Below are 72,089 nucleotides of genomic sequence, written 5' to 3'. Positions count from 1 at the left end.
ATTATTTGTTGCTGGAAAGAAAAAGTCTTTTTATATAGGAATATGTTAAAGAAAATATAAACAGTTTGAAGGGGCTTCCACTGGTCTAACTGGAAATAATTAGAGCATAAAAACAGTTAACAGACTTTATTCCATGGTGTGTGTGGGGGGGAGGGGGGGTGAGAACCAGAAGCCCCTATGGACTTAAAAAAATGTGAATACAACTGGAAGTGTGATAAGGAATATCCAAGCTCTTTTATTTTTTTTGAGAGGGGTGGGCACAAGTGATCAAGGAGGGAGAGAGAATCCCACGAAGGAGAGAGACAGAGAGAGAGGGAGTGATGGAAAGAGAAAGAGGAGGGACTCAAATTCTGACATGGGACTTAAGCTCAGGAACCATGAGATCGTGACCTGAACCGAAATCAGATGCTTAGCCTATTGAGCCACCCAGGCACCCAGGAATATCCAAGCTCTTAAGACACCTAGCCATAAATTGTTATTTTCATGAGGGTGGGGAAGTGACTTTAAAATGGAGGTGTCTGACACACAACAGCCTAATCTAGTGATCAAAATTAACACCACCAGTAATGAGATACAATGAAAGCAGGTACCAACTGACAGAATAAAAAAAAAAAATAACTTTTATTCCTGCAAAAGATCTAGAATCTAAATCTAATCATAAGGATATATTAAATAAATCCAAACTGAGTGACACTTTAAGGGTAAATGCAAATGAAAAATAAAATGTCTTCATGTTGAAAATAGACTCCCCCATCCCCTTAGAGCATTTACTTTAGAAAACTTGTATTAAGTTTTGTCCCCTCTTTGAGATATATGTAAATCTTTTTAAAAGCTAAATAAGCTCTTTCTAGCTTTAGAGACTCGAACATCTCAAGGACCTGGGAAGTATTTCTTTGAAATGTAATCAAGGAAAAAAAAAAAAACCAAGAGAGCATCCCCATCTCTCAGCTTCTGTGGGAGGATAACAGCTTAACTTTGGTGGGCAGGCATCTCACTCCAAGTTGTAAAACCACCCCTTGTCATAAGGACATAAGAAGCTGATATTTTTTTTTCTTTTAGATAAAGCCAATTAGCAAACACAGATGGTCACCCAACTACCAAGTAAATTTGGGATGAACTATGTGTGAAAAATAGTGCTGTCAAGTCCTCTTGAGGACTAGTTGTTTATCTTGAGAACACAGATGTGATGGGTTGTATCTGCTTAGCTATATAAAATACATATATTTGTCTTCATAATCTCCTAGTGGATTGCCTGGGATGCACCTCACTATCTATATTAATGTGTACTCAATAATACAACTGTTTTCTTTCTTTTACACCTTTGTGGAGAGGTTTTCTGTGTCAAGAGACTGTTTTTAATTGTATTTCCCCAACAAATGTGAAATGAAGAAAGGATAAATGGCAGTTGACCAGCTGAAGGTCTATGGCCAAACCTAGGCAGGTGAAAGAACCTCAGTTCCAGTTTCCCTTATAGCTCTCTACTTTTGGAATAGAAATCAGAAAAAGACATCCTCTTCAAATTCAGTATTTTACTATTGAATAAGCAGAGATAATACGGCCTCTAAAGTTCTGTCAGGATCCCTGTATGATTAGAAAATAAGGTAAACCAGTTATGTTGCCGGCAGGTCTTTCTCTTAATGGGTTAATATTTCTGTCCTATTTGGAATGGGTAAATGAGAATCCAGTCTTGTGATGACCCAGGGATGGTTCTTCTGATGTGGATACATCAACATATTTGCTGAGGTTTTTATACAGGCTCATTCAAACCAGACAAACTACTGGTATTTAGGAGATAGATATCATTCTAAGGGAAAAGTTATAAGCCAAAAAAAAAAAAAAAAAAAAAAAGAATGAAAACCATGGAAAGGGGATTGAGAAAATGAAGGGCACATTCCCTTTCCTAAAACCCTTTTCCACCTTTCTGCCTTGCCTTCTCCCTCTGCTTCCCCTGCAACTGTTTATCCCATCCTGTTTCAGACTATCTGACAGCAAGAGGGAGGCAATGAACTTTTAGATGAGTGGTTTCCTTCATTGAGCAGATTTCTCTGAAAAGGATGAGGCACAGCTTGAGTTAGTGATAATTTCCTGCTCTAAAGACACAGGTTTGTATACCTCCTGGCCTAACTCTGAGTCCACTTACTGTCTCAGTCCAGATTTCACTCCCAAGAGTGAATTGGCCAATAGGGATTGGCCATACTACATAGCTAGGAAAGCAGAAGTGATAAAGAGACCTGATCTGGGAACAATTGAGAACTTGGATAAAAGACTGTGCCCTGGAAAAAGGCAAACAAGGTGTTAAGCTCATGAACGTCAACATGGGAAGGGAAACCAAAGTGCTACATAATTTACAGGTTTCATGTTTTCATGCAAGAAAAGCCAAACAGCCTTCCTATTTGGAACACCAGCATAGTTGAGGCAACTGAGATCCCAGGAAATCACATGCATTTGTCACCAGCTGATTACTCATTTTAAGCTTTCTTTACTTTGTTCCTCCAGAAGTTTGAAGTACTTCATTGTGTTTTTAGTTTGTAGCCCTGAACATGGGGATGTGCACTGGCTACCTTGTAGAATTTTCCAATTGCAGACTTTGTTCCTCTTATCCACCAGGTACATCAGAATCCAGAAGATCACCATAGAAAGGACTACAGTGGCCAAGGAAGTAGCTATCTACTTCCTCTCACTCCCCACATAGACTACTTTGGAAGATCAAAGTGCATTAAAGACCCATCAAAAGAGAACCAAATTTGAGGCCTTTTCAATAATGGTGATCTGGGAGAAGTCACCAACAGGTGAATCCCCTGTTGATTTCCATGAGCATTTTCTTAAGACTTTCTCAAAATTCACTGGCATGGACCCAGAAGTATATCAAAATCACACTCTATTCTTATCAAACTTTTCCTGGGCTCTCTTGTTGATTATCCAAACCCAAGTTAAGGAAAGGGTGATAAAATAGTCTCAAATGATAGGAAGGTCTACTCAGGTTGGGGACAATCTAGAGAAAGATAAGGAAGAAAAAAATTCCAAACTTCTGTGTTAGGTGCTTAGTCAGAACACTTTATTAAAGAGAGTAACACCTGCTTTGGACAACCTGTGAAGAGAACACAAGAAGGAAGAAAACTATGGCATTATTGCAAGAAGCCAGGAGGGATTGTAAAAAGACAGAGGAATGCAAGAATTATAGGAGAAAAAGAATCACAACAGCCCAGAAGGCTAGGTAGGGTATAATGGCTAACTGGGTTAAAAATGGACAAATTTAGGGAATCTCAGAGGTTGGAACTAAGGACATTGGTGCTCCTTATTTTGTGGTTTCCTCTGGAATTTCTCAATTTCCATTTGGTGATAGATCAATACAAATTTACTGTGTTTGGGGTCATCCTTCTACTTCCTTTTCCTCCAGGATCCCAAACGGTCCTCTGACTGAGGGACATACTTTCTTACTTTCTCCTCATTCTTTTGTAAACCCACTGAGGGAAAGACCTGTAGTGCAACTTAAAAGCTACCATATTTGGCACTCCAAAAAAAAAAACTATACATATGTGTGTGTGTGTGTGTGTGTGTAAAAAAAAAAAAAAAAAAAAAAAAAAAAAAAAAAAAAAATATATATATATATATATATATATATATATATATAAATTTGTGGATTGCCTTGGAAAAATGGGGACCTAATTCAGTTAGTATTTGCTTTCTGTAAAAAAAAAAAAAAAAAAAAGTATGGCAGCATGTGCATTTTCATACCATTCTAGAAAAGCACCCCTAACTGAAACAGACTGGTGCATTGCTCTGGGCTCTTGGAAACAATAATATTGGTTTAATATACAAGAAGACATTCTATGTCTTGTATTACACCAGTATCACCATTTTCGCCTGGAATTAAGTCTGTACAAGGAAACAGGTTAACAGCAGCCACCAGAGCTGCAAATTTTGGCGACAGGCTTAAAAATGATTATATTATGTTTGGTATGCCATGCAATGGAACAATTTCTTTTTTAAATAGAGAATTTTTTATTTCAATAGTAACCAAAATATCTAATGGAAAAATATCTGATTCATCAGAGGCCTTAAAACTGCCTGCCCAGATAGGAATATTTTATTGACAGAGCTCCAAAATCCCTCAAAACATGGCAGAACCCAAAATTAGAAGCTCTACTTTTAATACAATGATAGCTCTCAAATTGCAAAAACATGCTTCACAAGAAAATAGACAAATGGATTATAAAATAAGTAATTCCCATGTTCTAATCACATTTCTTTTAGCCTAACAAAAGAATTCCTATACCATAGTCCTTATTTCTTTGGCTAGCATTGTCATCCCATTAACAAAATTATTTAATAAAAGAGGGATTTTAAAGACACTACACCTGCCAAGGAGATAAAATTGTTCAAAACATTAAAAAGATGCGCTATATTTAAGTAGAAATATGTACAGGCCACTCCTGAGGTAAGCACAGGAAATCCTCCTTGGCCAACTTTACCAGGAACCTGGTGGCAGCTGGGGATCATAAAAATAATGCCTGTAAAAGTTAAGTGATTTGGGCTAGTCACTGTGTGTTTCATGCCTGGGTTACCTGAAAACTTTCCTTCAAGAACAATAAAAAAAAAGTTCAGGCAATGGTAATGATATCAAAATCACAATAAATACAATGCCCACTTTGGGGATACCATAGCACACTGACCAGCTCTATCTCTGCTGTTCAGGGAATATGCAAATGTTCATGAATTTCTATAAGCTGTCATATACCCTATAATCTTCAGTCCTCTGGATATGTATAGCAAATTAACCAAACTCTAAAAAAACCTCATTGACTACAATTCAGTAACCTACCAGGATAAAATAGCTTAGAAATTTACCACTAGTTTTGTTTAAAAATTACAATCATCTCTATGAGCAAGTTTTGAATCTTTCTTTGAACTTACATTTGACAAGCCTATGAATTTGGGTCTGAAGCAACATCTTGGGACTAATTTAGCTGAATCCGCTCCTAATAATGGCCAATACTTTAAAAGAGTTTTGGGGCACCTGGGTGGCTCAGTCAGTTAAGCCTCCAAATCCTGGTTTCAGCTCAGGTCATGATCTTGCAGTTGGTGAGTTTGAGCCCCACATCGGGCTCTGCACAGACAGTGCAGAGCCTGCTTGGAATTCTCTCTCTCTCTCCCTCCCTCTCCCCCTCTCTCCCTCCCTCCCTCCCTTTCTGCCCCTCCCCTGATCATGCTCATCCTATCTCTCAAAAATAAATAAATAAACTTAAAAAAAAAAACAACGTTTCTCTCTTCCCTAGAGACCCAAAGACAAAGTCAAAAAGGATCTGGAAAGACCCACTGGAAGAAGTCTTCTACCCCTACTGACCAGGATATTCCGTCTACATAAATGTTCTGCAAGAAAGATGAGTCATCACTACACAGAGAGACCATTCAGGTACTGCTGACAATCCATATGGCTATCAAAGCAACAGACAAACATATAGCTGGATTTGTCCTTCCTGTGGGAAGCCAGCTCCTCAAGGACTGTGCTCCCCATAAAAAGCTTAAAACTTAAGTTTTCTACAATAACTGATGCCAGTGCTGAACTCCACTGAAAGGAGGTATTCTAGGAAACTTGTTACTTCCCTTACAGAAGATCTTGCTGTTGTATTCACAGTAGGGTTATTTCAACTATTTTAATAATCACATTGGTACTAGAATTGTACCCATAAATATTGAAACCATAATATAAACAGATTCTGGACTTAAGTTCAACAATCTGACAATAAAATGGGACCATCATCACTAATAATTTTTTTATATTAACAAAGTCAAACTTTGTATAACTGCAACTGGTATGCCTCCAGGTACTCAAGCCCTAAATTTAACATAAAAGGTTTTTGTTAACTAGTTAGATTAAGAAAACAATATTGATAAGAGAAATATTTAAATAACAGACACAAAAATCTGGCATTTACATATAGATAAATGCACAAGATCAGTCTATTGGCACCCAATTAACTTTGGGATGAACATTTTTAGCATCCCAAAGGAAATCAACACATGAAGATTTAGTTGACTATTAGGATGAACCTAGACCTAAGGAAAAAATAGTATAAAGTCCATGGGGTGGATTTGTCCTCAAGACATTAGATCCATATACACTAAACACTGGAATTTCAATCTGTACCTTTCAAATTGGCACCTCACATTAGGACTTTGAGTCTAGATGATGTCCAAGGGTAGCTTTGCATTTCAGATCTGGGAAAAGTTATTTGTGAAGACAGAACAATTCTTGAAGAGCCTAAATTCCCATACAAATGTGATGATACTTGTGTCATGGACTAAAATTCAGGACAAATTTTTGGGCCTTACAAGAAAAGCTCTGCATTAAAATTTAGATTATCAGACACCAGAGTTAAACTACTTGGATTAAGTAAAACATAAGTAACTAACAATAATGCTTAGTAAATCATTGGAAAATGCAAGCAATAAAGACATCACATCAATTTGTAAAATTAATGAATCACTAGGCAAAGTTTGTGTGCATTGCTAATCAAGAATCTGATTTAACCATTCACAACCAGTATGATGTATTCAAGGTTCATTCCTCCAAGTCAAATAACACTGTCTAAAAATCTAGCAATTCTGTTATTTTGATCATTGTTTTTGCTGTCTATTTTACTTTGGAATTGCAGGATATTTAGAAGGATGCAACTCACCCACAGAAAGATGAAAACAGGAATAAAGTTCATTGGAAGACTGTAGTATTACTATTTTATAATAACAAAAGGGGGATTGTAAGTCTAAGTACAAATCTAAAAGGAAAAAGAAAAGTCCCCATGTTGAAAATAAGATTTCTCTCACCTTCCTTTTCTGAGAGCAATTACTTGAGAAACTTAATTACACATCCTTTCTCTTTCAAAAGTTAAGTCTTTTTAAAAGCTAAATAAGCCTGCTGTCAGCTTCATAGACCCAAGACTATCTTTCTCAAAAACCTCAAAAATCTTTCTCAAAAAATAATTCTTTGGAAGGTAATCAAGAAAGATAAAGGCCTTTCTTCTGGTCACTATGGGAAGGTGGCCTAACTTCTGGGCCAACTTTGTTTCCAATTGCAATACCAATACCGGTCCGCCAAAATGAGAACTCTATCTTCCTTTGGAAAAAATCTATTAACCAACACAGATGGTCATCCCAACTACCAACTGGATTTGGGATGAACTATGTGAGACAAATGGTGCTGTCAAATTATCTTCCTTGAGGACTAGTGATAGTTTATTGAGAACACGTGTACAATAGGTTCTATCTACTATATTATGTCAAAGGGTGAGATTTCTTTATGATTTTGCAATCTTAGTGCATTGCCTGTGATTCTCATAGCATCCTTATTTAATGCATGTTCAATAATAAAACTCAAACCGTTTCTTTCTCTTCTAGATTTATAGAGAAGTTGGCTGGATTGGAAGAAAATTTTATTTTTATTTTTTTAGGTTTTATTTATTTATTTTGACATATAGAGAGAGCATGAGCAGGATAGGGACAGAGAGAGAGTCTCTCCAACAGGCTCTGCACTGTCAGCACAGAGCCCAATACAGGGCTCAAACTCATGAACCATGAGATCATGACCTGAGCCGAAATCAAGAGTCAGATGCTTAACAGACTGAGCCACCCAAGTGTCCCTGAAAGTTTTATTTTTAATTTTATTTCCCCAACATACTCTGCTAAATAGCTGTCCTATAATCCTTGAAAGTGTCAAGGTCAAAGTAAAGGATAAATAAATTATCTAAATCAAAGAAAATGAAAAAGATGACAATTAAATGCAATGTGATATTACAGACTGGATTCTTTTATTTTTTTAGACTGGATTCTTCCAAATGAAAGCAAATACTGGGAATTGTTAAAACTTCAATAGAGCCTAAACATTAAAGTATTGCTATTTTTTTTATTCTGATAGTTATATTGAAAAGAGTGGATGAAATAGTATTTATGGTAAATCATTATTTCAAATGGTTTAAAAAGTTATTTGAACTGAACTTCTCTAAGTCTGAAGTTGTTTCAAAGTTGAGGGGGTAAGGTACAAAGACAGAAAGAGACCCATATACTCAAGATAAAATTTGCTAAAGTCTCTGCTGGTTCGCTTTTTAAGATAAGATACTTTTAAAGTCTCATTCTGTATTATTTTCCCCCTCTAGAGATAACTACTGTATTACGTATCATCCCTACAAGCTTATATAATATATGCTGTTGTTCCGTATTTTAAACTACATAACTGGTAGCATACATGCATATACTTTTGTAACTTGTTTTAGCTAATGTTATTTTGAGATTTATGTACTTCTGTACATCTTCCTAAATTTCATTTTTAACAGTAGGGTTGTATAAGCCCCATTTTATCCGTTTCCCTACTGAGAAACAGGTTGCTTTGATTTTTCCCACTACTATAAACATTGTCACAGCATTATATAAAATTTAAAAATATCTTCTCCTAGGGCGTGGCTTGCATTTTCCTCTTATTAAAACATCTGACATACAGGTTTTAATTTTAATATTGGCACATTTGTCAATCCATTTTTAATGGTTTCTCCTTTTTAAAAACATCTTGTATGCTCATACATTTTTATAGGTACTTCAGAATAAAAAGTGAAACGAATTTTGAGAAAAGCTTATCTTGAAGAATCCAAGTTAACTCACTAAAAGGCTAATGTGTGTGTGTGTGTGTGTGTGTGTGTGTGTGTGTGTGTATACACACACACATATATATGTATATATACATATATATTTTTTTAATCTAGATTGGCAGGCCCAAACTTCTCTATACCAGCACAGCATTAAATATTATACAAAGAGGTTTGAAATTATTCATTTTCTGTGTGCCTGAGAGAACACACTTAAATTAGTCAGAATTACATTATTTGTATTTCAGTTAATTATGTGGGAAAATGTTTGAGAATATTATCTCTATCTACTTCTAAAGATCATCTATTCATTTATCCATGCATTAATCCAAGCATTCATTCATTTATTCAACAAATATTTAATCTGTTAATATTTTAGTGTCACATATCTACAACAGAGTACTAGAGCCAAAAGAAAATCTCTAGCCTCCTATTTTGCATTTTGGAAAGGCAAAATAAGCAATAAACAGATGAATCCATAATTATACAATAGTTGATGATGAAAATGTCATGGAGAATATTAAAGCAAAAGTAGAGCTGAGGAAGTAGCTACTTTCAGATAAGATTTTCTAACAGACCAATAAATAGAGACATGAAGGTAAAGAAAGGCATCATATATTTGAGAAAAGACCGTTCCAGAAGAGGCCAGAGTAAGTACAAAGGCTCTGAATGCAGTATGCATGTGTATGTGCATGTTGGAGAGAGGTTCTTAATAGTTGCAAAGAAGTCAGCAAGGTTGGAGTGCAGTGGACATAAGTTGTCAGAGGAGATGAGATAAAAAGAAGAAGTAATGTGAAGCCAATTCATGGAGGGCAAGGAGGGTTATAATAAGAACTTCGGCTCTTACTCTAAGGGAGTTGGAAAGTTTGAGCAGAGAATTAACGTAAGCAGACTTACACACCGTTGGCTGCTATGTTCAAAATAGATGGAGTGGGAGTGGGCAAAGAATAGCTGAAAGATAAGCCAGGATGCTGTTGCAATAAAAAAGAAGTCTTGCATTGGCATGTTAATAGCAGACATTGTAAGAGACTCTGTTCAAATTCTGCTTTAGATGTTTTGAATATAAAACTGACAGGGTTTAAGAAAAGCAAAATTAAAAATGACATAAAAGTTTTTGGCCCAAGCAAATGGAAAGGTGCAATTTGTTTTATGTGAGTCTGACTTGGTAATCCAGTCTTTTCTGTTAATTTAGATTGGTGTAGTAGTAAGTCTTATCTTTATGTGCACAAATATTAATGACGAAGACACTTTTTAGCAAGTTAAAGTGGGAGATGGAAAAATAAATTGATGCCAGGATGGCTGCCTATTCACACTTGTTATAAAACGGTGAAACTTGAGGTTAATGACAGATAAGTCTTATAAATAGAGGATGAAGGAGAGATTTAGGATCTGGGAGGACTGGCTAAGTATATTAATAGGTCAAAGTCAGGAGAAGAGAGTGAAAACTTCCCCTTCCTATTTCTACTAGTACTAGTAAAAGACAGACCTTAAAAAGATAGTAGCAGGAGAAAAATTGTAGACATTTTTCCTGTTACTTGGAGGCCTTCTTATCCATACTACCTAAAAACCTATTATATTCACTTATAACTATAATTGAGGCTACTGATTACTGAAAGGCTATACAGAGAGCTACTGACCAGATGAACTAACTACCAAGTGCTACAAGTATTCAATAGTTACATGAGGGTAAAGAATTTGGACATTTAAGAATTAATTTCAGCAGAAGCCTGGTAAATCATTATTGAAATGGGTTCTTAATTATTAGGGGCTAAGACATTTATTTTATGTATCACAAAATGTAGTGATTATTTGTGTAGACAACTATTTACCATCTGGCTTTAAATATCTGTGAGCATATACTTCAAGATAGTATAATGGAAAACTTGCTATAGTAGGTAAAGTCATGGCTTTATCAAACCTATCCTGAGAGGGCCAACTGTCCTACCCCTTCCCTACTCACAAACAGAATACTGAATTCTATAGTGAAAATGTAGTTAGAATACAAGTTACTTTAATCTGGCTTTACAAATATTAGCAAGAAATACTAACTATAAGGTCACTGACAAAGAAATGGTAGGTGCCCTGATGGGAGTGGTCCCCAGTGTTGGGATGCCTTAACCAATCTTGGTCTTAAGAAGCCAAGAACATAAGAGTAAGTAACTAATTTTTGTTTAAGTGGCTATTAAAAACAGTCTCAATGTACAGTAATTTATATGAAGGACAAATAAAAATAAGTTCTGAAAATGCCCTAAGATGAACTTGTTTAAATAAAGAGATGCTATGGTGGAAGGAAAAACAGTAAGGTGATGTTAAAAAAATGGAAGTGCCACATGTTGAACTTAGGAGACAAAACAGATGAACATATGGGAGGGGAGAAAAAAAGAGACAGGCAAACAGACCAGAACAGATGCTTAAAGATAGAAAACAAATTGAGGGTTGATGGAGGGAGGAGGGTGGGGGATGGGCTAGATGGGTGATCGGTATTAAGGAGGACACTTGTTATCATAAACACTGGGTGTTGTATGTAAGTGATGAATCACTGAATTATACTTCTGAAACCAATATTGCACTGTCTGTTAACTAGAATTTAAATAAAAATTTGAACAGAAAAAAAATTGGAAGTGTGACTGGAGTGATTTGGTGGTCAAGTAGTTTTTACCAGATTTTATAATTGGTACAGTTATTAGATATTATGTGTAACTAGATCATGTTGCTTTTGTGATTTTCATGTATATATTGAGTTCCTCTTGTTTTAATTGGCTATGATAAATGCAAACCTTCAGAATTTTCCCAGACCACCTTTTATTAAGCATTAAGCAAAACTAAAGTCCAGAAGCTACCAAGAGATATTATACTTATTAAACATTTAGTTGGGGTAGGAATTTTGATTCTCACTAACTTCCTTTTCAGTAGTCTGATATGGTCATGGTATAAAGAAGAATGTTCTTGGACACCAATGGATTTCAACCATTTTTGCCTTGGTTTCCTTTGTTTTCTTACAGTTGAGGACACCAAAGAACTTTTGCTTATGTGGATTTATTGATATATACCTTATTAGAAATTAAAACTGACTAATTAAAGAACACTTAAACTTTTAACTATCCCACTCTGGGGTTAAATATTTTTCAGGAGTGACATGAAGACAGTAAAGTAGGAAACACTGGATCTTCCTTCCCAACACACACATCAATTCACCAACATAACATGGGCAAATCTGTAATGGTGCAGGTAAGTCACTTTTAATTATAGTTAAGTTAAAACAGAAGTACTAGCAACTAAAAATATGTTAAAAGATACACAATACAAATAGATGTAAATTGTGACAATAACAAAGAGTGGAGGGAAGAAGTTCATTCAGTCATATAGAAAAACTCTACATTTTAAGTTATTATCAGTTTAAAATAGGTTTTAAATGTAAGATACTTTAATGTAAGCCTCAAGGTAACCATATAAAAAAAATTTTACAGAAGTTACAGAGAAAGGAATCAAAGTAGATGTATACACACACACACACACACACACACACACACACACACACAGAGCAAGAGAAGATGACCAAAAGAACTATAAGACTTACAACAACAATAACTAAAAAGAATGGGAAGGCTTTGCTATTGCCTTTTTTTTCTATCAATTACTTGAGATTTAAGGGAATTGAATTCCCCAAAGACAGAGCCATTTAGAATTAAAAAAAAAAAAAAAAAAAAAAAAACAAGACCCAACTATACGTGGTTTACAAAAAACTCACTTTAGACTTAAGGGCACATACACACTGAGAGGAATGGAAAAACAATCTATATAAGAGGTAACCAAAAGAGAGGTGTGACTATACTTAAAAGACAACATACACTAAGAAAAATCTGTCACAAGAGACAAATAAGGGCATTATATTATGATAAGGTCTCAATCAGGAAGATATAAGGTTTATAATCATCACAACATATAAATATGTAAAGCAAACACTGACGGAACCAAAGAAGGCAATAGACCACAATATGATAATGGCTGGGAGACTTCCTACCTCACTTTCAATAGACCATTCGGACAGATCAATAAGGACATAGGACTTAACACTACGGACCAAATGGACTTAACAGAATAGAATATTTCACCAAAAGAATACACTTTCTTGTCAAGCAAGTAGATCTTTCTCCAGCACAAATCCTATTAAGTCACAAAACAAGATTTAAATTTGAGAAAATTGAAATCATACCAAGTATCTTTGATGACAATAGAATGAAAATATATATCAATAAAAGAAAACTGGAAGACTCACAAATAAATGGAAATTAAAACACGTTTTTGATCACTGGCTCAAGGAGGAAATCCAATAGGAACTTAAAAAAAAAATCTCCAAATGAAAAAACACAATATACCATAAGTTTGTACCGGTTTTTCATCATCTTATAAGAAGGAATTTCAAAAGGATAAACACCTACATTAAAAAAAGATTGAGCCACCCTACCATGTTCCACCCTCACTTACTTACATTGTCTTATTTAATCCCCCACAATAATATAAAGAAGCTTTTTTCCTTATTCTACACAGGAGATGACTGAAACTCAGACAAATCATTTATTTTGACTCATCAGACAACATTAAATGTCAAGGCCCAAAAATCAAATGATGGTTTATCTAACATTAAAGCCCCAGGATTCTTCAAGGATTGTAAATGGTGGTAATAAAAATAACTTACCTATAAAAAGATCTCAAACAACTTCACACATCACAAACTAGAAAAAGAAACAACTAAACACAAAGTTTGTAGAAGGAAGGAAAGATGAGAGTAGAAATGTAAAAGGAGGGAAATGAAAAGGAGTTATGTTGAAAAGGCATACTGACAACCCTTAGATGAAAGAAAAAAAAACCTCGAAATCAGAAATGAAAGACATTATAGCTTATGCCACAGAAATAAAAATGATCATAAATACCATGAAAAAATTCTATACCAACAAACTGGATAACCTAGATTAATAAATTCCTAGAAACATACAACTTGCAAAGAACAATTATGAAGAAATAAAGTCTAAACTGACCTGTAACTAGTATGGAGACTGAATCAGTTCTCAACACCGCCCCCCTGCCCCCACTCCAAAAAAAGCCCAGAAGCAGATGGTTTCACTAGTGAATTCTACCAAACATATAAATAAAAATTAACCCAAATTCTTAAATTCTTCTGAAAAACTGAAGAAGACAGAACACAGACTAATGGGAACAGAATAGAGCACCTAGAATTAAATCCCATGCCTATATATAGCCAACTGATCTTTGACAAGGGCTCTAAGAATACACAGTAGGGAATAACACTCTTCAGCAAATGGTGTTAGGAAAACTATTTTCACATTCAAAAGAATGAAATCAGACTATTATCTTCTACCATGCACAAAACTCAACTCAAAATTAATTAAAAACTTAAACACAAGATCTGAAACTGTAAAACTCCCAGAAAAACACACATTGGTCATATATTGGAAAATACTACTCAGTTATGCACATTTTCCACATGTTGCCATATTTCCTTATTTAATATCAAACCACATTTAGTTTTAATTTTTTTCATGTTTATTTTTGAGAGAGGCAGAGAAAGATGGAGACACAGAATCTGAAGCAGGCTCCAGGGTCTGAGCTGTCAGCACAGAGCCTGAGATCAGGCTTGAACTCATAAGCCGTGAGATCATGACCTGAACTGAAGTCAGATGCTTAACCTACTGAGCCACCCAGGTGCCCCTCAAACTGCATTTTAATATTACCACTTAATATCTTCAGTACAGATCTTCAGAAAACACCAAATGGAAAACAGTCTTACATGTGTTATAGCCTAGTTGAAAAACAATCAGTGGTACATTACTGGACTTGAGTTAGGACTGTCCTACCAACATGGATTATCATATAATATTCTGATGACTAAGTTACCAATTATCCCTTGGGTGATGCCAGACAGACATCTAACTGGGGATGGGATAGTACAGCAAAGCTTACTAATAAAGAGTAAATAGTAATTTTAAGAATACACGAAGGGGAGAAGTCCACAGTACATATAAGGAAGCTGCTCTACTCCCTATGGGGGCATTTATAGTGTCCTTTTCACATGGACCACTATGTGTTCCAGCCATTAAAATTCTCCCCTAGCTAAGGCAAAGCTGTCACTCTGGTTTGCTGATGTTTGATTCTGGCTATTACAGGTCATTCTCCTTCAGAGGTACACAAAGTTAGGTACACTGTGAGAAGCATTATGGTACTCCCAGATGGAACTATATTTGGCACCACTGGTAGTCTCATGTACCAACAGTAAGTAGACTCATGGACCATTCAATACTTCGAGGTTCATATCCTTTTCCAATATTATGCATTTTTCATATTACATATTGCAAAAAATACTTATTAACTCAAAGAGACACTAGAGGGCGCTATCTTCCAGAAGACAAGCTGCAATTGAAAACCAGACTGGAGAGACAATAAAACTCTAAATGAGGAGGGGAATTTAATAATGCTACTAACAGAGAATCCTATCTACCAGCAACGGTACAAGGAGGTAGCACCCTCACCCAGGAAGGGTTATTGGATATGCACCATTAAAAGGTGTTTGTAGGAAAGCAATGGTAACCTTAAATAATGGCAAAACATTATTGAACAGTAACACTTTTATTATCCTCTAATGAATCTAGTACCATATGCTTATGAAAATGGAGTTATCTTTCCTGTGTTGCAAATGGTCAGTATCAGACAGAAAAAGAAACACGACAATGTCATCCCTATGGGGAGGGGGAGGTAGGATAGATGGGTAGTGTTACATAATGGCACCTGGAAGCCAAAAGTCTCTAAAAGTTATTCTATAATACCTGGAATACGATTATGTCTACAAAGCAGATCAAATTCAGAGTTTATTGAAAACTGGTCTCAAGCCACTACCTCAGTTACTGGGAATGTGGTACATGAGGAAAGAAAGAGTATGATTTTAGCCAAAGTATGTTATAACAAACATTAATCTTTCCACCACAGCTATTTGGTATAACAAAGCATTTACAGGTCTACTGATAGAATTAAAAGAAAACCAGGCTCATATAAATGATTATCTTCAAGAGGAGAAAACTTGGGATTTCGGTTTAAGCCCCAAATTGTTCGAATACGTATGGAAACTGTGCTAAAAAGGAAGTAAATTTGACTTTAGAAAAATGATTGACTTAAATGCCTTCAGCACCATACATAGAGAAGTTCAAATGACTCTGGATCAAGGAGATATTTAGAGTAATTGAGCTGGTAAACATTAAAATACCTATACCTCACTGAACAGTGGTTATGAGTCTGATATTAAGTAGAAAATATAAGTAAATAATAAACTTAATCCTGAGGATATTTTTCACACAAAAGACGACAGGCAAAGAAATAGCCAAAGAATACTGGGTTAAGGAAAGGCAATGGAAAATTACATGAATTTATATTTTCAGTAGTCAATAAAACTTAGTTTTTAAGAACTCCATTCTATTATCAATTTACTTTTTGACAATGAAGAGGTGCCTGTATTTATATAATATATTTTGTACCAAATATCACATTGAACTACTTAAATTTCACGGTATATAATCTTACAAAAACATGCAAAACTGACATATTTAGGTGGCAGATATCTTTAGCTCCTTTTCAAGATTTTTATAACATGAACCTGACTTTAAAAAATACCCCTATTTTTAGTCTACTCATGATGTTTAAAGCACTCAATCTCTTTTATGTTGAACTTGACCATTTCTGATGAAAATATGTCTTGCCAACAAAGCTAGTTGTCTACCAGTGTTAGCCCATCAAAAATAACAAGAGCAAATTTAATTAGAAAGGCAAAATAAGTTAATTAAAATTACAAAGTAAATTTAGCAACGTAGCTCTTCAAATATCTGCTGCATTGGTGATTAAGCAATTATAAGCTAGGAATCTGTTTACAGTAATTTAATGGAATAGCACTCCTTCCAGAACATGAAGGATTTTAATTTTTTAAATGCTGAATGCACATAATGCTCAATGGCAAGTGGATCTGATTTCTTAGGTATTTATATGAAGACAAACTAAAATATTTAAGTTCATTTTACTGAGTATATTTTCCAAATGGAAATTACAGTTTGTTTATTTTAAAACATAAATTAAATACAAATTTCCACAGTCATTAGGAACACTTAATGTGGGCATTTTTTTTCAAAATTTCAAATATGTTCTACTGCAAAAAGGTTTTGTCTATGGTTATTCACTTCCTTAAAAATTACAACACTTTGGGGCCTGGGTGGCTCAGTCAGTTAAGCATCTGACTTTGGCTCAGGTCATGCTCTCACATCTCTGCACTCTCAGCGTGGAGCCGGCTTTGAACCCTCTGTCTCCCTCTTGCTGTCCCTCCCTCCCTCGCCTGCATTCTCTCATTCTCTCATTCTCTCTCTCTCTCTCTCTCTCTCTCTCTCTCTCAAAAATAAACATTTAAAAATGGAAGGGGCATCTGGGTGGCTCAGGCGGTTAAGCATCTGACTTCAGCTCAGGTCATGATCTCACAGCTTGTGTGTTCGAGCCCCACATGGGACTCTGTGCTGGCAGCTTGGAGCCTGGAGCCTGCTTTGGATTCTGTGTCTCCCTCTCTCTGCCCCTCCCCCTCCCTCTCTCTCTCTCTCTCTCTCTCTCTCTCTCTCTCTCTCAAAAAATAATAAATATATAAAATAAAAATAAAAATTAGAACTTCTGAGGGATTACTGTATTGGCTTCAAGTGGAACATACTTAGAACCCATCAATTGTTAATTCTATGGTTTAGGACAAATTACTTGAATTTTCTGAGCATGAATTTGCTCAGTTAAAGTAGGTAAAAAGTCAATTAAGTAGGACATGTATGTTTAATTGTTGTTCTTAAGGATTAGATATAATGAGTATCAAATGCATAAAACATAATAGGAACTCAATCATCTCCTTTTAATTATTTTTAATGTTTATTTATTTTTAGAGAGAGAGCGTGAGCAGGGGAGGGGCAGAGAGAGAGGCAGACACAGAATCCAAAGCAGGTTCCAGGCTCTGAGCTGTCAGCACAGAGCCCGACATGGGGTTCAAACCCAGGAACCAGGAGATCATGACCTGAGCTGAAGTCAGACACTTAACCAACAAGCCACCCAGGTGCCCCAGAACTTAATCATTTCTATCTTTCAGATTTGGTTTAATAGGCTATACAAAATTAAATGAATTTAGATATATGTGATTTTTTAAAACTTAACTAGCTCTCTTTTTATTAGAACCAGAGATTATAGCTGCCCAAATTATAAGTGAGAATAGTATGGTGTTTTAGAAAGAAGTTAAAATGTTAAAAGAACCAAGTAAAGCTCCTATATGGCCAAACTGACAAGCTAACTAACTCCCTTTTATGTATTTTAAAGTAACTTTTTTAATATCTCAGAGATTATGACCAAATTAATGGAAGACATTTGATAAAGTAAAGCAAAATCAAGGTTGGAGATCTTGAACTGAGATGAATAATTAATTGGATATATATTTAGTCCACATAATACGCTGCAAGCCAAACATCTACTTCTTCTTAGGGACAACATTTTGGGGGGATGCAGTAGTTTGTTTCCATTGGATGGTGTGAGTGAGGCCCAAAGGTGAGCTAAATGTCAATTTCTAACCAGAACTGGACAGAATAAACAGATCTTTGTGCCTCAACTAAACATAGTGACTACTGGCTCAAATAAGAAAATTTAAAAAAAATAGTATTCTGAATCTAACAACTTAATACTCTAAATGCTTTATAATAATAATAATAATTAAACGCATCAGATTAAGAATCTGGACAATGACTTGAATGAGAAAACACAATCGAAAAGATGCCAATACTTAGATAATTCACATGGAATTATCTGATAAAATTTAAAGCAATTAAGATATGATAAAGAATCAAAGGGGACTTTTAGAACTAAAGTAAAAATTAAAAAAAAAAAAACTCATTGGATATTTGGAGATGGCTGAGAAGAGAATTAACTCAATTTCAAGACAAATTGACAGATATTACCCAATCTGAACAGAATAGAAAATTGAGTAACAATGAATTCAGTCATCTGTCACAACAAAAATGTAACTTTATGTATTCTAAGAGTCTCAGTAGGGGTGAAGAGTGCAAGAGTTAAAATATACAGATATATATTTGAAGAAATACTGGCTAAAAAGTGTTTTGATATTTCACTGTACTTCAGTCAGATCTCACCACGGAGGTAAAAAAAAATACACAGAAATTTGTATTTTTGAAAATTCCTTTGAGTCTGTAATTACTGAAAAGTTGATGTTTTAAACTCACAATTATAATGCCACAGTACACATGGATAGGCATGTGATTTTCTGAAAGAATGAACTCCCATGTAAATAGCACTACACTTTTGTGTGTATTTAACATTTATAAATTTGTTAAACATGACAAGCAAAAAGGAGAAAATTTTTTAATACTAGGGTTCCCAAGATAATGGCCTATGTTAAAAAATGTCAATAGTAGTTTGTTAAAATGTTTTTGTTGCCTTCCCAGAGAATTAGAAGTGTCCAAACCCCAGTCGAATAAATTTCTTCTAGGAGTTCCTAATAACTTCCACTGGAAATAGCTTTTCCAAAAATAGTTTTGTAAATGCTGCCTTAATAAATGAAAGTTACTTTTAAATGAGTATGAACAGAACTAAATCTAAAATGAAAAAATGGGTGGAGCTTACAAATAGAGAAGCAAAAATAACTAACACTCTTATTGGTGGCTAAAGAATTCTATTAGGATGATTAACTATTTTGAAATATTTTCATACACCAAAATAAATTCTGAAAAAATTAACATTTAAAACATAGTATAACCAAATATTATACTTCATTTGCATGACTTTAATGTTGTTAAGTACAAAACAAAAAGCTATCATAGAAATACAAAACATGATTTTATTTCAATGAGCAATAATTATGTCCCACAAGAAAAAAAATATTTCATTTGGGTGATAATGGAAATACTGAAGGAAGTTAGCTATAACCTAGGAGTGACTGCAAGAGGCAGGATCAGCTCAATCAAAAATGACAGGTGTTTACAAAACACTACCTGGGTGTCTCAACTTCAACATAGAAGAAACCAACCTCATTTGAAAGGTATGGACTTCTAAATGGGGCGCCAGGGTGGCTCAGTCGGTTGAGCGTCTGACTTCGGCTCAGGTCATGATCTCACGGCTCATGAGTTTGAGCCCCATGTCGGGCTCTGTGCTGACAGCTCAGAGCCTGGAGTCTGCTTTGGATTCTGTGTCCCTTTCTCGCTCTGCTGCTCCCTCGCTCATGCTGTGTGAGAGAGTCTCTCTCTCTCTCTCTCTCTCTCTCTCTCTCTCTCAAGAATAAATAAAACAGTAAAAAATATTTAAAAAAAAAAAGAAAGAAAGGTATGGACTTCTAAAAGCAATTAAGGAGTCTAATGTGGTGCCACAAGATTCATCTGGCTTTTTTGCCTTCCTCAAGGAACGTTCAGGTCATCTCTATTGAGACAGTAATCCCATCTCTTTAGATGATGCTTCTTAGTTTGAGATGTTTAGAAATATAATGATGAAAATGTTTGGACTCAAAAATAATGCAGTGATTTAAAGTAAACTTTGCTTATTTCCTGTTCTGTTTTTTCCCATTGTAGATGTTTTGTAATTGATAAAATATTTTTTTTATGAAAAGAGTATATGAAAATGATATTGAAAATAAAAAATGAAGTTCATTCAATTTCATTATTTAAAGTTAGATGGAGACTGAAAACCTTTACTCCTAAATAGAAGTTAAGGTAAGGGGGGGGGGGGGGGAAACTTTACTAATAGTCAAAAAGTCACTATGTATTGAAAATGTGATTTAGGAGGAAAATAAAGATTCTAAATGCATTCACCTAATATTAACTTCTCTATATATAAATACGCAAATATACGGAATTATAGGTAGAGATAGAAGCAGTGTTAAAATAAAAATTAAAAAACAAACAAGTTTATGATAAGATAAACATGATCTGGTGGCTTTAGGGAACACTTCACCCTGTAATGAAAGGTCACTCACTGTGAATGGATGATGGTAATGGCTGCACAATATATATATATATATATATATATAGATAGATAGATAGATAGATAGATCATTGAACTGTATATTTAAAAATGGTTATGTGTGTTTCACAATAAAATTTAAAACAACTGCTGCAAAACAAAAAGATCATTTGTTTCAATATTTGACATTTTTCACAAACAGAAACCCGAGATAATTTTAGCATGTATGAAATATTTGATAAAAATTCCCATGTATCAAGAATTGTAGTCAAGAAAGAGGAAAGAAGGAACAGATAGCAACCCATTGTATGAAGCTAAAATACTCTTATCTCTAAAACCAGACAATAATCATTCAAGGGGTGGGGGTGGGGTGGGGAGGCTGATCTCACATATCAAAGTAGATACAAAATTTCTTAAGATTTAGTAAGGTGAGTCCATCTATACATTTAGTTTCTTTGAAGAATTCATGAATATTAGAAAATCTAAATTTACCACAAAACAGCTTAATGAAAAAAATCTTATGATCTCATTGCAGGAATATTGATTATAAAAATACTTCAGTAACAGAGGAGACTGTACAGTTTACATGGAAAAGTAGGTTGTCAAAAATGTATTTTAAAAAATTATTGTAGATGGGAGACACTGGAAGCATTCCCTTTACAATCAAGATGAAGTACAGAATGTCTACTGCTATCAATTTATGGAGAAACTTGCCAGAGAAATAAAAAACCTCTCTCCTAAAAATGTAACAGAACACTTGTCAATGTAAAGGTAGAAACAAATTTTTCACATGAGTACTTTAAATATAGTATTACCACTAGGAGGTCAAGTGACATAAGTAAAAAATAGAGTAATTTTATCAAGGTTGTTTTGTATGATTAATACTTTATTAACTTGTATACACCTGTGATAGTAATTCAGAAAGTTTAAGATGCGTTAATAGCTAAAATAATGTACGAAAATAAATCTAAGGCAAAATAAATTAATTTTATGTTTAGTTGAAGAATTAAAATCAAGACATATACAGACTCATGGGTAAAACTTGAAGTTAAAATTTTCATATCTCCCCAAAATATTTGAAATATAATTCCAATGTGTGAACGTGTTCATAGATGTGTATCAGTTGACAAGCTAGTCCTAATGTTACTTGTACGTGAATGGACCAGAAATAAGAGCCAAGGCAATTCTGAATTACCCTACCAGAAATGAAGGCTAAAGCCCTAGTGTTTAAAACAGTGAAGAAGTTGGTATAGGCATAAACAGACCAATGAATTAGAATAAGGAGCCAAGAAGATGTTCAGAACATACTTTGAATCTTGAGTTTCTTTTTAGATATTTGGGTAAAAACAAAAATGACACTCTAACAATTAGCTTAATGGTTTACATGGTTTGTCCCATGAAAGAAATCAAATTGGATCCCTTTGTCATACAGTATTTGAGAATTTACTCCAGGATAAGCATGAAGACTTAAAACTTTGGTTAAAAATAAGAAATTTTGGGGGCACCTGGATGGCTCGGTCAGTTAAACATCCAATTCTTGATTTCAGCTCAGTTCATGATCTCATGGTTTGTGGGACTGAGCCCTTCATTGGGCTTTGCACTGACAGGGGGGAGCCTGCTTGGGATTCTCTCTCCCTCTCTCTCTGTCCTTTGCACACACTCTCTCTCTAAAAACAAACATTAAAAAAAAAAAAAAAAAAAAAAAAAAAAAAACCAAGAAATTTTGTTCAAAAGCCATAAGGAATGAAAAGAACAAAAAACCAGCCACAAATTGAAATATATGCATAATATATGTAGATGTATACATGTATATTCATAGCTTACTTTGTTTATTAAGCAAACTAAAAAAAAAAAAAAAAATCAAACCCATAGGGAAAAATTACGAATGAACAATAGATTAGCCATTTGATAGAACAAGCTAAATAGTTAAGCATATGAAAAAATTTTTAAATATATTGATTAGTCAAATGCAAATTGTAGTAGCATTTTACAGCCCCCAGATTGGCATAATTTAAAGGCTAACAATACACCCATACATCACTGGTATGGTGTGTAAATTTGAATAGCTACTTTAGTAAACAGTTTAATATACCCTGTGGCACAACAATTCTACTTTCAGATATATTCTACAGAAACTCCTGAATATGTGCACAAAGAGACATTAAGAATGCTCACAGCAGCATTATTTAAGTTAAAAAAAACCTAGAAACATGTAAAAATCCTTAAAAAAACATTAACACTAGAATTGTCAAAATTATGATGCATCAGATTAGATGAAATAACATAATAAAAAATACTTCTTACAAATCCATTTGGGTAACTCTTACATAGAACATGGGGGATAGGGGGAATTTAGAGTAATATTTATGTAAATGGAAACACAGGATATCAAAAAATGTACAACTAAACAATAGTATATATGTGCAAAAATAAGAAAAATGAATAAAATGTTAATTCAGGAAAATGTTAATTTCTAGGTGGAGAGGGCTAATGAGGATTTCAAATAGAATATTGGTAATGTACTATTCCTTAGTCAGGTGATGGGTAAACAGTGTTGTTTTCTCTCAAACTGTTTATAAATATTTGCATGTGATACTGTATCACTCTACTATTGCTGTCAGAGCAAATTACTACAAACTTAATGGCTTACAGCAAAGCAAATTTATCTTAGAGTTCAGGAGGTCTAAATCCCAAAATCAGTATTACTGGGCTAAAAAAAAAAAAAAAAATCCAGGTGTCAGCAGGGCTGCTTTCCTTTTTAGAAGCTTTAGGGAGAATCCATTTCCTTGACTTTTTCATCTTTAAGTGGCCCATATTCCTTGACTTGTATACTCTTCAACTTCAAAGCCAACATTGGAGTATCTTCTCTGACCTCTACTTCTACCTGTAGGGGCCAAGGACAGGCTGCCCTAAAACGCTGCCCTTTGGCACATTTTTTTTAAATAAGAACTTCAAATAATCCCCCCCGAAAGCAGGAAGCAAATATCTCATATGAAAAATACCCTCCCCTTCTAACTAGTAGAAAGACATCCTTATTCCCAGAGATAAAGACTTTAAAGCTGAGAAAGATGTAGAAACTGTTACTTTTTCTAATCTACTACCTCAGTCTAAATTCTGCTTAGAATTCCCTACTAACTAAGGCTTCCAAACACCTGTTTTCCTTATCCCGTCAATTCCCCCCTGCATTTGTCTTTGTCTGTAACATTTAAAAATTGCTTGCCTTGGTCTTTTCTTTAGGCCTCAATTTCATTATTGGGATCCATGCACATATAATAAAATGTCAAGATTTTCACCTGTTCATCTGGCTCATGTAAATTCAAGTCTTAGTCCAGCAAGAAGACCTTAAAAGGTAAAAGAATCTTTCCTTTCCTATAAATCCTTGCATCTTGTCTCTGCTTCCATCAGCATATTGCTTTCCCTGTGACCCTTCTGACTACCTCTTATAAGAGCCTGTTGTGATTATATTAGACCTTCCAGAATAATCCGCAGGACATTCTTCCACCCACTACCACCCTACCCCACCAAGAACCCTAATAAAATCACCACAAGTTCCCTTTACAATATGAAGTAATGTTAATATGTTCCAGGGGTGAGGATGCAGACATCTTTGACAGGGGATTACTATAGACACATGAGTTAAAACAAATAGTAAACATGGTTTTACAATGTATACTTTAATATATAAAAAATAAAGTATCGTACTTTCTCATATACTAAGAATGAAAGTCTGGAATTGCATATGCTTTCCGGAGTTTGTTTGCAATATACTTTTAACACTAACCATATCCTTTGGTCCAGTAATTCCCCTTCTAAGAAATAGAATATATATTTCAGGAAACTGCAGTGACTTCAAGTAAACTTTGCTTATCTGTTTTTTCCCCATTTTAAATGTGTTGTAATTAATAATTTTTTTTTTTATGAAAAGTATATATGAGGATGGAGCAGCAAGATGAAAGGACAGGAGGGGCAGGAGGTCACGGAAATTCAAACCTTCAGTTTGAACAATGAGGAAAATAGAAAACTAAATTGGAACAAAATATAAAGACAAATGAATCCTATTTCACTTTGGACCCAGAAAGGAAAACTAAAAATCCCCTTTCCTAAGAACACACATCTTAAGCCAACAAAGTGTCAAGGGTAACACTGGGCAGACAATTCAAAAGGCTACACAATTCAAAGATTTGCAGATGTGAAGTTTGAAGATAGCTGTGGGACCTTTTAGGTGGTGGTTGGCCATTCTTTGTAAGGTTTCTGGTTGATGTGTGGGATTGAATACCAACAGTTTAGCTTGAAGATTTTAGTTTATTAAATATAATGGGTTAAGTATTTTGGGTTCTTAACTAACTTGGTTAGAGAGATTTTTCTTAACACTAAAAGATGGATTGTCCTGTAGAAGCACCTTTGCCTCTAAAGAACGAGTTTGACCAAGGTAGAGATATTTAAAAAAATAGATATTTAGGATTAATAGGGTTAAAGAGAAACAATTTTTCAGATTTTGATCAGTTTATTGACAGGTATGGAAAAAAAATTTTTTTGGCTCTAGCAGACTTGAGTTAACCTACAAGGAGCCTGAGCATAACAAAATCCATTGCAGATGGATGAGGAATTCTGTTGATCCATATAAATTACCAACTATTTAAGAAAATGCATTAATTACCCTTACTTCTGCTTTCTTTTACTAAATTTGGTCCTCCTGTGGCATAACGTTTTTAATGTTAGCTAAAAAAAGATTCCAGCTGAAGTGTAATTTTTCAATCATCTCTGGAGTGGTTGAAATACTGAAAACTACTGTTAGTGATAAAACACCCACCTTTGGCCAGCTGCATATTTGCACACTGCCTGGAGGATTAAGAGTTTGAAGCTGAAGAAACAGCTTTTTTAGGTCTGATTGATTGTATCTCAGTCTATTTTAAATGGCAGTTTATACGATTTAAAAGAAAAAATACAGAATGACACACTCAACTCAGGTCATCGCACTGACAGAAAGAAATTTACATCATTTATTTAGGAAACACTAACTACTGACCAGCTAAGTTCATTATATTGCCCCACAGATTTGATATTATCAATACAGACTGAATCAAGCTAACCCAAAACGTTATTTTATCTTAAATGCTTCATGATTCAGTTTACAGAAAATATACACCTTGTTAAGGCAATATCCAGTGAGTGCTACACGCAGACCATTTCAACGGCCACATGTAGTGACGTGCTTATAAGTACATTTATGTATTCGTTCTTCCAGTATTAGAAAGTACAAACATAAATGTTAACTAGACAGTAGCTCTCCATCTTTTACACTTTGCTTCACCCAAATATTCTATCAAATAACCAAATTTCCAAAAATAAATATTTTGAATGATATTTCTTATCAGTCTGTAATATCTAACAGCAGTTTGAGAATCTAACTTCATGCTTTAATAGGCAAAGATCCTTTTTTTGCAAGATGGAAATAATCAGTTGTAAAAATATAATTTATTCTTGATCTTGTTAGCAAAATGTAGCATGCATTTAATCTTTATTTATTTTTGAGAGAGAGAGAGAGAGAGAGAGAGAGAAAGAAATGTGAGTGGGGGAGGGGCAGAGAGAAGACAGATGATCCAACCAGGCTCCACACTCTTGGCACAGAGCGCAACATGGGGCTTGAATTCACAAACTGTGAGATCATGTCATTTGCATTATAGTTATTTCTATAGCTGTTTCCTTAGGATGCTTTCATAAAAACACATAATCCCAAACCACATATATCAACTTAAGTAATTTTAAGGTAAGTGTGTGTGTGTGTGTGTGTGTGTGTGTGTGTGTGTGTTGTGTGCATGTAGCGGGGAGGACTTATATTGGTTTGATACACACAAATCAGTAGGTTGCTTTTAAAGGTGAAATTTTACAGGCGCCTGGATGGCTCAGTTGGTTAAGCATCTGACTTTTGATATCAGCTCGGGTCATGATACCAGTTTGTGAGATCAAGCTCTGTGTCAGGCTCTGTGCTCACAGTGCAGTGTCTGCTTAGGATTCTGTCTCTCCCTCTCTCTCTCTCTCTCTCTCTCTCTCTCTGTCCTTGCCTTACTCTCGCTTTAAAAAAATAAATAAAACTTTTTTAAAAACAGGTGAAATTTTAGAGGCTTCATTACAATAAAAGAAGCAAATACCATTGTAAAGTAGTTATACCCACGAATAAATGAGAACCATGAAATTCATATTAAATATGTCCTAGATTTTATGATGTTTCCATGAGCTGAGTCTTCTATTTCGTAGTGTGCTAGGAAACACTTAAACTGGCATTCTGGCAGTGAGTGTAAGAACAAATCTTGATCCGTACTGTTTTCCAATTTCTATAGTGTAAATACCTCTACTTTGGTCAATTTTAAGCTACCAATCAATTTTAAATGGTCCTAAACAAACTTGAAATTTGAATAATAGGCTCTCCTGAGCCAGTGTGAGGCAACTCCAATACCAACAAAAGACCACAAGTGTCTTTCTACTTACAGATTCCCTTCTCTCCTGGGTCCCACTCCAGGTGGTCTTTAATCCTTTTTATTTCCCTGTCTCCATCTTCATTGGCTCCTTCCCTTCAGTATAAACTCACTAATAGCTACTAAAATCTCTCACTCATTGCTAGTCTTGGCTCATTCCAATTAAAATAGTTCTAATATTGACATTTCCAATATCCATTCTCATACTAATTCCAAAATTCCATGAAAGGTTTGTTGTAATAATGTTATTTACACTGCTTTCAGGACATTAATATGCTATTGTTAAACCTGAAAGTTATTTTTCAGAGTCTATCCTAACTTATTTTATAAGGCTTGTCTGATCCTGATACTAAAACCAAGGGCAATGCACAAAACAAACACTATACAATGGTGATTTGACATCTGAAAAGTCAAAGTAGACCGCAATTCTAACATACTACAGAAGAGCACTTGAGAAAATCCAACATTCACTTATAATAACTCTCAGGAAGTTAGAGGATAATCACCTCAACTTGATCAAGAGAATCTACTAAAAACTCCTAAAACATAGCACTCAATAGTGAAAGATGGAAAGCTTCCCCTCTAAAATTGGAAACAAGGCAAAAATGTGCCCTGATCGCTCTCCTTCCCCACAGCACTGGAAAGTCTAGGTACAACAGGAATACAACAGAGTGCTCAGAAAGAAACTCTTTGCAGGTGTCCATAATTATCAATATAGACCATTCCAAGTAATTGACAAAAACAAAAAACCTCCTAGAATGAATTTAGCAAAGTTGCAAAACAGAATACAAGCACACACACATACACACAACTGCATTTTTATATGCTAACATAAAACAATGAGAAAAACAGAGTCTTTATGTTTGATGTAAATACTGACATACTTACAAGTTGGATTTCTTATTTGCATTTCAAAATAATTTGGTGAGGATGGGATTGGAATATATACAGTTGAACCCCCAGACCCCATGGTCAAAAATGCACATATAATTTGACTTCCCAAAATCTTTACGAATAACCTGTTGACCTGTTGCCTTACTGATAACAGAAACAATTAACATTTTGTATGTGCATTATATAGCATGTTCTTACAATAAAGTTAAAGAAAATATTAAGAAAATCATAAGAGAAAACACATTTACAGTACCATAAAAATTCACACTTATAAGTGGACCCATGCAATTCAAACCCATATTGTTCAAGGGTAAACTGTATAAAGCAAGATTGGTCATGGGTTCATGATAGTTGAAGCTGAAAATTGTTTATAGTTTTTAGTACTAACCTTGTTTGTTCCGTGACTCCCAGAGCATCATTCTCACACAATAGCAGCAGCACAAAGAAACTTATAAGAAGGGCAACACTGGGCCCAACCCACACACTTTGAATCAAGACTGCATGTGAGGCCCATTAGTCTGTGAACTTAACAAGCCCTTCAGGTGATTGTGATCCACGCTAATGTTTCCATTAAAGAGCTGGAATCCGTATAAAGAAACAAATCCTAACAGAGAAAGCACTATGCAAGGTTTACATTTGAAAATCCATCAAAGTAGTCCCCAACTCCAGCAGACTAAAAAAAATATTTGAGAAAATCCAACACCCACTCATGAGAAAAATGTTCAGAAAGTTTAGAAATAGAGAGGAATTATTTCAACTTGATAAAGAACATCTACCCAAAACAAACAAAAAACAGCCCGAAAGCTTACATATCACTTAATGGTGAAAGATGAAGAGCATTCCCAGATTGGAAACAAGGCAAGATGTGTTCTCACCACTCATTGACCACAGCGCTGAAATGCAAGCTACAAGAACAGGCAAAAAAAAAAAAAAAAAAAAGACAGAAGAGGCATACTGAGTGCACAGGAAGATATAAAACTCCTTTTGTGGGTATCGATGATTATCTACACAAAACATCCCAAGTAACTGGCAAAAGAAAAAAAAAAATGCCTCCTAGAATAAGTGAGCTTAGCAAATTGACAGAATACAACATGAACACACACAAAACAATTGCACTTCAACATACTGATATAGAAAAATGAAGAAAATAGGGTCCTTACATTTAGAGATAAATATTGTTATATTTTGAAATAAAGTATGGTTTCTGATATTCCTTTCAAAATCATTTGGTGAGGAGGATGGGAGAGAGACATATAAAGCAACACTGGTAGTGGATTCATAACAGTTGAAGCTGAGAAATGTATATAGTTTTTTATACTAACTTCGCTTGTTCCGTGGCTTTCACAGTGTGGTCCTTGCACCAGCAGCAGCACTCGCAAGGAGAGCAAAAGCTCAGCCTCAACCCATATCCCTTGTCTCAAGACTACACGTGGGCCCATTAGTAAGTGACTCAACAAGCCCTTAAGGCGATTCTGATCCACACTGTTCCCTACCCATTGCAGGTCAACTGCACTCACCTGAAAATTGGTTGTTTGTGTTTGCACACACATTACTTTTGTAAGTATTTTAAATTCAATACAAGACAATGGGGGGAAGTGAAAGAAAATACTAGATGTTTCACTACCAAATTAGAATAAAATGAGAGGACATGTAATCCTATTCTTATACAAACAGTTCTGGAGGTTAGAAGAAGGAGATCTGTTCCCTAACTAGTTTATGAAGACAGAAAACAACCCAGGAATTGAACAAAAAGAAAAAGTATGAGAAAAGGAAATATCAAAGCCAATCTCGTTCGTGAATACAAGATACAATAATTTTAAGCAGGAGTTAAGGAGACAGCCAGCAGTATATACAAAATGACAACAAACATCGTAACTAAATTGCATTTACTCTAGAAGAGCAAAGTTGGTTTAACACTAGCAAAACTAAAGGAGGAGCACAAGGGCAATTTGTGTATCCCTAATGTGTTCTGTGTTTTGCTCCAGATGTTGGCTATAGGAGTTTGCCTGATTTTTAAAAATGTATTAAGATATTTGCTTATGATCATTTTACTTTTCTAATTGTAAAATAAACTTAAAGGCTTTGAAAAAAAACCTTTAACTGCATTTATTCTCAAAAAATACTGTTCATTATCATGATTGATTAAAAAATAGGACGCATAAGAAATTCCATTACTGAAATATAATAACACTTGAGGAAAATATAATAATAAATCTGTAACCTCTCTTCCAGATAACCTTGAGATACTTCCATCTATTGAAAGTTGACTTTAAAAAGAACTTCAATGTTTCTAATACTACAATAAACAAATGTTTAAGAGTCAACATAATGATTAAAATCAATTCAGCATTTTAAATATCATAAAAACTAGAACTTTTTTATTTTCTCAAAATACAAAATATTAACATAAGTGATTTGACTTTTAAATGAAAACGAAATTACAAATATTTGAGAATGAAATCAGTCTGTTTGATGTTATAAAACACCTCGGGTTCACAACCAGGGAAACTAACATATGAAGCTTGTCTGGCTGGAGGCAAGAAGAGTAGATCTCCACATGTGCCTGCCAAAATCTTAAAAGCTTGCATAAAGGTCTTAACTGGTTTTAGTAATGTACACCATCCAGTAGGTCTCAATAGAACCTTACTCTCTTAAGGATTTGCCCTTGGAATGTCTCCAAGTGAGGGAAAGGTGAGTGGAATATAAATTCCAAGGACAGGGATAGGGATGAGGAGCCTCTGATTGCCCAACTCATGGTCAATCTGCCTTCATGTCTCCTCAATGACCTCCTCCAGCAAACATAATAAAATTTCATTCTACTTTTCAATATACCTTTGGTCCTTAAGTCAAGCATGACACAATGTCAATTAAAAATTGGTTTATCTAGACTACTATATGCACACGATATTATATACAAACCTAATGGTAATCACAAATCAAAAACTGGCAAGCAAATAGATATGTTAAAAATAAAGAGAAAAGAATCCATGTATATCACTAAATAAAGCCAGCAAATCATGAGAGAAGATAGCAAGAGAGGAAAGGAACAGACAAGAACTACAAGAACAACCATAAACCAAGTAACAAAATGGCAGTAAGTACATACCTATCAGTACTTACAGTAAAACCTTGGTTTGCAAGCATAATTCATTCCAGAAACATGATTGTAATCCAAAGCACTTGTATATCAAAGTGAATTTCCCCATAAAAAGTAATGGAAACTCAGATGATTCATTCCACGATGCCAAAATATTCATATAAAAATTATTACAATACTGTAATACAATACAATAAAGAAAATACAAAATATAAAGAAAAATAAACAAATTAACCTGCACTTACCTTTGAAAACCTTTGTGGCTGGTATGAGGGAGACAAAAGGGGGGAGGGTTATTTTGTAGGATGAATTTCACTATTACTAACAGAATCACTGCTATCTATTGGCCAATGGAATCTTTTTCTTTTCATGCAACTTTAATAAGGAATCTATCCAATGACCTAGAATGAAGCAAAGCATTCCTAAGCTTACTCTTGTATGGAAAAGCAAAGGACTGTCCATAGGTGTTCTGAAGTGACAAAAAATACACTAGTGCAAGTTTTGGACACGTTCCAATGTTCTGAAAAATCACTGATTTCTTCGTAACACCACAGCCTGAAACTGAGCATCTGAGCATGGGAGATGATCACCCACAATCCCCCAACAAGCAAGAGAGAGACAGAGAGAGAGAGAGAGAGAGAGAGAGAGAGAGAGAGGAAACATTGGCTCAGTTGTGATCATGGGACGTTCAGGGTTACGTACTACTCATAATGCAAGATATCACTCATTTATCAAGTTAAAATTTATTAGAAATGATTGCCTCTCTTACAGAACACTCGCAGAACAAGTCACTTGCAATCCAAGGTTTTAATGTATTTTGAATGTAAATGGACTTAAAGGCTCAATCAAAAGACATAGGGTGAAGGAATGGATGAAAAAGCAAGACCCATCTCTATTGTATCTACAAGAGGTTCATTTCAGACCTAAAGGTGCAGATTGAAAGCCAGGAGATGGAAGAGCATTTATTATGCAAATAGAGTGAAAATAAATACATTTCTTTTCAATACAATTGTATATTCTTGGAGCGTACCCTTTATGACTACATAATGTCCTTCTGTGTCTCTTACAGTTTTTGTTTTAATTTTTTTAAGTTTATTTATTTATTTTTAGAGAGACAGAGAGAGTGTGAGCAGGGGAGGGGTAGAGAAAGAGGGAGAATCTCAAGCAGGCTCCGCGCTGTCAGCGCAGAGCCCATGTGGGGCTCAAACTCAAGAAACTGTGAGATCCTGACCTGAGCCAAAATCAAGACACTTAACCAGCTGAGTCACCAAGGTGCCCATGTTTTAATTTATTTTATCTGATATAAGTATTTCTACCAGGACCAGATGGATCTAACAGATATATTCAGAACATTCCATCCTAAAACAGCAGAATATACATTCTTTTCAAGTGCACACGGATCATTCTTCAGAATAGATCACATATTAGACCATAAAACAAGTCTCAACAAATTCAAAAAGACAGGTCATTCCATGCATCTTTTCCAACTACAACGTTATGAAACTAGAAATTAACCATAAGAAAAAATCTGGAAAGAACACAAATACCTGGAGGTTGAATATCATTCTACTAAACAATGAATGGGTCAATCAAGAAATCAAAGAGGAAATCAAAAAACATATGGAGACAAATGAAAATGAAAACACCATGGTCCAAAATCTTTGGGATACAGCAAAAGCTGTTCTAAGAGGGAAGTTTATAAAAATACAAGCCTACCTCAAGAAGCAAGAAAATGTCAAACAAACAACCTAACCTTACACCTAAAGGAGCTAGAAAGAAACAAACAAAACCCAAAGGCAGTAGAAGGAAGGAAATAGTAAAGATTTCAGCAGAAAGAAATGATTTAGAAACTAAAAAACAAACAAACAAAAATAGAACAGATCAATGAAACCAGGAACTAGTTATGTGAAAAGATAGCAAAATCAATAAACCTTTAGCCAGACTTGTCCAAAAAAATAAAAAGAAAGAAAACTCAAACAGTATCAGAAACGAAAAAGGAGAAATAACAACAGATAACACAGAAATACAAAGGATTACAAGAGAATATTATGAAAAACCATATGCCAACAAATTAGACAACTTAGAAGAAATAGATTCCTGGAAGCATATAAACTACCAAAACTGAATTGGGAAGAAATAAAAAAATTTAACAGACTGATTACCAGCAAAGAAATTGAATCAGTAATCAAAAAACTCCCAACAAACAAAATAGGACCAAAGAGCTTCACAGTGAATTTTACCAAACATTTAAAGGAAGTTAATGCCTTTTCTTCTCAAACTATTCCATAAAGTAGAAAAGGAAGGAAAACTCCAAATTCATTTTATGAAACCAGCATTTCCCTGATACCAAAACTAGATAAAGACACCACAAAAAAAAAAAAAAAAGAGAGAGCTACAGGCCAATATCTCTGATGAACATAGATGCAAAAATTCTCAACAAAATATTAGCAAACTAAATCCAGCAGTGCATTAAAAAAATCATTCACCATGATCAAGTGGGATTTATTCCCGGATGCAAGTGTGGTTCAATATTCACAAATCAATCAACATGATATGTCACATCAACAAGAAAAATGATAAAAACCATATGATCATTTCAATAGGTGCAGCAAAAGCATTTGACAAAGCACATCACTTCAAGATAAAAACCACAACAAAGTAGGTTTGGAGGGAACATACATCAACATAAAAAAGGCCAAATATGAAAAACCCACAGCAAACATCCTACTCAGTGGTGAAACACTGAGAGCTTCTTCCCTAAGATCGGGAAGAAGACAAGGATATCCACTCTTAACCACTTTTACTCAACATAGTATTGGAAGTCATAGCCACAGTAATCAGACAACAAAAATAAATAAAGGGCATTCAAATCAGTAAGAACAAAGTAAAACTCACTATTTGTAGAAGACATAATACTATATATAGAAAACCCTAAAGACTCTACCAAAGAAGTACTAGAACTGATAAATGAATTCAATAAGGTTGCAGGATGCAAAATCAATACACAGAACTCTATTGCATTTCCATACACAAATAATGAAGTAGCAGAAAGAGAAATTAAGAAAACAATCCCATCTACAATTGTACCACAGATAATAAAATATCAAGACATAAACTTAGCGAAAGAGGTGAAAGACCTGTACTCTGAAAACTATAAAACATAGATAAAACAAACTGGAAACTACACAAATGGAAAGATATTCCATGCTCATAGATTGGAAGAAAAAAATTTTTTAAGAACAAACATTGTTAAATATCCGTATTACCCAAAGCAATCTACACATTTAATGCAATCCAAAAGCATTTGCCACAGAACTAGAACAAATAATGTTAAAATTTGTATGGAACCACAAAAGACCCCAATACCCAAAGCAATCTTGAAAAAGAAGAACAAAACTGGAAGTATCACAATCCCATAATCAAGATACTATAAAGTTGTAGTAATCAAAACAGTATTGGAATGGCACAAAAACAGATATGTAGATCAATGAAACAGAGTAGGGAGGCCAGAAATAAACCCAGGATTATATGCTCAATTAAAGCATATTGAGCATATATGCTTGTCTGTAAACAAGGAGGGAAAAATATACTATAGGAAAAAGTCTCTTCAACAAATGGTGTTGGGAAAAGTGGACATCTACATGCCAAAGAATGCAACTGGACCACTTTCTCATACCATACACAAAAATAAATTCAAAATGGATCAAGGACCTAAATGTGAGCCCCAAAACCATAAATATCCTTGAAGAGATCACAGGTAGCAATTTCTTGGACATCAGCTGTACAAATGTTTTTCTCAATATGTCTCCTGAAAACAAAGGCAAAAATAAACTATTGGGACTTCATCAAAATAAAAAGCTTCTGCACAGCAAAAGAAACAACCAACAAAACTAAAAACATAACCTACAGAATGTGAGAAGATATTTGCAAATGACATATCCAAAAAAGAGTTAATATCCAAAATACAGAAAGAACTCATAAAACTTAACATCAAAAACCAAATAACCCATTATTTGGATTATTTTATAATAATATTTTTAAAAATATTTTTAAATATTTAAATAAATATTTAAAAACAAGCAGAAGACATGAACAGTTATTTCTCCAAAGAATTCATACAGATGACCAACAGACACATGAAAAGATTCTCAACATCACTCATCATCAGGGAAATGCAAATCAAAACCACAATGAAATATCAGCTTGCACCTGTCAGAATGACTAAACTCAAAATCACAAAAATCAAGTGTTGGTGAGGATGTGGAGAAAAAGGAATCCTTGTTTACTATTGGTGGAAATGCAAACTAGTGCAGCTGCTCTGGAAAACAGTATGGAGGTTCATCAAAAAATTAAAAATAGAAGTACCATGGCATCCAATAATTCCACTACTGGGTACCCAAATAATAAGAAAACACTAATGAGAAAAGATATATTCACCCATATGTTTATAGCAGCACTATTTATGATAGCCAAATTATGGAAGCAGCCCAAGTGCCCATTGATAGAGCAAACAAAAAGAAGTAGTGGTGTGTGTGTGTGTGTGTGTGTGTGTGTGTGTGTGTGTATGTATATTATATATTATATTATATATATATACACACTTATATATGATAGTCATGTATATATAGTAATATATATATTACTGAATATACTGAATATCATTCAGCCATTAAAAAGAATGAAACCTTGCCATTTACAACAAAATGGATGGAACTAGAGAGTATAATGCTAAGTGAAATAAGTCAGTCAGAGAAAGACAAATACTGTATGGTTTCCCTTATATGTGGAATTTAAGAAACAAAACAAAGAAAGAAAGAGGCAAACCACAGAAGAGACTTTTACTACAGAGAACAGATGGTTAAAAGAGGGGAGGTGGGTGGCAGGATGTGTGAAATAGGTGAAGGGGAAGAAGAGTACATTATCATGATGAGCACTCACTAATGTATAGAATTGTTGATCACTATATTGTATACCCTGAAATTAATATAACACTGTATGTTAACTATATTGGAATTCATATTTTTAAACACTAAAATTAAAAAATTCATTTATCAATTAATTAGGATTTTCTTGTTCAAACATTTAATTATCACATCATTGTTACTAAATGAAAAATTTGAAGTTAATTTTTATATGATTAATTTATATATTTATACAATTGAGTACATATAATTTAATCAAATAGTAACCTAAAATAAAAATATTTTTGTATTCAAAATACTATGTTTATATCTAAGAATAAATTATTTTTAATATCTTTAGAGTATTGGTGGATTACAAATCACTACAGAAGATGTTGAAATGCCAAAAAAAATTGGAAAATCCTGATATGGTCTACAGAAATATCAGCACCTCACAAATAGGAATCTTTGATATTTTTCAGAAAAATAGAATATTTATAATTGCTTCTGTCTTTCATAAGAAGCCTTTTTGTGTGAATATATTACAAACATTTCTTTGCTTACACTAATTAGTTTTTAAAAGAAGAAAATAAATTAATCCCGAAAGATACTCAATGTATATTTGACTTTTAGCATAATTTCATCAGCATACTACCCTTTTGATTCTATTTTGATAAGAAGTTTGTGTGATGAAACAATTTCAAAATTATAATGATAAAAATAACCATAATAGTGACTAGGAATAGTATAACACACCCCTTAGTAAATTGATTCATAATTTTTCCTTAACTATATAAAATACAGCTGTGTGCGTTGTCTTTACAAGGGAAAATAAGTACATCATCCAAAACTCCTTAATTTCAGCCTCTCACTAATTACACATCTGCTGCTTCTGCCCTTACATGTATCATTATCCCAGTTTTCATTAGGTGACCTCTTGACACCAGTGACAATCCCACAAAACATAATGGTGGATGTTTATTAATTGGTCATGTACAAATAATCATTCGCTTAATTATAAAACTCAACGTGTGTATATATGAATATGTGTTCATGTTTCTCCTATTGGATTCTTATTTATATTCTCACAAAAATGCAAAAATGATATGCAGGTGTGTGTTTTTAAAAGGTTTATTGCAATTGTTACGATGAAAATTCCATTTTTTTGTTTGCTTCCTCTTTTCCTTTTCATCTTTGTGTGGGAGAAGTAATCTGTCTGAAAGTTGGGTCACACATACATATTGGTGAATGTGCTTCTCAATATGAAGAAAACTTCCATTTCTATTGTCATGCCAAGAAAAAATACTTCAATTTTTCTTTATGCATATATCGAATAAATGGACTACATGATCATATTTCAGACCCCCCACTTTCTATACTCCTGAAACCTACACCCACTGGTCATTCATGCATCATCAACAAAACAAGCATCCTAGAATATGCTTATATCTCCAAAAGGTGAACACAACTTGGTTGCCTTTGGGAATAGAGGCTGGAAAACTACGGGTTTTCCTTTTTTTTTATCCTTAATACTTTGTGAATGTTTTCAGATATACACATGTGTTTTTTTTCCCCAAAACTTAACATTTGTATTTTCAAATGGAATTTTTTCACACCATTTTAATCAGAAAAACAGTTTAGAGTAAAAGGGATTATTTAGATGATTTTAATAAAAACTTTCTAACTTATGGAAATTTACATGCATTAAAAAATCAAAGTTTTAACTTGATTTAGGGAAATCATAAAAAAATTTATCCCTTGTGTAGGAGAGCACACCATTGCTGTATTCTTTGCACTAGATAAACATACATTTCTAATGTTCCTAATTCAACTATTTATATGGCTACAAACATGCAGAGAAAAATGTTTTTAAAAAGACTATTTTGTTTTTTATTGGTTAAAAAATAGATTTACAGTGGCTTTTAAAAGCTTCTATTATTCCTGTATCATGTTATCCTCTAAAGTTGAGCTATCAGTCCTCATTCTAAATTGTTGGTAACAAAGAAAGACTTTATGCAACTCCCATTTTAAGGCAACACAAATAACTGAATGTACCCACAATGCAACTTCCAGACAGAAAACTTAGAGCCCTTTCTATAGACAAACCACAAGATTCCTGAAGAAAATTTACAGCAATATTTCTTCTACTTTATTTTTCAAGTGAATTTTATTAAATCTTATACTTTCAAGTTAGTAGCCTATTCATTTATATGATTATTTATTCATTTATTAGAAGAATATAAATTGAGTACCAGTGATGTGCCAGAAATACTGCATGGTGCTGCATATGTAGTCAAATGAAGCTGGACGTCTGCCATCATAAAACTTGAAATTGTCACACAAAAATATATTGTATAAATAAACATTATAAAAAGTGAAAAGCTATAGAAGAAGCAAACATGACTGCTAAGATAGAGGTGACAGGAGAGACTTTATTTGAGTGGTCTGGGAAGATGCCATTAAGAAAGTGATATTTATGCTAATTTGATGGATAAGAAACCAGTCCTGAGAAGAGCATGGGGCAAAAGATTACAGGTGGAGGAACAATCACGTGCAGTATGTTAGTGAGTATCTTGGACTATTGTAGAAATGTTAAGAAGCTGATAGTGAGTGAAGGGACACATGGTATAATATTAAATTAAAGAAGTAATCAAGACCTGGCCATGCAGGGCTGAAGTTGTCAGGAATTTGGCATGGATTTAAAGTACGATGAGAAGGTTTACAATGAGTGGTTTTCAGCAGTGGAGAAATATGATCTCTTTGTGTGTGTGTGTGTGTGCGTGTGTGATAGACTTGAAATACAGTTATGAGACAGAATCCATAAAATTCTTAGAATAAAGAAGGAGTTATCAAAGACCACAAATTTTCTACCTTTCTATATGAATTAAAAGAAATCCTTTCGGATTGCACTTATCCTTATTGGTCACCCCTGAACGTTCCATAAAATAATGTTTTATTTTAAGAAATGGTTTTATGTCATGTAATCTTAAATATGTATCATATCAGTGTAAGTCCACTTTTGTTATTATACAGTTTCACTGAAAGTTATGATGTTTAAAAATCTTTATAGAATTAACTTTCAGAATAAATGCCAGTATTACTAAATGTTAAAAATATTCTAATCAGCAGGCTGCCTTCTATTCCATCGTTTTCTATTAGACATCATCTTAAATAGTAATTCTTTTCAGACTCTAGAATTCAAACCATGGATAAAGTTTTAATAGTAATTGAGTCAATGTAGCCATTTTAATTGATTACCATATATTACACATGTATATATAATTAAAATATAATTATATACTAATTCTACATTTATGATTTTCTTTTGTATCAATACAACACAGTAATTATTCACTTATCGATCATTATATATTAATAAATAAAAGGAATGGCTTTAGTCAAGAATTGGTTAGTAATCGATTTTTCATCTGATATCATCTGATATTGATTTAATATATGGTCAAATGCCAGTGATGATTCCAGTTTCTCATGCAGTTATTTTTTTAATGTCTATTTCTTTACTTGGGGTGGGGGGCAGAGAGAGAGGGACAGAGAGAATCCCAAGGAGGCTCCATGCCCAGTGTGGAGCTGAATGCAGGGCTCGATCTCACAACTGTGAGATCATGACCTGAGCAGAAATCAAGAGTCAGACTCTTAACCAACTGAGCCAACCAGGTGCCCCTCATGCTGTTCTGCTTAATGGAAAATACAATTTTGGTATACCATAAAGGACCTATTAATACTTACAAAGTACTATTATCTATAACTATTATAATTATTTAATATTAAAATAAAAACTCATAAAAAATAATTTAACACATCCAAATAAAACTGAGTGCTGTTTTGAGAAACATGAAAAATGCAGTTTTCCTTCTAGTAAAGGCAGCACTACACTCTGGTGTCACCTTTGATGACATTCAAATAGGTCACTGACTTCAAAAATAAGAAGGACATAATTGTGACTTATAGTTTAAGGGTCAGTGATAGAACACTTACCCAAATATTGGATACTAGTTTAAATATAAATGTAGACCTAGTTAGCCTAGGAAAGAAGAAATAAGCATGTTTAGTTCAAGCAAGTAAACTCATCTCAGCCCTGTTTTTCTTGAGGCTTTGATTAATAAATGATATCTTCAAGCATATAACAAAACCTAATGTGAATTTAGTGCAATCATAAATGGCAACAGGAAGGTAAGGAAGAGATTTTGAAAATACTCATCCATCTATCCTGAAACAATTAATCTTCAGAGGAAGTTATTAACATCAATCTCTTTACCCGAATTCACCTGAGAATTAGATGCTAGTAAAACACATTCATTATCTAACATTTGAGTTTTTCATCTCCAGACTAAAAAATAAGCTAACAACACAAAAGCAATTAAAATATAGTTCTTGTTTAACAATTTCCTCTGTTAATTACCTTTACAAAGAATCAGTCTTTCAAACTGACATGCATCGTGTATAAATTAATCTTACAGGAACAGGAAAGTATACAAGCCTAGCAAGAGTTATTTTATTTTATTTTTCTCAAAAAGCACATCAATCATAAATGAGAGCATTAGCCTCAAGACTAACATTTTTCTTGGGTCCTATTTAGAAGCCAGGAGACATGGATTTATTTTGTTTAAATATTAATTTTGTCATATTTTATAGACTTTTAGACAAATCCTCCTTCCAGACATAATTACCTCAATAAAATTAATATTTCAAAAAGCAAATGGGATATAAAATATATTTGAATGTATGTTTACTGTTATTTTTATTTTATCTATTAAAATATATATATCTTAATTGCCATTTGCATATGCATGAATTGATCTAAACACAAGACTCTACAGGGGAGACCTAACATTTTAGTTTTTAAAATTAATCAACTGTTATATTAGGTAAGATACAGTAACAAACAAGCTGCTATAACAGATTCTAATTATAAATCGCCCATGCATAACACAAGTATGTTTTTCCCACTCATAACATGTGCGTTCCTGATAAGTAGCATCACTTCCCCCAACTAGTGTTTCAGGAACCACAACCCCTCATCACTGTCATTCCAGGATGGATTTTTGAGTGCTGAGAAGCTGAACCAGAGTTTGGATTCAGTTATTTGTCTAGTAACAATACAGAAGGGTAAAAAAATGGACAGCACAGAAAGAAATATTAAAAAATACAATGGCTGAGAATTTTCCAAAATGGATGAAAAGCACCAATCTGTTTGGGCAGATGGAAAGGCTGAAATCCAATATGGTGAGACATCTAGAGTCAGGATGACTCTTGAGATTTGTACTGAATGAAGGAAATGATACTGGGCCTTTGTCCTTCAGAACTCATCATTCATTACTTAGTGCGCACCCTTGGGGAAGAGGTATGATCTTGGGTGAGGCATCTTCTTGTAGCCAAAAGCAATACCACAGAGAGATTTAAGCCATCTATAGCCCACCCTGTTGGTAGCTGTAGAAATGAGGGACATGGAATAGTATCCACCATAATTACATGCACTGGAATGTAAATACTCATGGGATATAGGTGGAAGTCCTGAGATAACTGCTCAATAGCTGGAATTCCTTTGCCACACGTTAACTCAGGCTAGTAACTGCTATGCTGCCCAAAGTTCCAACAGGTTTTCAAAAAAAAAAGGAAGAAAAGGGAAGAAAAGAAAAGAAAAGAAAAGAAAAGAAAAAAGAAAAGAAAAGAAAAGACAAGACAAGACAAGACAAGACAAGACAGGGGGAGGGGCACCCTGTGGCTCAGTCCCTTGAGCACCCAATTTCAGTAATGATCTCATGGTTCATGAGTCCAAGCCCCACCTCAGGCTCACTGTTTTCAGCACAAGCCTGCTTGGGATTCTCCCTCTCCCTCTCTCTCTGCCCCTCTCCTGCTTGTGCTCTCAAAAATAAAATAAGCATTAAAAAAAAAAAAACAAAAAACACTTGTTTTAATTTTCAAACATTACTAGCTGGGAACATACAAAAAGTTACTTTTCAGCCTCAGTGTATTGAATTGTAAAACATTAAAATATATGGTTATAACAATGTATGTAAAAAGTTCACTCGTGTCCCTCCTTTTCCACCTTCCCCACTTGAGTGGGCTCGATTCTTGTTGTCCACTGAGCATTTGTTGACCTGACCATTAAAGGACTTACACTGTGAAGATCAGTGCTGTAAGGCCACCAGCAAAACGTGGCATCCATTTTCCAGTTACGGAATGGTGAAGAAAACAAAGAGGAGTCAGTTGAGGGACAGTATGCCTCCCAATCATCTCCCACCGATATTTTATGTATAGAATTGTTGATTTACCTTCCACATCAAAACTAAGGGAACTGTTCCGGCTATCTCTTGCTAGGTCACAAACCATCTCTAACTCTGTAGCTGAAAATAATAATTTTTTGTTTATCATGATTTTATATTTGGCTCCCCTCCCTGCTCCCATTTGTTTTTTTCTGGGCTCAATCACGAGCTGCATTCAGCTAAACGTTCTCCCAGGCTGGAGGTTCCCAGTGGCTTTCATCGCGTGTCTAGCAGAGTAGCTTGATTCTTCCACGTGGCCTCTTCTCCTCCAATAAATAGACTGGCTCAGCTGCCTTACCCAGTGGGCCCAAATCAGAAGCTACAAGATCTCTTGAGACCTAGCCTAGCCCTGCGACTGGATTTGAGCAAGACAAAGCAGCAGAAGTGACAATGTACCGATTAGGGTGCGAGAGCAAGCGCCGCAAAAGGGTGAGAGGTGAAAGCAATTCTGTACGCTGTATTACCTCTTTAGCCATTGTTCTCTTTAAAATCTTTCCACTTACAGGGGTCGCCTGCGTGGCTCGTTGAGCTCCAGCTTTGGTTCAGGTCATACTCTCATGGTTGGTGGGTTGGAGCCCCACATGGGGCTCTATGCTGACAGCCCCTAGCCAGATTCAGATTCTCCGTTTGCCACTCTCTTTGCCTCTCCCCCACTTGCATTTTTTTTCCTCTCTCAAAAATAAACAAACATTAAAATAAATAAATAAATAAATAAATAAATAAATAAATAAATAAGTAAACAAAGAAAATCTTTCCATTTCCAGGGTATGCACTAACTTCAGGAAATTTATTTCCCCTACCGTTTGGAAACCCTTCCTTCCTTCCTCCCTGCCTCCCTTCCTTTCTCCTTGTCTTACACTTAACTGAAACACAGGCTGGAAGGACTAATCACTTCAGCTGGCGGAGCGCAGGTCCCTCCGCAGCGAGTAAACAGGCGGCTGCACTAACCCCGGCAGCCTCCGCGGACTGCGCACCAGCGCAAAGCATTGTGGGAGGGACCGAGTGAGCTGCCCGCTGAGCTCCCGCTCTGCTGCGTGGTCCGGGCACAGAACGCCTTCTACTCCCGTGACTTTAGTACCCTTAGAATGAGTTCGTGGCTTTAGCAAGTCCTGTGTTTCTAGCTCTCTGGAAGGCATATTCCAGGACAGGAAGACAGGTAATTGAGTTTCTCTTCGGAAATGAGGGGCTCCTCTCTGAGCAGGTGCGTTGTTGGGGTCAGGTATGGAATGAATGTGGTGGTCTCAAAAACCGTTCTTTGTTGGTTGCCAGAGTCCCCAGAGTTGCAGTGACATTTGGCGAGCAAGAGCCTGCCCGGGTTAACCAAGCCTGAACGGGAATAACTAGTGAAGATGATTGCGTTTAAATGCTGCCCGCAGACCATCCTTCGAGCCTGGGCTTTAATGAGACCCCAATCTCAAAGGTTGAGGGAAAGGCTGGCAAATGGCAGAAAATCTATTAGTTCTTCCTTAGGAAGCCAGGTGGCTGCAGGTTCGTATGCAGCTGTCATCAGTTTGTCATCCTGCTTCAGACTCCAGGGACACATAGGCAGGAGGTAACTGTACTATATTGATCTCAGAGGACTATGAAACATGGCATTTTGGTGAGCCTTCTCAGACCCCTGCAAGGGATTTGTTAGCTCTAGCATACAGGCCAGCTATCTATCTATCTTCTATTTTAATTTTTTGTATGGCATTAGAAAATGGCAAAAAATACCCTTTTTATTGTTGTTTTTCCACATACTTCCTGTGTGTTGGGTTGGTAAAATAGAGCTTCCAAAATGGCAGCTGTAGAATGGCATGTGGCTCATAGATTTGTTTTATCTGGCTTGCAGAAGATTTAGCATTCCTGCTGGTGGTGATGGGGTGGGAGGTTAGTTCCCAGTTACTAAGGTGGTGATGGGGTGGGAGGTTAGTTCCCAGTTACTAAGTGGGAGATTTCACATAAAAATGATTTTTAACTTTTTCTGAAAAGTCAGTTTCCTTTTGGTGAGTCAGCTACAATGGGCAATGGCTGCCTTTCTTAGATGAAGCATTTGCTCACCAGTTCGTGGATACTTCTCTGCCTCGGATTTTAGGCTGCACTTGAGCTCACCTCTAGAGAGTTCAGGGGAGGAGCAAACAACTGCCAGGCCAGACACATGTGGGTAGCGCTCAGAATGAGCATCTGTATCCGGCAGTAGTCACCCCAATAGTTATGTAGGGTCAGCATTCAGCTTCCCTATTCCTTCACTTGCAACAAAGTCTGCAGGTTAAGAAAGCACAGAACTCTTCCCCAAGAAGATAACAGGGGGCTGCTGTACAAGATCTATTACAGGGGGACACATAGGCCAGTCTCACTGAGGGATCTACTGAGATAGCAGGGGTTGCAAGGAAGACTGAAAAGTGTGGGAGCTGGGGAGGAAGGTGTATCAAGGGCTTCAAACTCAAATGTCTTCTAGGACAGTGAATAAAACTAGACAAATGCATTAATATTTTTCACAGATCTGAGTCCTTAGAACACAGTTTTGTGTGACTAGAACAGTGTACAGGAGTATAGTTTCTAAGCACTATAATAAGGAGAGAAGGAAATGGAGAAAAGTAAATAAAAATCCATACTGTATTTTCTCAGCAATTACTTTCTCTTTTAAAATTGTTCATATTCTGAGATTCTGAACTTTTAAATCTTGGCATTTCCAAAGACTATGAGTTTTGGATCAAAGTGTACCTGGATCTGAATTTCATTACTGCCACTGAGAGTTACAGTTTTGCTATTTAAATTATTTTAGGCTGACTTTTTCTTTCTAGTTATAACATGAGGTATATCAATTGAGCAATAAATGTTAAAAGCCAAGCACTCAATATAGGTAATATATAGTTCCTGTTCTGAAAGGGCCACTCGTGTAGAGTAGGTTAACAGACAAGTCCATAGATAAATATAATATATTTCACTATTATGTGGATAAAAATGTGTACCTAGTACAGTAGGGCCACAAAATAGTAAGCAGTCACTTCCACCTGGGAATACTGATGGATTAAAAAAGCCTTGACAGATGTGGTTCTTGAATTAAATACTGCACTATAGTATATACTCCTCTGGTGGTGGGAAGAGAGAGGCACTGTAGGTTGAAAAAGAACCTAGCAAGCACAGAGATATAAAACATTCTTGCACATTTAGGAGATGCCTGTTGTTTAGCAAAAGTTGAGCTTAGAGTGGACGGGGGTGGGGGGTGGTGGTGTGGAACGTGGGAACAGATTGAAGAGAAGGGTTATATCGTAAAGGATATTTTGAGTGTCATTAAAATGATTCAAATTTATTCTCTAGATTAAGGACATTATTAAAAGTATTTATCAAGGTAGTAAAATGATCAGATTTCAGTTTTTAAAAAATTATTCTGGAGCAATGTGGGGAGTAGATTATAGAAGTGATGGATTAAATGGGAGGCCAGTTATTAGACTAGTCAGGAGAGCATGTGGAAAATGCTTAGAGCTTGAACTGAGACAGTGGTAGGGAAAATTATACCACAGATGAAAAAGCAGTAAAATATCATTAATCATCTAATTGTGGTATCAATTAACAAATAACTTTAATATCCAAATATTAAGTATTTTTTTAATGTTATTCATTTTTGAGAAAGAGAGAGACCGCATGAGCGGGCTAGGGGCAGAGAGAAAGGGAGACTCGATCTGAAGCAGGTTCCAGGCTCTAAGCTGTCAGCACAGAGCCCGATGCAAGGCTTGCACTCACAAGCCATGAGATCATGACCTGAGGCTAAGTCAGATGCTTAACCAACTGAGCCACCCAGGTGCCCCATCCAAATTTAAGTATTAACATATGACATTAAAGCACTGTTCCAAATAAATAGGTCCTCTTAGTGAATTAGTGTTCCTGAAGTATCTAGAGTTTGTTTTATATTTTCCCCTATTCAACAATGAAACATCCAGTATGTTCTCATGAAAAGTGCATTCCAAGACTGGTCTCTAATTCTATACAGTTTTATAAGCTTCATGGAGTAAAGCATCAAATGACAGCAAGAAAAATCACTCTATACAATTCAAAACCTACAGTGATAATTGCTAACAAAAATTCACAGCTTCCTCATCCTTTTGGAGACTTATGTAAAGCCCAGCAGTGTGTATTACCGGTGAATGATAGCACTCCTACTTATTTTTACTGTCTAAATATAAATGAATTATATTATTTGAAAGACCACCATCACATGACTAACTAATGCACATCTTTTCTACTGTCTTTTTGGAAGCTATTTTTCCACAGCAGGGAATGAAAACTTGATCTGGCTAAAGCTCCAGATTATGTCCAAATGACTTGGTAGAGAAGAAAAATTCTTCAGTCTTCTATCTTTCAACAAATTCTGCTCAAGTAAGTACTATATATTTACATGTAATTAGATACACACACACACACACACAATCTGTGAATACTTTAAATATTTTAGTTTACCTAGAAATAAGACACATAAAAAACTGATTCAAAGTTTATATAGCAATTCCAGAAATATAACAAAGAAGTTTCTAAATAAATGTCACAGATTTCATAAACAGAAACATCGTGATGAATTAGAATGATTATGGATACTTTTAAGAGAAGATAACATATAAATTGATCTCTGAAAGCTACAGAGGAATTGATTAGAGAAGAAAAGGGAAAAGGAATTCTCAGCTTCCGCAAAAGTACTTAGCTCTGAGAAGCAGGGCACGTTCTGGAGATAATTAAAAAGCTCATTATGTACATGTTCCTTCACTTATTTACAGTAATATCAAAGCTGAAATAATTCTAATACAGAGTGGTAAAAATAATAAAATATGACATAATTAAGTTCAACAAGAAGAGAACAGATATTGGATGTAACACAGACAGCTAGAAAGTAAGAAAAGAAGTGAAGGTGTCTTGGCTTAAATATAATTACCTTGTTTGGTTCAGTAAGTTTGGTGGTCATCAGACTATATTTTATGTAGGGATTCTTTATAATTTCATAAATCTCTTGTAATGGAAGAACCGAACCAAATTTGACATCTAAATTATGGTATTTCTGTTTATGTAACATGTCTAAAACATTCCAGTATTATGGTTATACTAGTGCCATAAATTATCCTCTGTTCACTAAAAATAATATATGTGTTATTCATCAGCTTGCAGAGCACTTTCAAGGATATTAATTCAAGTGATTCTCACAGTAACCGTCAGAAGCAAGTATGGTTGTATCATTATCATTATCATCATCACCACTATTTTACCGTTGAGTAAATAGCTGCTCAGAAGAGTATAATAAATTTTTCAATTCATAGAGCCAGAAATCCAGCCTAAGTTTTCATATAACAAATTTTTTGTTTTATATAATGTCTCACATCTTGACAATTTACTAAAATTTAATATAAAAACATTGGTGGAATACAAATGAATATACTGGCTATTTGGGGAGTAATTGTTTTTTCCATGTAATCATAATCAAGACTTGTGGGTAGTTGTAGATGGTAGGAAGGGCAGAAATTTATTACACAGAAAACCGAGTCAATGTTAAAAATGAACACATTCAGATTTTCTGAATGCGGTAGACTTTTAAAATTTCTCAGCATTACAGACATATGTATTAATGATTCAGAACCTGAAAACTAGTATTTATTGACCTCTATTTTGTTGTTCACTTTTTATAGTAATCTTATCTTAGTAGTCATCTTATAATTTGCGCTCAATAAGTGGTAACTATGGCATTTTATTTAACTGCATAGCTCCAAGGTTAGCACAGTGATAATCATGTTGCAAGTGTCCAATTTGATTGATAAAACTTACATATTTGATAACATTTCATTTAAAAAATTAAAGATGATGAAATTAAGAGTCAGAAATTTTAGAATATTTCTGCAAGATCTCACAGTCTGGCTTTAAAATAACTGCAGCCTTGGAAGAGACTCAAAGCCAGAGATCACATTTAATTGTGATGCCCAGATTCCTGACCCACAGTAATGGTGAGAAGATAAATGTGTTTTTAGTGACTAAGTTTTGTAGTAGTTTGTTACAAAGCAATATATGACTGATACATTTGATATAATGTAAGATTCAATCAATTTCAAATAATTGAAACCATGAAGAACATGTTCTAAGGTCAAAATGGAAACACAGCAGAAATCAATAACGGAAAGATAGCTAGAAAGATAGGTAAAGTTTGGAAAATAACCAAACACTTCTAAATAATCCTTGGGTAAGAGTAGAAATAGCAATAAAAGTTAGAAACATGTTAAAAACATTAAAGGCTTGCATGGTATCAACACACCAAATTTTAATGCAAAGCTTTCCATATATAAATGACTGAACTGTACTGGTATCTGATAACACTAACACTTTACAATTTTGTGAAAAATCATATTTAAATTATTAGAAGTAGGACCTGGTCCCAGTATTGAAGTAACACTTCAATACACACCCAGCCCAACCTCTTTTTCCCTCTTTGCAAAGCAACGTATTTTTGATACAACCTGCATTTCATTGTTGTTTAGTGAATAATACTTCTATGTTGCCATTTATGACAAGAAAAGAAGGTACATATAACTAATAAGATTGGAAGACAGGTCATAACTAGAGGTACACCAAGATATGAAGACTATTATTAGGATCCTATACAAATACAGCACGGATTAAAAATGTTCCCACAAAGAAAATATCATGCACAAATGGCTTTCAGTCTATGACTACAGAACTTTCACAGAAATGATTGTCTCAATATTGAATAAACTCTTCCAATCAATAGGAAAAATGGAATATTTCCTAACCCATTCTGTGCTTCATTCAAGAGCAAAACTAGTTAAAGACACAATAAGAATCAAAATTAAAGCCATTAAACTTATTAATATAGATACAAACATCTTTTGATAATTTGCAAACTAGTAAACTAAATAATGTACATAGGTGTATTTGTGTATAAGCCAATATTGGGTTTATATATATATTTCCAACATCCTCACTGAGAAATAGTATTTTACATCAAAGTATAAACTGAAAATATGTATTTATAAATATCCACATTTGGCAATGTGCATACTAAACATCTATAGTTAAGTTATATACACATGTGTTTATATTTGGCAAAGTGATTGAAACTATTAGAAAAAAAAAAAAGCACCGAGATTTAAATTGTGCTATAGCATTGATGGTTTAAATAAATTTGAATTTATTGTTTATAAATACATCTGCATGTGCTTAAAAGGAATACATTTTATAATTAAAAGATATATTGAGACTAAAATTTGAAATATAGTGTCAAAATCATAATCTATTAACTAGCTATAAAAAGTAAATATTACTAACAATGGAAACTACCAATGACTTAAGAAATGCAAGATATATTTTGCCTCATCTCTAGACTTTGTCTCATTTTCCATTAAGAACACCTTTTGATAAGAATTATGGAAGCAATTTTTCAATACCAATAAAATGTTGGGGTGCCTGGGTGGCTTGGTCGGTTGGGCATCCGACTTTGGCTCAGGTCATGATCTCACAGTCCGTGAGTTCGAGCCCCACGTCAGGCTCTGTGCTGACAGCTCAGAGCCTGAAGCCTGTTTCAGATTCTGTGTCTCCCTCTCTCTCTGCCCCTCCCCTGTTTATGCTCTGTCTCTCTCTGTCTCAAAAATGAATAAACATTAAAAAAAAATTTAAAAAAATGTAATGTATGAAAACATGTTAAAGTCCTTACATAAAATCTTAATAATTACAACTCCTGAAATAATACCCCTATATTTCCCCCCAGAAAAACCCAAAAACACATTATTATAAGACATCTTCAAATAAGGGAAAAATCATAATTAGTAAATAAATAAAGTTGAAATTTTAATCAATTGAAAAAGTATGTATATGATTATTAATATGCTAAAATTATAGGCAATAGAAGTTCCATGATAGGCACTAGAGGAACAATGCGAATTCAGTGTCTGTTATTAAGCTCTTCATATTTTTGTGGTGGTACCAACAAGAGAAGGCAACACAGCTCCTTCACTGCCACCACCCACCATCTCCCAAAAAGGAAAGGAGGTTTGTTATGGGCTTGGTAAATTTAAGGACTCTAACTGGACCTTATTGTTAAGAGCCTTGGGGTTTTAAAAAACCTATACAAGGCAAAACTCTTTGCTCCTGGCTTCCTTCTGTTGGTTTTCCCTTTGATATGATCTTCTCAGACTCTTTTCCTCCTAATCAGAATCAAAAGATGCAGAGGCCAAGATGTGGGTGAGAATTTAGAGAGAAAACATGAAAAATACTGCTTGATCTATTTTAGTTGTAGGCCTTAAGCTCACTTCTAACCCTGAGCTCAACTGAAAACGGTTCTGGGGTCTATGGAGCCAAAACAGTTACTAGTAATAATACATCCCTTTGTATAGCCTTGGTCTCTGTGCACATATATATCCCTTTAGAGAATGTCCCGGGTCACAGGCAGACAGCCATTTAAGGAGAAGATTCAAATATTTAGGGTCTTAGGTCCCAGAAATATCTCACTCAATCTTTTCAAGTGCTATATAGCAAAAGACAAGTGTGTATAAATACAAAGTGTCTTTGAGGATAAGGTACAATATATTAACAGGAGAGATTATAAAGTTGAAAGAAGCATGAAAGAGTCAATGATCTGTACAATCCATCAGAAGCATTGAGTGTGGTGAAGTGATAGCATATCTAACGAAATTCACCTATTGGTAATCCATTTGTTTCCAAAGCCAAGTGAAATATGACTTCATGGGATAATGCGAGGAAAGAAAAAACAATATGAAAGCAGTAGAATTTGTGTGTGTGTAACTTTATGATACATTGGTATGTGAGTGAGTTTGTCTCTTACTGTATTGTCCACAGTAAGAGCTAATCTACTAATCTACTTGTTTCCAAAACTGTAAATGACTTTATCTCCCATACCTGAACTCCCTGCAGGAGCTATAGGAAGCAGATGTTTGCACTGCCACCCTTCCATTACCTTGAGAGTCTATTCCAACTTGATGTTCATTCCTGACTGTTCAGTACCTCTCCCGCGAAAGTCACCAACCATATTCATATTGCCAAATCTGATAATCGTTTCCATTTTTCTCAGTTGTTCAACAGAATTTGGCACAGTTGCTCACTTCTTAAAAATATATATCCCACTCTCCCTTCTGTTTCTCTGTAGCACATTGGCAGCTCCCTTTGAGAATCTGGTTCTAGATTCACCACTTCTCGGTAAACTCTAAGTTTCAATGTATCCCAGGCTTCTAGGATCTCTTTTTCTTTGTATCTGTAGTCACTTTTTGTTACTTTCACCCTCATCTCAAGGCCTCAGACACCACCTATATGCTGACATTTCCCAAATTAATATTTTCCCCTGACCACTTTCTCATGCTGCAGATTCAGATAGCCAGTTTTGTACTTGATAATGCTCATTGGGTACGTACATCGAATCCTCATATAGCATGTCAAAGCTGATCTCATTTCTATGATATCCCCTCCCAAGAAAAAATACATTATTTATCCAGTGGTCCCCATTTTGATAAATAGTCCCACTATTCATACAGTTAGTCAGACCTAGAACTTTGATTTTTCTTGCCTGTTCTTATTACCCAAAACCTATATATACCTCCGCATAAAAGCTTATTGACTCCAATTTCAAAATGCCTGAAACAATAATTTCATACAAAGCACACTGGTGTTCTCCACTCAAGCCTTTTTCTTCTTGCTCATTGATGACTTCAAAAGCCTCTAGAATGGTTTCCCTGCTTCTGTTCTTCCCATTCTATAAACTTTCTCTACATGTTAGCTACAGAGCTACTAAAAGCTATTGAAAAAATGAATCTAGACATAGAATTTCTTTTACAAAAATTAAATAAAAATGCAGCACTATAATGTAAAATGTAAAACTAATGTAATGTAATGTAAAAAAAAATGTAAAATGAAACACTATAAACCTCTTAGAAGACAACACAGGAGGAAATCTACATGACCTCAGGTTTGGCAATACATTTTTAGTGCCAAAAGTAAAATCCATGAAAGAAAATTTGATAGTTTGACCACATTAAAATTAAAAAGACACTCCTAAGAGATTAAAAGACAAGCCACAGACTAGGAGTCTGGAAGATTTACAAACAACATACCTGATGATTAAAAAAAAAACAAACTTGTATCCAGAATATACAAAGAACTCTTAAAAATCAATAATAAGTAAACAACAGACAAAAAATCTGAACAGATACCTTAACAAAGAAGATACATAGATGGCAAATAAGCATATGACAAAGTGATTACCTGTGTAATCAAGGGATTGAAAATGAAAATAAGATACCACTATACAACTATTAGGCTAAATCCGAAATACCAACAACACTAACTGCTGATAAGGAAATGAAGCAATGGGGATTTTCATTCATCACTGGTGGGAATGCAAAATGGTACAGCCACTTTGAAACACTGACAATTTCTTGCAAAATAACGTAATCCTTATTGTATGATCTACCAATTGCATTCTTTGATATTTACTCAAATGAGTTGAAAACTTATGTCCACGTGAAAATACACACACAGATGTTTATAACATCTTTATTCATAATTTCCAAGTCTTGGAAGCAGCCAGAATGCCATTCAGTAGATGAATGCATAAACTGTATTACATCCTACAATGGAATATTTTTCAGTGATAAAAAGAAATGAGCTATCAAGCAACAGAAACACATGGAGGAACCTTAAATGCATATCACTAAATGAAATCAACCAATCTGAAAAGGCTACATACTTTATAATTCCAACTATACATCATTCTGAAAGAGGCAAATCTGTGGAGACAGTAAAACTATGGTTGCCAGAGATTCAGGGGAGGGATGTGTAAGTAAAACAGGAGATTTTAGGGCAATGAAACTATTCCATGTGATACAATAATGGTGGATACAGTTGCCAAAGCCTATAGAATGTATAACACAAAGAACGAACCCTAATATAAGCACTGGACTTAATGTATCAATATTGACTCATCAATTATAACCAATGTACCACACTAGTTCAAGATATTAATAGAGAAAACTGTGTAAGGATGGAAGGAGGGTGCATATAGGAACTGTATACATTCCACTCTATTTTTATGGAAAGTTCAAATGCTCTGTAAGATAAAAGTTTATTTTTTTAAACGCTGTTGAAATTATATAGTCTAATATATCTAGTATGTTTTCAGATTTAAAATTACTCTTAAAGACTTTAAGACTTAAAGTCTTAATCTCTAAAATAACTCTTGCCAGAATTCAGAAGAGTTTGCACAATCCATCTCCTGGCTGTCTTTCAGATATCATTTTCTATCTCTCTTCTACCCATCCTGGCTTTAATGCACCTTGAGCATTACTGGTCTTTATGCCCTTCCTACGCAAGTCAAGCATGCTTATCTTCAGCGAAGTTGCCTCTGCTACTCTTTACATGGAATCCTATCCTCCCTTTCTGCTTCATGTTTCTTTTTAATACTCCTATGTACAATATTATGTTTCATATTAATTTGTGTATTTATTGCCTATGTGGCAAGGAAGTATGAAAGATTCATGAAAGAAAAGAGTGTTTTGTTCGCTGCTGTATCTCCACTTTGTAGAATACTGCCTGTCATAGAACAGGTGCTCCCTAAATAGTTGTAGAATTAGTGATTGAAGGACTTGCAGGGAACCATTTTTAAATATTTTGAAAACTTCTATAAATACACCAACAGTTAAAAGTACAACAAATCCCCATTTACCCATGACCAGACTTGAAGAATTGTCAACATTTTGAAGAGAGTCATTAAATATGGCACATCTATTATTTTAATGACAGTTCATTTTATCAACTTCTTTTAATGTGAGCAAATGGTCTGTAAAACAGACAAAAAAATTATCATGTGGCAAAAAGGCCCACAATGCATTAATATAACAAATCTATAAACAAAATAACTCATCATTATAAAACACCATATGTGAGTATATTAAAGCATTCTTACATACTCCCATAACAACGATAAAATAGCAGATTAAACACACAGTTGAAAATATTTCTCCTGACTTGCTGCTCTTCATTTTACACATTTATTTATTCTGCTTCCTTCAGGGCAGTACTTTTATCATCATCCTTTTCAATTTCTCATATCTCTATGATGTCCTGTTCAAAGACCTCCTGGAACATGCATCTTTGGGACTATGTCTGCCTAGACTGTTTGACCTTTAGTAGCCAGCTTTTTTAGTTTATCTTATCAGCTACACTTGTGCCTCACTGAAACCCTTATAATTGGTGTAGAGACTATCAATTTCTATACTCACGCCATCTCATGTTTTAAAGAATTCTCTTAGCTTCAGAATATAATGCACTGGAAGAATATGCACAGTGTATTCTCTGTCTACCTGTGTGGTCATGGAAGTGTTTCAAGAATTAATTTACCCACCTAGTGCCTTGTATTTGTGTACAAAAATTATGTTGAAATAATGACCATGTATTTTATTCAGACATCCCTACCTACTTTTTCTGAATGATGTTAGACTCAGAGGCATACCTAATAGTCTTTCACTTCGGTCAACAAATATTTATTGAATTTCTATTTATGCCAGGCATTGTTTTAAGCAACAGGGAGTAGTACACAGGGTAAATGGGGCTCTTGCTTCAAACCATCTTACATTCTAGCAGACTATGACCTAATTTAACCGAAGTTAAGTAATTAGCCTCAACACTCTGTCATGTTATCTAAAACACTGGCCATGTATTTCTTACAGTATTTTGTTTGTCCATTCTAGGTGATAGGAATGGAGTGCAGAGTAAGAGAAACTTATTCTTTCCTCTTCACATGTCAGACTGCTATTACTTACTACAGGCCATAAGGAGCATTGTTAGAAAATCCATACCGACCCATTTTCTTTAAATTTTCTTTTTTTAACGTTTTATTTATTTTTGAGACAGAGAGAGACAGAGCATGAACGGGGGAGGGGCAGAGAGAGAGGGAGACACAGAATCGGAAGCAGGCTCCAGGCTCTGAGCCGTCAGCCCAGAGCCCGACGCGGGGCTCGAACTCACGGACCGCGAGATTGTGACCTGAGCTGAAGTCGGACGCTCAACTGACTGAGCCACCCAGGCGCCCCCCGACCCATTTTCTTTAGTCCAAAACAATAAATTAGACTGGAATTCAGGAACTTAGATTTGAGTTAAACAACTGGGCACCATAGAATTTCTAGCTGTTGCAATAAGGCAAGAACAAGAAACAAAAGGTGTGTAGAGTAGAAAATAAAAAGGATTTTTTTAATTGCATGAAAAGACTATGCTAATAGAGCATCCTAAGGAACCCGTGAAAAATTGCCAGAACTAAAATTTGAATTTAAAGAGATCATAAATTATAATGTATACAAAAAGTAAGCATATTTCTTTATATATGTCATTAAATATTGAAAATTAAAACCTAAAATGCCTACAACATGGAATAATTACAAATAGCTTTAACCAGCTGTAATAAGACTTATAAAAATTAGAAAGTATTGCTAGAAGAAAGAAATTTTAAAGCCCTTATTAAGTGGAGAAATACACCATGTTCATGAACTGGAAAGCTAAATATAGTAAAATCTTGGTTTTATGAGCATAATTCATTCCAGAAACCTGCTTATAATCGAAAGCACTTGTATATCAAAGTGAATTTCCCCATAAGAAATAGTGGAAACTCCTATGATCCACTCCACAATCTAAAAATATTCATATAAAGTGATTACAATGCTATAATTAATACAAAATAATAAAGAAAATACAAAATATTACAAAAAAATAAATTAACCTGCACTTACCTTTGAAAACCTTTATGGCTGATGTGAGAGAGACAAGAGAGAGGATGGTTATTGTGTAGGATGACTTTCATTATCACTGACAGATATTGACTATAGTACAGTATTAATAAACTCTTGTCTTATACTGTATTTAATGTAATTGGCCATAAGCAGCAGAGGAAAGGGTCTATATCTGCAGGCAGCCTGACCTAGAATGAAGCAGAGCATTCCTAAGCCTATTCTTGTATGCAAAAGCAAAGGACTGTCCATAGGTGTTTTGAAGTGACAAAAGATACACCAGTGCCAGTTGTGGGCACCTTCCAACATTGTGAAAAATCACTGATTTCCGCCGAACACTGCAGCCTGAGGTCGAGCATCCGAGCCTGGGAGACAATCACCCACAAGTCCGCAGCAAGAGAGAGAGAAAAACTATTGGCTCAGTTGTGACCATGTGACATTCAGTGTATACTACTCACATTGCAAGACATTGCTTGTTTAACAAGTTAACATTTATTAGAAATGCTTGCTTGTCTTGCGGAACACTCACAGAACAAGTCACTTGCAATCCAAGGTTTTACTGTATTGTTAAGATGTCAAGTTTCCCAAGGCTGACCAATAAATTCAATGCCATGTGAAGCATAATTCCAGGGATTTTTTGAGGGAAGGTATTTGAGAGAAGGACAATCACAATGTGATTTTAAAATGTATATGGAAATACAAAGAACAAAAATAGCCAAAGCAATTCTTAGAAGAAGAACAAGTTTGGAAAACCTTTACCTGCTTTCAACTCATTATAAAAGTACTATATTCAAGACTGTGGTATTGGTGTGAAGACAGACACGTATCTGTGGAACAAAGTAGAGCAACCAAAAGTATGTCCGCTTATGGTCAGCTGTTTTCTGCCAGAAGTGCCAAGGCCGTTCCATGGCTAAAGGATGGTCTTTTATATATTTTAAATGTTGCTAGAACAACTGCATATTCCATATGCAAAAAAATAAACCTCAATCCTCACCTTGACCTATACACAGATATTATCCCAAAATAGATTATAAACCTAAATGTAAAAGCTAAAACTCTTAAAATTTCTAGAACAGTGATTCTTAGCAGGGCCAATTTTGCTTCTCAGTGGATATTTGACAATGTCTAGAGAAAATGCCAACTTAGAATATCTGGGCCAAAGTGTCAATGATACTGAAGCTGAGAAACCCTGTTCTGTAAAGAAAAATAATAGGAGAAAATATTTGTGATCTTAGACATAGGAAATGATTTTTTATAAGACAGAACATGAATCATTACACAAAAAATGATGAATTTGACTTCATCAAAATCAAAATTTTTGGTCCTTTAAAGACACTGTTAAAGAAAATGAAAATACAAGCCAAAGAAGTATCACAGAAACATTCCCTCTAGTATATCTGTCAAAGGACATATGTCTTTGGTATGCAAATAATGTCAAAGACAAATCAATAGACAAAAGATTTGAACAGATATTTCAAAATATAAAATAAGGGGGTGCCCGGGTGGCTCAGTCATTTAAGCATCCAACTCTTGATTTTGGCTCAGGTCATGATCTCACGGTTTGTGAGTTCGAGCCCTGCATTGGGATTTTCTCCCTCTCCCTCCCTTTCTGCCCCTCCCCTTCTCATTGTCTCTTTTTCTCTCTCTCTCAAAAATAAATAAATAAACTTAAAAAAAATAAAATATGGTCAGCAACCATATTAAAATATGGTCAATAGTATTAGCCATTAAAGAAATGTAAATTAAAAACACAATACAATATCATTAAACATCACAATATCAGAAATAAAAAACGACTAACCATATGAACTGTTAGTGAAGATATACAGCAACTAGAGTACTCATATTTTGCTAGTGGGTTGCAAAATATTGCAACCACTTTGTGAAATAGTGTGTTAGTTTCTTATGTAGTTAAACATATTCTTATCATGGGACACCTAGATATTATGTAAGAAAAATGAAAACATATACTCACACAAAGACTATACAAAAATATGCAAAGCAGCTTTATTCAAAGTAACTAAAAACCAGAAACAACCCAACTGTCTATCAACGAGAGAATGGATAAGTAATTCTGGTTTGACTTATACAATGGATACTACCCAGCAATAAAGGAACAAATTACTGATCCATACATTAATGTGGATGAATCTTGAAAACTTTGTGTTAAGTAAATATGCTGATCTCAAAAGAATGCATAGTATATGAATATATCTACATAAAGTTTTAGAAAAAAAAAAACACTCATTTTTAATGAAAGATGGTAGGTCAGAATTGAACTCAGGCTAGGTTTTTAAGGAGGTTTGCTGTGTATAAGAGAGAACTTTTTGGGGTGATAGACATGTGTTCACAGTAGAAACAGGCATCAAAGTTCTCAAAAGTCTTCATGGTTATGTTTTAAATAGGTATTTTATTGTTTCTAAATGATACTTCAGTAAAATTTATTCTAAAATTCCTAAGCACTATAGATCAGTCTTAGTTTATGTTGTTAAACACATGTTAATTTACGTACGTTTATATTTGTGTGTCTGCAGTGGCAATCTCATATATTCTTACAGGTTCAGTTTTCTCCAATATGATTATGACTTCAAAATCTTTACATGAGATGCAATCTCTTTGAACTGTAGTCCCACTATTCTAATTAAACAGTCTAATTAAAAATGTCTTTTTAAAAATCTTTCGTATGATTATGATTTGTACAACATGATTCTTCCCTACCCATAGCTAAGGTGACCTAAATTCTGACAATGAGCCCTCTGTTTAATTGTAGAAACAAGATCGTAGTCTTAGTCTAGCTGATCTAGCTATCATTGTATTTCCTTGTTCCATTTGCTTTATGAAACCTAGTAGGTCATACATATCCCTCTCCCTCTCTTCTTTATTCACATCTCCCCAGTGGCTTCTGTTACTTTTAACCAGTCAATCACTCCAGATAAGGTCCATGGTAATAATCAGACTACTTAAAGAATGATATGCAGCAAAGTTTCAGGGAGGTTGTGTTATGGCTTGTAAGAATGAAAATTGGCACACTCAGAAGGAATGTCATATTTATATATCTAGAATGCTGTTGATGATATGAGGAAATTTTTTCCCCAGCATTAAATTAGTTTTTTGTATGAGAAGATTGCCAAAATTATTTTGCGTAAGGGTATAAGTTAGTATATTTTTAATCAGTATGACATATGCACATTTAATACATTTAACTTTTGGTCTATGCATTTGTCTTTTTTTTTAATTTTTTTTTAACGTTTATTTATTTTTGAGACAGAGAGAGACAGAGCATGAACGGGGGAGGGGAAGAGAGAGAGGGAGACACAGAATCGGAAGCAGGCTCCAGGCTCCGAGCCGTCAGCCTAGAGCCCGATGCGGGGCTTGAACTCACGGGCCACGAGATCGTGACCTGAGCTGAAGTCGGACGCTTAACCGACTGAGCCACCCAGGCGCCCCTGCATTTGTCTCTTTTAATATATTTTTAGGTGAGTTTGTTCTCTTGACTTAGTGCCTTCTGGATAAAATAATAAACCTCTGTGTACTAGTAAGTTTGGGAATCAGATCCTTGATAATGTTCACAGTAAAAATACTTTGTGAGACCTTACCTTAGTTGTTTACTGCCATTCATCTCCAAAAATACTTGTTTTGTTCGAACTTCAGTAGAAAGACCTTGGTAAGGTCCCTGTAGTTTTGTGACAGGTATTTGGAGTATATCGGCCTCTGCTTTTGTTTTCTGTATCATATGCATTAATGTAAAATACATGCATTATAGGAGTAGTTTTAGGATCTGTGGCAGAAATAATTTGAGCTTGATGCAAATTCCCACATCAGGGATACTAGCAAGTGAGAAATATAAAGCATCAGAATAATTTTATAAAATTGTTAATCCTTTAATTTAAATCACACCTTATTCCCAAAATAGATTAAGAGTTTAAAAACACAAAATTATGTGTAGCAAAATAGCATAAATTAGAAGTAGGTGAGAAAGGGGGAAAAAGTATGAATATAAAGCAGAGCCAAATAAAGGACAGATATAAATATGCATATCACAAAGTGTAAACTTGCTATTGGGGGAATCTACAAATTGGACTCTGATTTCCAACTCATCTAAAAAGGAAATCTTCATCAGATGCATGATTCACAGTGGCTTTGTAATAAATAGCAAACTTTGTTTTCAAAGGAAGACAATTATCTCCAAACTCCAAAGCTAGAAAGCATCTTATTAAAAGAACACTTAAACAGAGAACACTGAACTGAGTGTAATGGACAGCATCTTTACAGTAGGCCTCCTAATGCCCATTAGAAGGTTCTTTCCTAAGGTATTCCTCAATGTCTTTACACTGAAGAGCAATGTACTAACAGAAAGCATATACTAGGGGCCTAAGTGGAGTACATATTCCTCAATCCATATTCTATAGAAACTCTGAGAGACAATAACTAAAAAGATATTAGTGTTGACTTTGAAGATGTGCCCCTGATCAGTAAGAACTCAGCATTTATGTACTCTAGATGCTCATGGAAGCTTATGACTCTTGTTTAACTGAGTATTCATGTGGTGTGCACACTGCTTTTTCCTTGGAAATATTGTGGGGCAATGAGCAGCAGGACTTGCTTAAAGTAGGTACTTCAAAACAAAGAATTTAATATTGACTGGTGCCAAGGCTGTGACTTATGAAGACCTAGAAATCACCTAGTTTAGAAAATAACACGGTGTCTCCAATAGAGGTGAAAGAAGAAATAGGGGATGGAATCCTGTGAAGGATCTGACCCTTAGGAAAGCATAAGCCTTCCAACACAAGCCACTTGACTTAGGGACTATGGAGGGTAAACCCTTTCAAACCTAATGTAGAGACCAAACATAATCTTGTAGATTCAGTTTTAAGGAATTGTAGGGGATTACTGATAACAATATGACTGTATAACTTGACTTACCTCATATCATAAATTTGTAATCTTACAAGCACTGAGTCTTATGTATTTATAATTTTATGACTGAGGAGTTCTAAAAGTAATTTTGCTAGGGTGGAATTAAGTATTATTTCTACTTAGAGAAAAAACTTTGGTTATGTCATCATATTCATAAAAACTTGATTGTTAATCTATAAATTTGTTTTACTAGTTTTTTAGATATCATTGGCTGAACGTTGATTTTAATTGAATTCAAAATCTATACATAATTTCCCTAGATAACTCATTTATATCACTCTCTTATTTTTCTATTTTGTTAGTTTTAAAATATAAATTGATACTCTTTTCTAGTAATACATCTAATCATAGCAGCACCAACGAAAGCAACCTATTAAATATCATCAATCCTTATTATTACAAATCATAAATACCACTAGATATATGATACTGCTTCCATAGGAAGCCAATTCTAATATTTTCTCAACTATAAAACTACTTGAGTTTATAAAATTGAATCATATATATCATAATACATAGTATTACATATAGTTATATGTTTATATGTATAGCAGTTCATTTAAAAATCACCTTACCTATAAACAACAATAATATTTGTTTATTTAGGTATTACCTTCCACTCTTAATATTAGTCATTTCACCAAAAAAAAATAGGAGAAAATAAATATTAAATGATAAAGTTTCTAAGAATAAAATATCATTTTTCTAGACTTCAGTGCAAGTAGTAGCTTAGATGTAAATTAAATATATAGACCAAGTGATTTAGTTAAGAGTTGGCTAGATTCTGTGGTTTTAAATTTCTATTCCATTATTTCTCTATTAAATATTCTGTTGGAATTTATTTGTTCATTTGCTCACTGATTCATTCGTTGTCAGCCAATCAGTTGTCTTCTCAAATAACATTTACTGAGGATTTTCTTCCCCCCCTCCCCCACAAACTGTGTTGGGAACTTAACTGATGACCTGTTAAAAGTGTCAAATAAGTAGGGATGCCTCAGTGACTCAGTCGGATCAGCATCCGACTTCAGCTCAAGTCATGATCTCACAGTTCGTGGGTTCAAGCCCTGTGTCTGGTTCTGTGCTGAGAGCCCAGAGCCTGGAGCCTGCTTCAGATTCTGTGTCTCCCTCTCTCTCTGCCCCCTTCCCACTGATTCTCTCTCTCTCTCTCTCTCTCTCTCTCTCTCTCTCTTAGAAAAGAATAAACATTAAGAAAAAAAAAAAAAGAAGTGTCAAATAAGTAAATAGGCAACCACAAGCTTCATCAAGCACAAGATTGTTGGGAGCAGTTAGGAGAGATACCTGATTTACTATGATCAATGCCCATGATAATGATACTTTCACCCTGACATGAAAAATAAAAACTGCATATGATAGGTAAGGAGTATCTTGGTACCGGTGAATGGAATGGAGGTAGGCAGGGAGAAGTTGGGTGCTTAGCACATTGTAGGCAAAGAAATGCATGGCAATTTTGAAACATGGGATGTTAAGTATGGCTGGATTAGTGATGAATTTAAGGAAGGGTAATGAGTAATGAGGGACATGAAAAAGTAAATAAAGGATAGATCAGTTAGCAAACCTTTATGTACAGGTACATCTTAAAATAATTTTGGAAAGTTATGCACATCTCACACAGTTTTAGATAGATATTTTAAACTTTTTTAATGTTTATTTTGAGAGAGAGAGAGAGAGAAAGTGTGCATACGTGAGCAGGGGAGGGGCAGAGAAAGAGGAAGAGAGAGAATCCCAAGCAAGCTCTACACTGTCAGCGCAGAACCTGACTTGGGGCTCAGTCTCACAAACCGTAAGATCATGACCTGAACTTAAATCAAGAGTCCCATGCTTAACCGACTGAGCCACCAAGGCATCCCAGACATTTTAAACTTTTAATCAAATTGAAAAAGATACAAAGCAAAAATTTTTCCAGTATGTGTAAATATTATATTTTGAAATGAAATGGTTACATCACCTTAGTACTCAATGAAATCTAAATATTAGGGTGACTTTTCCATCAGCATCTACTTAGAAAATATATGGACAGGATCTTCTTATGAGAAACTACACATCATTATATTTTCCCCCTTAATTTTTTTAATTTTTTAATTTTACTTTGCTCACAGACTTTCTGTTTAACATAATGGTTTTATGTCTCAAAATTTTCTGTTGGTCATATATCACATTTTTCTGAAATAAATTTGAAATCAAAAGTTATTTTAAAATTGTTCCTGTGATTATAAGACTTATATGAAATATAATTTTGGATTTATGTTTTAAATTATCACATAACATGAAGGTATTAAATATTTTATTTATTTTTTTTAATTTATTTATTTTGAGAGAGCAAGAGAGCGAGAGTGGGGGAGGGGCAGAGAGAGGAGGGAAGAGAGAGAATCCCAAGTGGGCTCTGCACCATCAGCACAGAGCCCGATGTAGGGCTCAAACCCACAAACAATGAGATCATGACCTGAGCCAAAACCAAGAGTCAGATGCTTAGCTGACTGAGGCACCCAGGCACCCCACATTTTATTTATTTTTTAAAACTAAGTAAAATTTTGTTAAAAATTATTTTCATGTGATGAAGTTAAAATTTTTCCAATTCATTTTCTATAAATAAATTTTGTTGGATGCCAGAATGAAATATAACTTAGCATCAATTGTATCAATTAATAAAATTACCCACAGGGGCATTTTATATATCCCAATTTACTCAAAAAATATGAAAGAAGAAATATTTTATTAAATTTTATTATCTTTATCAACACAGTAGTTATTAATAAAATGCTTTAATTTTATCAAGTACCTTAAATATAATTTTGCCAACACCTGCATATTCAGCTCTTGCAACTTCCATGTAATGTCTCATATGTAAGTTAATTAGCAACACTAGTTCTCGTATAAGGTAAATCAAACTTCTGTCAGAAAAAGCCTAACCTCATTTTTCAATTCAAGTATATGTTACATGTTTAAGGAATATTATAAAACCCAGTGAGAAATAAATTAGGGAACACCTTTTAAAGGTCTGTTGCAAAAATCAATCAAGATTAAACCAATATAAAGAGTATTATTAATTCATTTGTTTTTATAAGAAGTCATAATAATATTTATTCTAAATGCTATTTCTTATTGCTAACTTCAATAAAGCAATGCAATATATAGCTAAAACCATAAGTTGTTTACAAAATGAGAGGTTTGACCAAAGGTATAATATCATTTTAGTAAAGTGTGAATATATTGAATTCTATATATTATTTTTTAAGAATAAATAAGAATCATATATAATAAACTTCATAATTAATTTAATTAATGCCACTGTGCATCATGACTAAACTCTCCCCGATATGGGGCTCGAACTCACAAGTTGTGAGATCATGACCTGAGCTGAAGTCAGACGCTTAATGACTGAACCACCCAGCTGTTCAGGCAGAAAGGTAATATTCTTAAAAATAATCTGTCCAACATCTAATATATAATTTTATTTGTGATAACAGGCACAAGAAATGTTAATCACTTAAGGCTAATATTAATCATCTGTTAAGGCTAGTAAACTGACAACTAATACTAGAATAGGATTTCATACTATGGTTGATAACATAGGCTTTTAGCTGACTATATCTGTGAAGGTTCCTATGGAAACCAGAGGCTCTAGAAGTAATATGAGAATGAGACAATTAGTATAGGAATTAAACCTTACATGAACGTGGGAGGGTGTTAGCAAAGTGAAGCTATGGAAGAAAAATCAAAACAGCAAGACCAGAGAAACCGTCATTAACCAGTCTTCTTGAAACACTGAAGTGAGTGGACAGGTCTAAGCATTCTAAGACAAGATTTTCTTAGAAAAAATGTAAGAACTTGAGATATCTGACCACATAAGTGAGATTGAAAGGGGCAACCCATGGAGAGGTCCATGGAAACTGCCCCCTCAGGAAGCTGTTGCCTCCTTGCAGTAGCTGCTTATGGGCTGCTAGGTCCAAACAGCTTGGGATAGACCAGGCTGCTGGTATTCAGTAAAGCCAGCCGTAGAGATGCAGAGCAGAGCAGAGTGAGGACAAGTTGGGGTTCCAGGCATCTTTCTGTCACCTTGTCAGACTAACAGCTTCCCAAGAGCAATAGTGTCTGCTTTACTTCAGCCTTCAAAATTGTGCACAGATTTCTGCTTTTAAGAGACCGCTCTTACCTTGGAACATGCCAGGAAGTAATTTCTTGGAAACCTAGTTCTAAGACTTACCCAGGTAGGCATCACGTGATTTAGCACATGGACAGTTGTAAAATATGCCCTGAGTTGACAAGAAACTATGTAACATTTTAATCTGTGGATCTTTTCCTACATAACTTTCTGGTAGTCCCTGAAAACCTTTCAGCTATTTTGAAGTATATCAATATCAATAGCATGGGCCTCTTAATCACTTAAAAATACTTTCCTTTTCCAACTAATGCACATCTTAGGAACGTGAATACATCCAAAATAAACTGCATACTTAGGTGGGAGAAAAGGCCATTTTTTTTTCATTATTTTTTGGAGCAATTATTCCTTTTGATTCACCTCATCATACTCTCCCATAAAATCTTGGCCTTGTTTGACACTCAGTGGATGAAAGATGTAGGATTCTTAAAAGAAAATTACCATAATTCTCCCTGCCCACACATTCTACCATTACATGTGGAGTCAGAGAATCCACACAATTGCCAGAGCAACTCATTTTTAAAGTCATGCTTCATGTGTAATAACAATATGTTCAAAATAAAAAGAGTCAGTAAGACTTCTGATGCAATAAATCTTCCATTTTTAGTTACCCTAAAGCACTTTACATAACTAAGGAATGTACCATAATAAAATTTTGGATGAGTGAATTATGTGCATTTTTTTCCCTCTGAAGTAAGGAATGAGAAATTGTGACATGGAAGGTGAAGAAGGAAACTACATAAAGTTACGAAGGAATGCATATGGAATTTGAGGGTCGGGAAATTGATTTTTTTTAACTGTTAATGCTAAACATACCTCTTGAAAATCTCTTAAGTACTCACAAAGGAACTTCATTCTACTACTGAAATCATTAAACCATTAGAGGTCTTTTGAAAATTTTTGGATTATATCTTGAGACAACGGGGATATATGGACCCATTAATCAAGGGATTGCCAGTATCACCCCAGAGTGGGAGAATGAAGTGGAGTGTGCAAATGCATAAGAATGGGGATGATTTAGTGACACATTTATGCAGTTCAAATGAGAAATAATGGTGAGTAAATTTGAGAAATCATAAAGAGGAAAGAATGGATTGAATAGAATACATGTTAGAAACAAGAAAGTTAGGATAAGATTTAGTAGTTGATTTGATGTGTAAATGAAATATCATAGATAATTCTAATTTTGTCTTAGGCCACTGGATAAATAATGCCAACTACCATTCAGTCATACTGAAACACAGAAAAATGAGTGAGATAGCACTAAGATAGAGATTAGTGAGCCATGTGGAGTGGCATACATTGGTCTCTGCCACCCAGCCGCATGATGTTTGCAAGATCTCAAGAGAATATGTCCCAGGCACAACAATGTAAACATATGTTGAGTAAAATGATTGCCAAAGAAATATTGAAGGACAAGCATCATCAGAAATCCCAAAGGAACCTGTTCTTAAGTAGAGATTTTTTATTATCCTTCTTCTAGACTTTTGTGTTCAATAAATCTGCCATGGACACCAGGAAGCTCACCAGGTATTTTCTAAACAGAACTTGGTTTGGAAACTATGGTTTTAGAAACCAACCATCTTGGTTTGTATGAGATACATGTCTAAACCAATTGTAAGAGTTTCCTGCCAGTGCAGTTAATGCTTTCTTTTGCAACCTTTGTTTATTAAATGGGAATTCAGGATGATCAACCTCATAGAAAGCCTCTTAATGAAAATCAACTTGGTCTATGCACAGAAATTATTAGAGAAATAAAAGACTGCTCCCATCATCACCCATACCCACTGAAGGATTATACTTTACCTCAGGTGTCAGTTATTTTCCTGGACACTGTAGAAAGCAATCAACTTGGTCACTTTTGTTTCGTTTTGTTTTACTAGATAAAAGCAGATTAATTAATTGGAACTAAAAGTATTATAAATAGTAATTCAATATATCTGGTGAAAATAAGGCCAAAGTTTTTTCTAGTTCAGTGTGTAGTTCTCTCTTTAGATGAATCATATTGGAATCCAAATCATAATGAGGTCAGGTCAAGTTTTGTCTCTTTTTTTGGAAATTATTTCATTAAAAAAGTTGCTGAGATTCTACTTATTTTGTCATATCTTCACTAGTAGTTTAGATCTTATACCTCAATGCAAAGTTTTGTTATAAACTATTTATATAATTTGACACTAATGTTCAAGATGGTGCTGCTATGATTTCCTGTGAGAGATTGAGCCAGATACCATTGTCTCTTGTCTTAATGTGAGTAGAGACACCAATGAATTTCATTATTGGTAGGACGTTAGATCATTTAGAAACTAGAATGAAAACTAGTGGAAAATTGCAAAAGTTAATATATTGGACCTCCTTATGCTTAGACTAAGCTATGTCCCAATTATTTCTAGTTCTTCCACAAAGAAAGCTTTGCAGGCAGGTCAAGCAGGTGAACATATGGATCTGTTGCTGAAAGGCAAGGTTTAATATTTGGCTATAAACATGATTTCACAAAATGTGAAATCCTGGGATTTCAAGGGGCAGTGCAACAGAATGAATGTTTGTGCTCCCCAAATTTGTATGTTGAAATTCTACCCCCAGGGTGATGATATGATGATGTGGAGTCTTTGGGAGATTATTAGGTCCTGAGATAGAGCTTCAGGAATGGGATTAGGACCCTTATAAGAAGCCCAAATGATCCCTTGCACTTGTTCCATATTAGGACACAGTGAAAAATGGCCATCTAGGAAATGAGTTCTCGCCAACACACCAAATCTACCAGCACCATGCTCTTGGACTTCACAGCCTCCTGAACTACAAGCCATCCAGTTAATGATACTTCTGTTATAGCAAAATCAGTTGGGATTTTTCTTACGGACTGGAGTAATGGTGAGACACCACCACTGTTACACATGAGGAGACTCAAGAGAACAAGATCTAGCATAAGAGTGGAGACTGCAGGTTTACAGAAAAGGCATAGAAAACCTTAGGACACCAGTAGATAGAGACATCAATATTTTTAAAATTTTTTATTGTTTTATTATTTATTTTTGAGAGAGAGAGACTAAATGCGAGTGGTGGAGGGTCAGAGAGACAGAGACAGAGACAGAGACAGAATCTGAAATAGGCTCCAGGCTCCAAATTGTCAGCACAGAGCCCAGTGCGGGGCTCAAACTCTGGAACAGCAAGATCATGGAACGGCAAGATCACGATCGGACGCCCAACCAACTGAGCCACCCAGGTGCCCCAAGACATCAATATTTTTAAATTTTATATTTCAAGTAGAAATAGAAGACTTTCTGAACAGCATTGAGGGCCTAAATATGATTCAATACCATGAAGCACCGGGACACTAACGATATGTATGGTTACATTCAGCAGTATGGTAGTGCGGGAGAAAAGGAAGTACTGGGGTAATTCAGTGTTGTGGTACCCCACCTTTACTTGACCCAAATAAATCCTCATTAAACTAATCCAAATCCAATCATATTGCCTCATTCCTTTTGTTATAAATTGGCTTAGAGTTGCTCAAAGAGATGTGAAAGGCCTGAAGGGATGTGGAGCTTCTGGGAAAGTTTCACAATTCTTAAGAAGAAATAAACAGAGAAAGCTAATGCTTTTTTTCCTCCTCTGTTTTGCTTAATCTGCCAGTGATACTTAAAACCTCAGCCATTATTTTGTAACTAGAAGAATATGCTGAGGATGGCAAAGAGAGAGGATGATGGAGCCATATCTTTGATGACATCATTACATCTCTGAATAAACCAGTCTTCCAACCACTCTGTTCACACAGCTAGTAATGTGAGATAACAAATTTTCATTTATTAAGTCATTTAGGCTTTTCATTTACTTATAGATGAAGGCATCCTAAAGAAAGTCATCATTTTTCTAACAATTATTTTATCATGGTTTCTAAACATTGTGAGTGAAAACACTACTCTTAAACGAAGAGATTAAAACAATTATCTCTGTGTATGATTTAGCGCTCAACATTTTAGAGAACTTTACTGTGAATTTATTAGCGATTCTTCCCAACTGTTATGTACAATAAGGTCAGTGTTCTCATAATTTTAACTTCTAAGAAGTCAAGATAAAAAGGGTCAAGTGGTTTACCTGAAGTGGCCTAGCACACCTGTTGAGTAATTTCTAACTCCTAGGCAAGAACTCTTAGATCAGAACTGCCCTGCCTCTGCTTCCTGTTCTGGTTTTCTCAGCGTTAATGGCTGACTGCCTGGCAGAGTCTTCTCTTACTACAGCTAGTAGTTTGGGTTAAAATCAAAAAGGTGCTGAAATAACTTCTATAATTTAGTTTTCTCTAGGTTGACACCCCTCAGGAATCACCCAGTGGCATAGTCTTAATGAGCTTAATGCCTCTGTTTAACATTTATATAGGATTCTGAGTACTGGAAAAAAACACTTCTGATGACATTTTGACGTGGGTTTAAGCAGTTATGTGAGGGATTATTTCAGCTCTGCCAAAATGACAAAGAATTCTGCTAATTGTAGAGGAATCTTGACATACTTTCAGCATTGTGCTCTCTTAGTACTTTCAGTGCTTTCATTCAAAAAAATTCCAAAAACAGATTACTTAATATTGAATAAAAACACAGGTTAAACAATTCTATCCTTAGATTATCCCTGCATTAGGTTATTACTCCTTTTAGTTCTCTAATATTTGATATTTCTTTCATTCTATGACATTTTCAATTCTGTGCTACTCTAAATGAATTCAACTAATTCAAATATTAGGTTTAATTCTAAATTATGAAAACTCTATTAGAAGTCATGCTAGTTAATATTTATTTTCATTTGCAAGCATTTTAAAGGAAAAACAAATGGTAAACATTTTTATTTAAATAAGTGTTAGCAAAAAATTAAATTACTTTTCACTGACTAAGAAAATGGGATAGAGATGATTAATTCTGAGACGGATTGGGCTAACTATGTCAATATAGTGCTGCAGAAATATAATTGCATCAAAAATATCTAAATGGATAAGTGTACAAGCCAACTTCTAGAGTCTAGACTTGTTATTAGGAGAAACAGTGAAAGTATTTATTATTAAGTTGAGTCCACATCTGTTTTTTAAAGCAAAATGGACCCAAATAACCCAGTAGAAGTTTGTTTTATCTTTTTTTCTGAAATAATTCAGGTAATGGTAAGGGGATTCCACAAAATATATAGTGAGATACTTTGATTATTTCTCTTTGTCTACTGATAGGAAAAATATCTACAGCCAGTTTAAGTCACTTAATGCAGGATTTTGATTCATGCCTAAATCTCTTCTTCCTTCTGTGGTTTTACATGTGTTTTTAAATTTCATATAGGTTATTATATATACATTATACTTTTTACTACATTTTTTGTAAGCAACTTAATTTTCTTTTGAAACATGGAGATTTTAATCCATAAAGTATAGCTATAATTTAATTTACAAATAATATTTTTCATAAGATGTATCATGACTTTTTGAAAATTATAATTTGAGGATATTATTATATGTTTTTCTATTCTTATAAGCTCAGATTATGGCCCAATGTTTTACGTGAAAGTGGTGCTCAATAAATGCTTATTGAACAGATTCAAAAATAATAATTACAGGTATTTTTAATAAAATAAAATGTGCACATCCGGACAATTAGCTTTTGAACAGGAACACATTAGACAAGAAATGTTTTTGAACTCAGACAAACCTTTATAGAATCTTGGGTCTGCCAGTTGTTATCTCTGTGACTTTAGGCAAATCACATCATCTCTATGAACTCTGTTCCCTCATAAAATGGGGATGCTTTACCTCCAGTGTTGTGAAAGTACTAATGGCAATATATGTAAAGTATCTAACAAATTTTTGGCACACAGTATACATTCATTAAATGGTAGCAATTATATTTATTGCTTATTATTTCTACTTTTTAATTTTCTACAAATATAGGATGTTATACTGATGAGGGAGCATAAGGCAAGCTTAGAGCAAAGCACAAGCCGGGAATACCCCCAGCCCAGGTGGGATACGTATGACATTCCTCAGGCATTCCTGGCTGCCCAAGAACAAAGGAAAAGGGAAGACAAGTGGTTAACTGATAGGGGTGCCTGGGTAGCTCAGTGTTGATTAAGTGTCTTGATGAAGTTTTGGGGTGATGGGGGTTCATGGGGTCCAGAGCCAATGTCCAAGAAAGAATTCTTGAAGACCTCTTTGGTGCAAAAAGGTGGTTTTATTAAAACACAAGGACAGGACCCATGGGCAAGAAGAGCTGCACTGCAAATGTGGGGGGGGGTGGGTGGCAGTGACCCTTTTATGGAGTCTGGGGAGATAAAGTCAAGAGGCAGTTTCCAAAGAGACTTTCACATGCTAAAGACTTATTGGAGGCCTAGCTAATTGTCAACCTAAGGTTGTTTTTCCCTTTAAAGCATTAACTTGAAGACCGTAGAGAGTTCCTGGACTTCAGGCTGTTGAAGGGATTGCCTTTTTCTGGTAAACTGGTAGAGACTCTTACCAGTATAACCATTTGTTTTTTGTCCTTTTTTGTTTGAGGGTAGCAGGGAGTGTCCAAGGAATATCACACATATCCCACAAACTCCCCCATCACCCCAAAACTTCATTGATATGACAAGCAAATTTTCATACACCTTTCATACACCTTTCATACGCTCTACTTTCTTCTGCCAGTAATCAGTTCCCTGATAGCTTCTTATTAGCAGTGTGACTACTCTAATATGAATGGGGATTCCCAGTCCCTATGACAGAAATTATCCTATGTTGTCCATATTTATTTTTCATCTCCTACCTCCTTCAAGGTGGGTCCAAACTCAAGAGATTATTCATTTCTAAGGCATCATAGGGAAATTGGAACATCTGATTCTTTATTTGTCCTTGCTGGTATCCAATGAAATATCTAGTTTGTTTTTTTTGGTTTTTTTTTTTTTTGTCTCATCTTTTGAAACTAAAAGCT

The 72,089-nt window shown here is 34.7% G+C and overlaps 1 long non-coding RNA gene across 1 annotated transcript; it reads left to right on the top strand.

The window, feature by feature from the left end:
- Positions 1 to 43,361: 43,361 nt before the first annotated feature.
- Positions 43,362 to 68,189, top strand: LOC122211630. The gene is made up of 3 exons (XR_006198757.1): positions 43,362 to 43,471; positions 46,553 to 46,671; positions 67,862 to 68,189. It is a non-coding gene; the product is annotated as an uncharacterized LOC122211630 (long non-coding RNA).
- Positions 68,190 to 72,089: the final 3,900 nt, after the last annotated feature.

Source organism: Panthera leo, chromosome F3 (genome assembly GCF_018350215.1).
Source record: "Panthera leo isolate Ple1 chromosome F3, P.leo_Ple1_pat1.1, whole genome shotgun sequence".
Lineage (NCBI taxonomy): Eukaryota > Metazoa > Chordata > Mammalia > Carnivora > Felidae > Panthera > Panthera leo.
This window is presented reverse-complemented; position numbering and strand designations above follow the sequence as displayed.